The sequence below is a fragment of the Anser brachyrhynchus genome, assembly GCF_964034855.1.
Source record: "Anser brachyrhynchus genome assembly, chromosome: 6".
In the NCBI taxonomy this organism is placed as follows: Eukaryota; Metazoa; Chordata; class Aves; order Anseriformes; family Anatidae; genus Anser; species Anser brachyrhynchus.
Genome location: NC_137700.1, coordinates 26,767,481 through 26,839,569, shown reverse-complemented (window position 1 = coordinate 26,839,569; position 72,089 = coordinate 26,767,481). Strand labels below are relative to the sequence as shown.

The window sequence follows — 72,089 nt, the reverse complement described above, 5'->3', positions numbered from 1 at the left end:
TTCCCTACTTTAATAGTCTTCAGTGTCTCTTTCTTCACTGGGCAGAAATCGTGGAGAAGTTTCAAAGCAAATAATATTTTTAATAGAATTTTGGTAATTACTTTTTAGGGAGAAGGGAAAAAACAGTTAGACAAGATGATCTCGGAGGTCTTTTACAACCTCAATGATTCTGTGAAAAATCCATAAAAAAGCACAAGCTTTATCAGAACATGAGTGCTAGCCATGGGATGTCCTCAGGGCCCCCTGCTACCTGCAGCCCAGGGCTGAGGTGGCTCCTCTGCAAAACGTGGGCCCTCAGCAGCTCCCTAGTGTGCACAGTGGCAAGGATGTCCCCTCATCGGCCCCCCTGTGCTCAGGTTTACATCTCCTCCTCCTCACCTCTCACCGAGAAGGAGTAAAAAAAAAATAAGGGGGGGAGGGGTTGGCTTATGAGTGATTTGGAAGGAGTTCAGGTATGGTCGCCCTCAGTTTTCTATCAGCACATGAAATCCAAGCCTTCTTTTCTCTGAGTTTACTGCCCATTTAAAAGGGTTTCCCTGTTTTATGTCAGCTCACGGATGACACAATGTCACATTCAGAATTAACGAGGCCAGTGAGGACGAGAGAATGTCATTAGACTAAATGCAAATGCAGTGCTCAGAACTGGCCCAGACCTTTGCCCCAAAGCCAAATGAATTCAAGGCTAAATCCTGGATCCAAATAGCCCAGGGCATGACCCATTTCTTGTTCAGACTAAATCCAGACCTTGAACTTGAGAAACTTTGTTAGTTTTTTGCTTTTAATTTTCATGCACTACTTAGTTTCTGTCTGTATGCCAGATATGAAAGAAGAAATGCAGAAATACTGCAAAGGAGGTCATCCTTCAGCTCCCACCAGTCAGACCAGAAAGGGAAGTGGCTAGAAAGTCTAGATGTGTTTGAAAGGTTTCCAGCACTCATTTGCAGACTCCTCAAATCTGGATCCATTCCCAGTGATCATCCAATCTGCTAGGCCTTTCATGCAAATTGATCTCAGGAAGGTCTACTCCTTTGCATAGAAAGACACTCTGTCTTTTCTGTCTGAACGATGTCTCCGGGGGCTGAGACCAAAAGGAATGGAAGTGGAGGTTCTGAGGAAAGCTGTGTGCATGGTTTCTACCTGACATGTTGCCTCTGAAATGAACTCAGAACGGCCACAGCCTCCAGCCAGTCCACAGCTTCTGTTGTGGTGTAGGTGGGCAGAAGCAATATTTTCCAGTTTACACGTAATTCACTTCTTTTTCTTCATTCTGAAATGGAGCTAAAGCAAAAATAAAACATCAGAAAAAAATACTGAAAAACAGTGATGAAAAGGAAAGACAGTCCTTTTTTTTTTTTTTTTTTTTTTTTTTTTTCTAGACCTGCAAGTTCCTGGTGATCCATTTTGGCCAAGGGTTTCACTTCCAAAATGGCAGTTTTCAAAAAGTAAAATAATTGTCATGCATCTTCTGTGATTTTTTATTTGCTATAAAATCCTGAGGGTTAAGCTTACTTCTTCCTTATGGTTGCTGATTTCACTTCATGTCTTTCTTTTCCTCTTAGATAGCTTGAGTATTTGCTATGTTGAAACCGTTGTTTTTGCCTTTCCAGTATAATTTCTTTCCTTCCCCGCACAACAATCTCTGTTGCTGGCCCAGGGCTGAGCAAATGATCCCGCATTCCCAGAGCATCCACAATTGCTACTGACATCAGCATCTTCACTGAAGCTAAACTGCAAAGTAGAGAATTAACATGAGGTTCAGATTTCAGCTATACTGTTTGGAAGATGGGTTGGCTTTTTAATGTGTTCAAAATGCAGGGCCAGACATAGGGCTCTCAGCTGTTAGACACCAGGCTGTAAGAGCTTTGCCTAGCGCTGCCCCGCATACAGAAATCCTGTGTCCGGGAGCTGCTGGATGGATAACTCAGCACACAAGGAAGCTGGTTCTTTCTCAAAGCACTGAATAAAGCTTGCATCTGTACGTATCCTTCTTATTCTCAGGTCTGCATTTATTCCTGATGGCTGGCTGCCAGGTCAGGGTTTACTAGTGAAACTCACGTGGGAGTAGTTTTGAGAGCCTAAAAATCCATCATGACTTTTAGCTTTTTACCCCCCTTTTCTGCAGGAATAACACCCCTCCAGCACCTTGCCTTCTCCCCAGTTTGCATTGCTCTGGTAAGTTATTTATCAATAAAAATTCCTCAGCCAACACATAATTGGATTTCTACAAAACTTTCAAAACTGAGCTGCACCGAGCTGTGAGAGGCTGACAATTAACTTGACAGAGGGGTTAACACTTCCAGCTTTGCATCTGTTCTCACTGCCTGCTTCTTTCAGAGCAATTGTTTTCTCACTTTATTCTGGTTGCAGAAGGAGCAGGTGAAAACAAGCCCCAGCTTTTAGCAGACAGCTCTGGTGGTTGGCTGATGCTTGGTGGAGTGGCAGCAAAAATGCACTGGGAACTGCTACTGGCAATGGCTTTTAAACTGGTGTTTAGTGAGAAAGGGTGTGGGGAAAGAGAGGAACATGCAACAGGCTTCAGAAGAATTTCAAGGATTCCATATTTAAGGGTCCCCCTCACCTAGACAATCTGGTGTCATAGGTGAGATAGTCTATGGAAGCTGGGAGGCATGAATTGTTTGGGCTTGACCTGCAGCATTGACATGGATTTGGATGAGAGCAGCCTCCCTCTGATGATGGTGCAAAGCACAACCACAGAGCACTGTATCCTCATGTCCACCATCACAGATGTTTCTGCAGCACAGTAGAGATCTCTGGACTGCTCAAGCCAAGTTGCCAGCAAAAACAGCTCAAGCAACAAGAAATATCTGTCTTTCCAAGTTGCATTCCCCTTCTTTCCTCCAGTCCCTCTTTTCAAGCCTTTGCATTGGGCCGGGGAGGCTACACTCTTCCCTGAGGCAGGTAAGTGATGGAGATGGAGATGGAGATGATGGAGATGGAGATGGAAGGCACTGGGAGTTTGACTGCTCTCTCTTCCCTCTCAGTGCTCCCTTCCCACGCCACTGTCCTGACTCCAGCTGGGCTGGGCACAGCCCAAGGGCAGAGGTTCCCAGACCATGGGGTTTGTACCACCAGGGTACACAGGCAATCCAGACTGGTGCTTGGCCTCACAAAAGGCAAGGTGTCACCAGCGTCACAGCCAGCAGTGTAACTAGTCACTAATGTCACCACCCCACGGTGCCCAGCAAAGACCTGCTGTGCTACGCTGTGTAATGAGCTTTCAGACCTCATAATATTTGTGAGATAGGAGAAGCAAAGCTGGGAGTTACTTTGTGCTGCTGGGTAGGTCTGTCTCAGACTGCAGGGTGAGCTCTGCCTCTGCTCCCAAACACAGCTTTTGTGTGGAATTGGCTTTTTTGTCTTACTGGGGCTGGGCTGGGTCTCCTGCAAGACAACATAACCAGTGTCTCCTGTCCTTCATGGCCAGCTCCATCGGTTCCCTGCAGTGACCATCAGCTCTTCCCCTCTCCATTACCTGTTTCAGCAGATTTTCTTCCTCAATTCAGGCCTGAAGGTGACAGCTCTTCCTGTTATCAATATTCTCCAGACATTCACTGTGCTCTGCCTGTCAGCTTCTATGATCCCAAATCTGTCTCCTTTTCATGTTTCCCATAACCAGCTCATCCATCATCCCTGAAGCTCTGACAAGGGCTGGGTCTGAGTTTGATTTCCTAGCTGGCACCAGAAAGGAGCGGACCGCCTTGGGGCTGCAGGGACGTGCAGACATTTCTGATGAAGCAGATGGAGCTCACAAATTAGATTCAGGTCTAAACCAAACTCCAAACACCTCTGAAATGAAGCTTGAGACTGAATCTGAGCTTGAGGTTTAGCTTGGTTCCTGTTGTGAAAGGGAGCCAGAGGGCTAAGCACTCCAAGCACTGAGCTGGGCTGTCTTGGACCCTCCAAATGAAACACACCGAGCATTTCTTGACTTGTCTGTCTGAGGATGAAGAGCTGGAGGCTGGAGCAGGGACGATGTAAGGTCTGGATGGTGTAAGATGGAAGGTGTGAGGTCTTCCCAGTGCCACTGTCTTGGCCTGGCCCACCCACCTCCATGTCCAGCGAGCACTGCCTGAGAGAGACCGGTTCTGCTGCAGGAAATATAATTGCTTTACACTTTGCTTCCTGTTTGAACAAAACCAGAAGACCAAATTACTAAACCATTTTAAAGGCAAAGGATTTCAGGAGAATTGAATTAGGAGCATGGAAACTGTATTTTCCGAGGCATTCTCAACAAAGATTAAAAAAACAACGGCAAAACTGATGAGAACAGCTTTTTCCATCTTGTATGAATGTTTTGAAACAAAATAGCTTTATTTTGCTCCAAAGCTCAAGTGGAGGCAAGTTTTCTTTTTGCTTCATTTCATCTCTCTGGAATATTGAAAAACATCTGCCACGATGGCCAGATCCTCTCCGTCTCCCCTAAAATATTGCTTCACTTAAAACTACGTTTTCTGATAGGGAGAAATTTCCAGGCAAAAAGTTTCTCTTTGTGAGAATGGGCCCGGAGCTGTCTGGGAACAAGCCGTAGCTCAGCGCAACCTCTCCGTTCATGGAGAACTTCCCTGGGCACTTGGTTCCCCTCTGCACACAGGCTTGTAAATAAAACATAAAGGCCCCCTGCCCCTGCAGCCCGAGCAGATGGAAATAATCTGCGTTGGTTACGTATCATTTTACACTCTGGGGAAATCAGGTAGGTGGTGACACCGTTACCTTTCACCAGGACTTTAAAGCAGTCCCCTTTGTGCCCAAGGACAGCCTCCCCTGCCAGCAGGCAGAGCTGGATGTAAGCAATGGAAAGAAGGGATGGGTAATATACACATTTCTGGCAGCCCCCTTCTGGTCTTCCGAGGCTGTCTGTCCGTGTGGGGACGTGGGGCTGGCAGCACATTGGAGACTGTGCCACCTGGGGAGACAGCTGCCTGCAGCACCCGCAGCCTTCAGAGGGACTTCACCTTCCAATGCCAAGTGCAGACAAGGCTGAATCACAGATTCTGCTTCCAGCCTCTAAATTCATCCTTTCTGCCTGCTTTCAGCATGCCAATTCCCAGCCTGGAAGTGCTATATTTCCTTACTGAAAAATTCTTCTTGGCTACAAGACCGTTCTTCCCCTGCAATAAATGTTATTTTACTTATTCGTGTATTACTGGAAGGTCACCCCAGAAGGCAAGGGTTAAGTTATGTGGTGATTTGCAGGGGAGGCCACGTAGCTTTGGCAGGGTCTGTGCTCTCCACCCCTGCTCCCCGTGTCTGGTGAGGTTCAGGTCAGGGGTAACCGGTGCAGAGTCAGCGTAAGGAGGAGGAGATCTGGGATCTGCTCATCTCCTTTGCTGCTTGATTAGGAGAGATTGCAGAGCTCCCCCATCTCTGACCCTCCGGCTGTGTTTAAAATATTCCATGGGATCTGGAGGGAAAAGACAATTATGTTTCATAAAAGCATCAGCTGGTTTTGTAAAACAATTTTACAGTCTCTTCCCCTTCCTCAGTTTTTCAAGGAGTCACAGAAAGGGAAAGAACAAATGAGTGGGCTTTTTAAAAAGCTTTTAAAGAAAATGTTTCAGGTTTTGACTTTCAGTTAAAAAAAATAATAAAGATCTCTGAAATCAAAAAGAAAGGAATACGGGGGAGGGATGATGCAGAGGAGGGGGAAATTCACTTTCATTTTTGACCAAACCAAAATCCACTTAAAACAGTGAAAATCATGCAACCAATCCCTCGGCCCATCGTTCCCTTTTCAAGCACAGAAACAAACCAAGCCTTTACTAACATGGGATCTCTCTGCAAACTGTCGTGTTTTAAGAGAACAAATAAGTGGTACATATCTACATATCTCAAGAAATTTTTTTCTTTTTTTTTTTTTTTCCTTACAGAAACACACCTTCATGGATCATTCATTCCAGTAGACAGCTGGGGATACACTATTCATTTGTAATTTTGTCTGTACCAGGTGTTTCGTTGCATGGCCTTCAGGCTCCTATCTATCTCATATAGACCAGGAAAGCATTAGGCCAAAGTGTATTTCTCCTGGTGAAAGAAGCTCTATCAAGCAGATACTACCAGCACAGCACCAAGAAAAGGCTGCTTGTCTTGCACAGCCTGCTGGACTTCTCCTTTCAGCACAGTTGATATGATGGAGAATAATCCAGTCAATAGCATAATGCTACTGCATGTATCAAGGGGCCCCGATCCCAAAAGGAAGCTCTGGAATCAGAAGTGTGATTAGAGGCAGGAAGAGCGATTAGAGCCCAGGAGAACACGTTGTGTGAGAAGATACTGCGAGCACTGGGGCTTGCTTTACAGAGGAGATAAAAAACAGGGGACATTATGGAAGCAGACAGGGCCATATCGAGGCCAGATCGTCACAGAGCTTCTGTTGCTGCGTCTCCTGATGCTTGAATATCCTGGATGTGCACAGACACTCATGAAGTTGAGCCGTTGCATGTGAATGTAAGTAGGGGAATGGCTTCTCCACTCGTTGCAAATAAATATGAGGCTTCTGATGCCTGGAGATTAGTGAGGTTCAGAGTGAAATAGGACATTCCTCAAAGCTAAGGGGAGTATTCACAGTGATATTAATTAAGTTTCAAAAACAAGAGTTTGGGGAAAGTTATAAAATATATTGGCAGACAACTGCTAATAAAGAAAATTAGTAAGGCACTTCCCCAGCGGGCAGTTTCTCTCTTTCTTAGCAGCACCTGGTTCTGAATGTAACTGGAGTTGAGATATTGGCCCAGATGTCTCAGGCAATTTGGCAAGCCTGAGCTTCTTCCCTTCTGAATTTACTCCTATAAGTCAGCTAAGGTTCAAACGCTCAGTTTTCTGTCTTCCCTCCTGTGCGTTTTCTCAGCATCCATTGCTGGTTTTCTTATTTACACACCCAAGGCTAGTGTTTATACACCAGGGTCCTCTAACCAGCTCTTGTGTGTCTATGAACTGCAGAGTCTAAGTTTGTAGAGGGGTGAAGAACAGTTTGTTGTTTTTTTTTTTTATGGATTTTTGGTCTTAGGCAAGACTGGGTCCTTCTTGTGGCATTTCCAGGCCAATCAGAAACCTCTGGAGGAAGCAGGGGCTTGAGAGATTTGCAGCTTAGCTTTGCTCACTGTAGAAGTTGGAATAACTTGGATAAACATTGGTTAATCAGCACAGCTCCTCAGTGCTTATCTGCTGCAAACCCAGACTGCTTACTCCTTACTATTCCCCCAGCACTAGTTTTCGCCAGACATAATCACAAACATTCCTGTTTCCTGATAACACGGAGAGAAGCAAAGTTGATTCAGAAAAAAAGCTTCGGTGTGCGCGAGAGCACAGGCAGCTGGCGCTGCTGCTCGCGCCCTGTGGCTGGTGTTGGGTGAGGGCTCACCAGAGCCAGCCCCACTTCCAGCCCAGAGGCAGCCGGGGAGATAGGAAGCAGGGGAAGCATGACTTCTGAAGAGCACAGATAGCCCGGGATAATCCCTGCTTGTCAGCCACTGAAGTAGGTCTCTTGAATTTCACTTCCTGACAGCGCTGTGAAGTGTGTGCGTGAGATGGTGACGCAAGGGAGAGGAGCAAATGGCTGGTAGGAGGTAGATGTTTCTGAGTAGATGCTGGAGTGTTGCAAATTTTTGGCAAGCCTGGTAAACTCAGCAGATTTTAGGTTTACAGAGGATTTTTTTTTTTTTTCACAACTATTATTTTTTGAGAAACAGGAAGGTAGCTCTGATACACTGGTTGCTGCTAAAACTCCCCCACCAGATGTGCTGATGTGCTGGGAAAACAAGGGGTGCTTCAGCCCTCCTGCCCCCTCATCTCTGAGCACTCTTCGATGCCATCCTCAGAGCCAGAGCTGTGTGCATGGACACTGGGAGCACTGGAGCACAAATCCTGAACTGCAGGAGATGAGAGTACATCTTCACACACATCCGTGTCTTGAGTGACGTATATGTCTACAGTTCTTGGCTTTTTTGAGGATATTTCTACTAATCTATTTTCTCATGTTACCAGTGACATTAATAGCCTTGCAGCAGCTGCTGCCAAAAGAATGATCCAGTTTATAGGCACAGTGAAGAACAGCTTTTTACATTATTTGAGATAAATAAATCTTTGTTCCCCAAGCAGAAGAAATGATTTGATTCAGGAAGGTAACTCAGCAGAGAAACGTTTTCCCTCAAAAGGGTTCAAGAAGTGCTAGTAATAAAGAATGCAGTCACCACAGCAGATTTATTTATCCCTTTTCCCTCCATCACTTGTCATATACTTCTAAAACGGAGCTGACTCCCAAAGGGACCAATTCACAAGACATTTATAGTAAAAGTTATGTCCAGCCAAACCAGATGGAGAGCAGATAGTGCAGTACACAGCGGGGGAGCAGATGTTTTCTAATCATTCCCGCATCATTCCTGGTCACTAGCCAGTAGTATTGGGATTACCCAGTCCCCATGCAAGAGCAGTATGGCTTTGTGCTCTGCAGAGACACATGCTAATCCAGATGCCTGCTTGGGAGAAAAATCAGGAGACTCAGCACTGGTATTTTTATGATGCTTTGCTGTTGCACCTCATTTAATTTTTGTGTTGATGGTAAACAAAGGGAGCGAGCATCAGAGCTGAAATCACGCTTTTTGCAGCCATCTCCAGCGCTGGTGTGGCCGCTCAGGAGCCCTCTGCACCTCCAGATCTCCCTGCAAGGCTGCGTGTGGCTCCCCACCAGCTGCAGCCCTCGTTGCATGGACCTGAGGACAACTGGCAGGAAAGCAGGCATGATGGCAAATGCCTCAGCAGGTTGTGCTCAGGATCTCCAGGGCTCTCTGCAAGCTCCTACAGCCTGAGGAAAAACAAACAAACAAACAAACAAATAAATAAACAAACAAACAAGCCTGGCTGCTTTCTGAGCTGGAGCTGGAGCAGGCTTAGGTCCTGGGTGCCAGGATTGCAAAGGGGGCCTGAGACACCTCAGGTGGTATGAGAGCAAGCAAGCAAAAAATATCTTTACAGATCTTTACATCTGATGGACAAAAAACATTTTGCATACTCACTCTCACTTCTAAGTCACCTTGAATTCTATTATTATTACTTTTTTTTTTTTGAGGGCTGAATACTTACTTCTTCTATCCAAATTCTGAGAATAAATTGCTTTTGTCTTCATTTAGACAGCGGATAAGATCCAAATGATTCCTGGAAGAGAAAGATTTATTCCAGACGGACCTGCTGTGAAATCCTCCCATCCATTTACACACATATGTAGGGATAGACACACATAGGTGCCCATGTACATCACCTATATCTTTATCTATATCTGTATCTATATTTATATACATAATCACACCCAATGTGCTGTAAAGATATATAGAGACAAATCCATTGCATTAGAGCTCATATTATCCTGGAATCAAACCAGGATGACATTTCCTGACTTAAGACAAAGCTGCTTTCATGCAAGAGGTCATATGGAGTAGACAAACCTCTTTTTTTTTCCTCGGGAAGCCATGATTTTCTCAGGCGATCCCATTCATGTGCCTGCAACCCACATTTTACTGTATCATGGCTACTGTATATTTACATTCCAGTGGCACCTGAAGTGGGAAAACACTTGTTTTTACACAAGAGCCTGGGTAAGCTGGTGCCTCCTGGGCTGAAGACCACACGTGGTGCCTCCCTCGTATCGGTCCCTCATCCAGCTCGTCCCAGCTGTGCCTGTAGGTATTGTGCTCAAACCTCAAGGCTGCAGAGCTGCTACGGGCTGAGGGCTGTGCCTGGTTTAGGCACTTCTGAAAATAGTCGTGGTGACTTCTTTATGGTGCAATATGCGCACACACACATACATATGCAGATATACATACAAATACTTGCGTAGCTCATCCTTTAAGGAAGCCACCTGACAAATTTCTGCTTCTAAAACAAATCCAGAAATTTTCATAACACTTTGCATGTGAAGGACTGCGATTTTGGTGCAGACAAGAACCAGTCTGAGAAACATCTCTGAAGGAGGTGCCTGCATTAAGGATACTAGATGCTGCAGAGAAAGGAGCTGGTGTCCCACTGCATTCTTTCATATTGTGAGTGCATTTATTCTCTTCTTTATCTTTCCTGCCTTCTTCAGCTAGGGAAGGGCCTCAGCACTGAGGATGTTTTGTAACAGGCTCTCGCCACCTCCAGGTAGAAGAGGATTGCTGGGCAAACAGGATGGAGAGTCTAGCAGCCAGCTTCAGCACAGAGATATTGGGCTGCTTGGGAAAAGGCAGGAAGGCAAAATCCTCGTGCTCAGGAGCCCAGCAGTATTTACACTGCTGATAGTGAGACACAAAGGGCCACGAGCAGCTGGATTTGTTCTGTGCAATCTCATGTTGGGGCTGCATAGGTCTAACTGTTTCCATCCCTTAGCTGTATTCATCTGGGACTTGGCTCTCAGTGAGCCGTCATCAACATGTGTTCCTTTACACTAGGGAGGAGAGTGGATGGCATGCTCCGTCCCCTTACTCAGTATTTGTTGGGAAACACTCCCAGGGAGCCAAAGGGTGTTCAAGCGCTCTCCTGTCCCCAGCAGGAGGCTTGAGATGCCAGCTGGCAGGGGCAGAGTGTGCTGGGGGTAGATGGAGCGTCACGTTTGGTTAGTGCCTTGCATCAGACCTCTCCTGGTATTCAGAAGACTTTGCTCATTAGGCCCCTCGGCCAAGCAGTGCTCATGAGGGTGCAATTTACAGCAGACGTTGTGTGGGTGGGTCTCCTCTGAGAAGAATGATACTAACCCAAGCACAGAGCCAAACAGCTTTGCTTTCCCGAGGATGACGTGAAGATAAAGCAAGTTATGGCTAAAAAATATTTTGCAACACGAAATCTGGAAGCTGTCATGAACATGGAATTGCAATTAAAATTCTGTCCTGCTCGCAGCATCACCATTAAAGAGCGGGTCACCAGGATCTTCCTGCTGATGACAGCCAGGACATTTGTTGATTACTCTCAGTGTGGTGGCTGCAAGAATATCATTAGGCAGAGGAATTTCTTTGCAGAGAATGATTTTGTTATTTCAACCTAGGAAATGCTGCTCATCTTAAGAGTTAGGTCCATCAGAAGGAACAAACTCTGCAAGGGTGATAGACATGGCTTGAAAAATTCATACCCACACCTGACCTTTCTATCTTCACCTCTGAGAGATTATTTCCAGGGGATAAATAACAGAGTATTTCATCTGCTGGGCAAATACAGCCCTTGTATGGTCTTCCTGAAAACTTCAGTTGTCCAGAACTGATGAAGATAAGCCAGCATCTCAGGCAGGGGTTGCAGTGGGTAGAGCAGGGGACAAATAAAAAAGTCCCTTAGGTATTGCCTATGGCTTTAATTCAGGAAAACACTGAGGCATGTGCTCAGCCTAAGACTGTAATACTAGCAATAGTCACTTGTCTACTTAAAGCTAGGCATGCGGTTAAGTACTCTGTTGGACCAAGGCCAGCACGTGTAGCGTGATGCTGCTAGAGGAGCAGTCAGCAGCAGGGACTGCATGACGCACATTGGGGCTGAAGGCATGCCCCCAGCCTGCCAGCTGAGCTCCACAGGCAGCCCTAGGCTGTGACACTAACCCCTAGGAGACGGCATACCTGCTGCCCTGGGGATGCCTCCCGACAAGGACAAAGTCCTCTGTGTGACCCGCACATCTGGGTAGCGGCACTGGGGGCCCCACGAGCAGAGCAGTACCAGCAACAGGAATAGCTCTGCTGGAGAAGCACGCTGACATGCTCTGGAGTCAGGAAGCCTGGCTCTGCACCAGACGGTGCCACCTGAGCCACAGAGGCACAAGCATGTGGTGTAAATGTCAGGGGGAAATTGTTCAGTACACCTACTCAGTGCTGCTGTGTTTGAGGTGCATAGCTTGGGCCAAGATGCTTTGGGCCTCCTCGTCCTTTTAGCTGTGTGGGTGTAATATAGGTGAGCACAGAGTGTGGGAGAAGCTGAGAGCAAATGTAACAAGCTTAGTACCTGAGCCCTGGATAGTGGCCTGGAGAAAACCAGAAAATGGCAGGGGCCACCTGGCACTGGAGCTGAGAACAGAGGGATTTCTTCCTGCCGTGCTTGGGGAAAGGAGTTTTGCTCATTCTCTGCAAATCTGCAAACAGGCAGACTGCAGTGCAAACATAACTCTCAACAGCGCTGTGTTGCTGTGTTTGTTTGTTTGCTTGCTTGTTTGTTTGTTTTTCCCTCTTGCCAGAAGTAACACTCATCATCCTGAGCAATGCGAAATGCTCGGAGCAGGGTGGGTTGCTGCTGCTTCAGCATCCAAATACTTCAGGTGTGCTGGATGCTGTCCTCTGGGCCAAGGGTGTGCTTGGAGGTTGGCTGCCATGCAGAGGTTGTGCAGGGAGCCCTGGAGCTGTGCAAAGGGATGGATCCTGCTCTGTGAATGTGGCAGGCTATCAAATGAGGGAGAGATTCCTCACTTTTTTTTTTCTTACTTTTTTTTTTTTATAAAGAAGCCACGGTGTGTTTTTTATTGCTCTACAACAAAAACCAAGTGAAAGAAAAGCAGTCTTTTGTTAGTAAGAAAATGAGATGCATTTTGCCCATTTAAACATGTATGAGATTAGACAAATGTGCATTCCATTAAGAAAAGTTTTCTTTGAGGAAAATACCTCATGTTAGCAGAGAAAAAAATAGCTGAAGGAAGTAACTTCTAGTATTACACTGTGTCGCCCGAGTATTCTAGGTGACTGAGTGCCAAAAGTTAGATTTCATTCATTAGAAACCATGCACAGTTCGATTGAAGCCTCTGAATGAGCAAGGATCTGGCTTTTGAGTCTTATGGAAAATTCAGCGTGGGATGTCAAAAACATTTCTATTCTAAAGTGATATAAATAAAGACAAATTAGGAATTGCTTAAGCAGTGTGTGTGAAAAGATTCAAATTATTTCATTTTGCCTTTTTAATTTATATATTTTTAAATAAAAGGACTTTCAAAGAGAAAAATTAATCTTTCCCTGAAGTGGTATCATTTTAAAAAGATGTTTCCATACTTTTGAAATGCTTCATTTTGGAGTTTCTCCCCTAAACAAAAAGCTAAAATCATCTTCTAGATTTTTTCCATGTTGAAGGAAATACATTTTCTTAGCTAACAATTCTTTCATTAAAGAATATGAAACATACTCTGAAAGCACACTTGATGAAAGATGGGCTTATTTCACTGCACACTGGAAAGCACTCAGTTCTGGCAAGGGCAGTGCGAAGGTTTTCAAGGGCTCAGGAATTCACAACGATTAGACACTTAAGCTAAGATGCTTCCCAGAAGGGATTTGGAGTATGGCGCTCTCAGCTATGCTTGGTCATAAATATTACTCCGATTTTAATACCATGTGTGGTAAGCGATCTTAGACTTCAGTGAAACTCAGAAAGACTGTCTTGTGTGCCTAAAAGAGATCTTTACTGCCAAATACTATGTCTTAAAAATGTATTTGAGAAGAGCTCTAGCTTGGGTTTAGTTGAGTGTATTGGGATACAGCTTGCCCAACAAAATAAAGGTATATTCCATCAGCAGATTTGAGACTGGTCCATTTTTTGTTTGTATGTGTACATTTCTTTGGGTGGAAAAGTAATATATATAGCAAAGGTGAAAAAACAGAAAAACGGAAGTTTCCAGAACAAATCTTTCAGCTAAATTTGTTTTGGTGAATGATATCCAAAAGCAGTATTTTTTGTATATATATATATATATATATATATATTTTTTTTTTTTTTAAAAAAGCCATACATACATACATACATATATATATATTGCTTTCAGATACAAAGTGGTCTTTGTTAGGAAACTTTCTGATTTAACCCTGGTCTTAAACAGAGGTATCTTATCTACACAGTACCCAGTAATGGAATAATCCAATTAAAAGCATTTCAGATACAGGTAATTTTATGAAAAGCACTGAGCTATTCCAGGGCACAACTCCTATCTCACCGCTTAATTATATTTTCTTTCTCTACAAAAATACAGCTATCTGCAAGTGTAATGAAGTGCTTGCTGTGAGGAAGGGGAGCTCACTGGTTCATTAGCAAAGCAAATGATTTGCCTTTGGCATTGGTTAACCCTAAGGGCCAAATGCCACCTCTCAAGTACGGTGACAGGAAAAAAACAGGAGGCAGTCTGGATTTACAGTGCTTGGAGTGCAAGAAAACTTTCGTCCTTACTCTTCAGTGGGAAAGTAAATACAGTATTGCTGCTTTCCATCCATCATGTCAGGTAGCTAGATGGCCTGACTAGATTACAGAGGCCACACTAACAGTTATGTATATTGGATCAAATTGAAAAATGCCCATTAAAATCAGATTCCTGGAATTTAGCTGGAAAACAAAATATTTCCTCTCCAAACTCATTATACTTACAGAAAAAAATAGGGTGAGTAAATGAGAAAGGGACCCTTAAGGGACCCTCCTATCTGTTTTAAGATTGAAAGCATATAAATATAGTTGGGTGTTTGATTTCTTTCATGGATTTGTCACAATTGTTGGATATTTCTGGCTTAATTTTGGGAAAACTTGTAAATGTTAAACCTTTCAAAACTACACATTTTTATCATCTTCTCATGTAGAGTATATACAGAACATAATGTTTATCCCAGATCTGTAAGATGGAATAGATCTTCCAGTGCTGGCTTCTTGGTGGGAGAGACATTCTTGTCCTGATAATTTGTTGATTTTTCATTCAAAATACTCCACACATGGCCCCGATTTTGACACTGCTCAAGAACAGCTGAGCACTTGCCTGCTTTTTAGCCTGCTTGCTTTCCTTGGCTGAGGGCTGGAGGCCCAAAATTTCGGGGATGCGCCACCCATAACAGCTGACCCTTCTCCTTCACACCAGAGCAAACAGGCTGCCAAAATGCAGACGGAAGACAAGGGGATGAAACAGGCCTTGGACAGACCTGCAGGCCCTTGGCTCACTTGCACCAAGCGACCAAGCGTGACTCAGAAGAGCATGGGGCACCAACCACTGAGTCTGGCAGTGGCTTTCAGGACTTTTCAGAGCACCACACAGGGTGTGCAGCAGTCATAGCTTCTCAGACTGGATCAGGATTTTTGCTTGTTTCCTCAAAAGTTTCCAACATCCATGTTTTAAACTCTTGACAGGCATCCCACCATAAGTCTGCCAGTTCTCACCCGAGGCTTCCTAAACTTCTGAGTTTTCCTTCCCTCTGTTCAAGCTTCGTATCCATCTACATATCCGTTTGCACAACAGCCCCCCAAAATGTAGAGGATTTCACCACACTGAATTTATCTATAAATCAGATCAACCAGAAGGGATTGGTGGGATTGCTGAGTCCATGCAGGGCTGTCTGTACCAAACCAGGGAAGTATGAGTCTTTCTACTCTATTTTTGCAATATTAGGTTTATATTTCTGAATATCTGTGCATGTGGAAGCAACAGGGAAATATCTCACTGTGAATGCAGGCAAAGAAATGTTGGTTGTCAGCAGGAGTGGAAAGGAGCTAAGGAGGTGAAGCCACGTGGTGGTGGAAAGAACACCAAGTCGTTTTTAGTCATTGGTTTTGATGGTTAGAAGTGACTTCTAGGTCATCTGGGCAATGTAAAAAAGAACACCAGTATGTGGTGGGCACTGAAAATCTCACCCTGTTTTTTGAAGTTTTCTACTAATATATTTTTCTTGATTTAGGCTTCCCCTCTGTATGCCCTTGCATATATCCCCTTGTGTAAGGTTTCCCTGTTATTCCCATGTGCGTTTTCCCTGTCTTCATTCTTGTCCACATACACACAGCAGGTGGGTAGAGATTTGTCATCCAGTGTGATTTTTAAAGGTGTACAGGGAAAGATTCCAATATTATTAAGCTTTCTCACATTAAACAGTTTAATATATTGTTAATATGTTACGGTTTTCGCTTGGACTCACAGTCCTTTTGCATGTTGTGTTTGAATCCCTTTACTGCCAGCGCAGTAAAACTTTGACTACATCTAAAAGCATTCCTAATAAATAATCTAGAACTCCACTTATTTCCCATTAAAAAGGCCTCTGTTTGTAAAATCCTTTTCTTCTTTAATGGATTTTTTCTTGCATTCAGCATTTCCATCATTTGTAACTGGATCCAGTGCAAAACCTTGTGGAATAAATTTTAATACCACTGTATAAACTAGGAGCAATTTAAGTGTCATTTGAAGGGCTACTCCGGATTTGCACAAGTGTAACTCTGAGAAAGGCCCATTGAAAAAGCAAACTGAAGAGCTGAATTTGCAAAATAATGCACCACAAGAACTACAAAGCTGCAAACAGACGAATCAGGTGCAGTTTGCAATGCGGCTAAAGACAGTGTTTCCCAAGGGCATGCCAGTGACTTGATCAAGGATCTAGAAACAGCCCAAATACTGAGATATATTTGGGCGGTCAAATATACTTGCCTCTCCAGCCCATTCCTAGAGGTTTCCAGCTTCTGGTGCAAGAGGGAATCAGGAGCCATGGATCCCTGCCACCTTGCAGCACCCACAAGGGCAGGTGGAGCCCTGAAGAAGCTCCCATAAAACAGAGCCAGGTATCTCAGCTGTGCTGAGTTTTAGTTCCTCATCCCCTCCAGACCCTAGGAGCTGAATAACTGGGAAGTGAACAACACTGGGAAGTGAAAAGATCCCTCACTCATTCCTCTTGTGTCCTTATTTTCCTTTGGGACAAAGCCCTCGATGAGTGTGCAAATGTATGTATAGCCACCTAGGAAAAGAAATGCAGGAAAACCCACCTCCCTGCCCCACGGCTGCCTGACCCTGCCCTCTGAGCCCTCCTCGGACGGATCCACTGGTTCTGCATCTGTCACTGGGTGGTTTCTGCAGTCAGTACAAACATCTCAGAGGCAGTACAAACATTTCAAAGTTTTGCTTTGTCTTATGCCAAAATACTCCTTTTCTGCATTTAGGAAAGCAAAAAAAGAATAACGAAGGAAAGCTATCTGAAGAATAGATACTTGTACCAGCAACATCATACCACAGGAATGCAAACATGCTTTAATCCCAAAATCATACAGGTCCTCTTTCTGCTGTTGTTGTGACCCTGTTTGAGAAGAGATACAGACACCAGTATATCTAAACCCTGTTGTTTGCAATTTCCCCAAATTCTAACTACTCTGAAAACTTTCATTTAAAAATTTAAATTATTGTAGTAAGAGCACATGCCCTCCCAGTGAAAATCCTATGCTTTGGGCAAATCCACAGTTTCTTAAAATTACATCTCACAGAGACTCAAAAGCAATGTATGTGAAATCAGAACAAATGTATGTGTGAGGAGAGCAGGGTGAGAAAGTGACTGAAGCAATTGGCAAAGGAAGATTGCATCCAAATGATTAACTCCACCAAACAGCCAAGATTGGATCCTTCTTAACTCCCACCAGTTTGACTTCAAGATTTTTCTAACTTAACTTATTTGCAGGTAATGTAAGAGACATATCTGTAGTTACAGATAGTTCAATAATAAAGCAAATTGCAGAAAATTGGTGAAGTGTGAAGAAAATTGGTATATTAATGACGGCCTGTTCCCTGCCTCTACAAACGGCTCTGCAGACAAGTCCCAGGAAGGAGGAGGAGCGTGGCAGTGTGGCAGTACCTGTCACCAGCCTTTGTAAGCAATGCAAAGAACAGAAACCAAAGCACAGGTTGTTACAGTCCAAGCTCTCAGAGGAAAGACTTCTCACAGACACCGTCTGTTTACCATCCTTAAGCAGTGCACAGCGGTCTCTGGTGCTTGCTGTCCCGCTCTCTGCAGGTGCTCAGGAGATAAGTGGCAGACCTTCAGTACCTCGCACCATCTTATGGAGCAGCACTGCAAACTGTAGTGTGCGCAGCTGCCAGTCTCTCCTCTTCTGTTACCTTTAAATTCATATTTTTAAGCTTTTCTGTTGCAATGCAAGGTCTTCAAAGTTCCTCAGGGGGGAAAAAAAGCTAGCTGAATTCCTTGTAGAACCACATTATTTTGGGACCTTGGACTTTACACAGCTTCAGTGACTGCAGGATCAGGCGATAGACCCTCTGCAGGTGGATCGGCATGGTTTGGTGGCCCCTCTCGGTTCTGGTGTTGAAGAACGACTGACCATTTGCCTGTGGCTCGGTGTGTCCCTGCAGAGGCTGTCAGGGCATGTGCTAACCTCACCCTCAGGAGCTGTGAAGCCCCACAACATCACCTCCCTTCCAGAGCACGTGTGGCAGGAGACAGGCATGCTTTAGATATTATTGGCCATGTGAGAGGTCTGTGTATTTCCAGTTCTACCCCACATCTACACATCCCTGTTTTTTGCTTACTAGACTGAATAGGAATATTTATGGGTCCTGGAGATTATTGTTGGCTTTCTCTGTTGCCAACTATCTATGTGGGGTAAATAAATCCCAGGTATTTTCTCAAAGGAGAGGATATCTGTTCATCATTTTACAGCGAATGCAAATCTTCTTCCTTTTAAAGTCTCTCTTAACCACATAGTCTCCAGCTTTGGCTAGCTCAGCGCCACAAGCCCAGTGCACATTTGGCTAATGTGAATCTCTGTGGATCTTCTGTACAAGCCATTTCCTTATGCATTTTCAGCAACAGAGATACTAGTGATGAGTCAGTAATTGCATTAGCAAACACTGTATTTTCAAGCTCCTATGGGGCTAAGAAGACCCTGATAGGCCAGGGGAAAAACAAGTCCAAATACACATTGCCTGGGCCATTATCCCGGCTCACAAGCAGTTGGGTCTATGTTCTTTCCTCTCATTTGCCTGGGCCATGACAGCTTTTAAGGACTGTTGTTAAGGCTGAACTGAGATCCCTTAGACAGTTGGGCTCAAAGTATGATCAAGACTACAGTTATAGGTGATGGCCCAAGCCAGAGCTCCAGCAGCACCAGTGTTACTGCCAGATAACAGGTACAACGTTTTCCTGGCAGCCAAGCAGAGAATGAGATTTAACAGAAAGCAAGATAAAGATAATTGCTTTTCTCTGCCATACATCACCATCCTCCCTGATCTGCAGCCAGAGCAGCTTCTGAGACTGCTCCTTAAATAACTCCTCCAAACCAACCTCCCGCTGCCAGTCTTTTGCACTGAGTCTGACTCGTTTGGAAAGAAACGAGTTGGAGAGGAGCCTGCCGAGCAGCTTTGCAGGCAGACCTGAGTGCTGGCACCCTGCAAGGTGGCGGCAAGCAGAAGCCTCTGCTGTGTCCCAGCTGCCTGCAGTGCACACATCTGTCTGCAGCGTGCACAGCTGTCTGCTGGGAGCACAGCTGTCTGCAGGGAGCACAGCTGTCCGCAGGGCATGCAGCTCTCCACATGGCACACAGCTGTCTCCGTGGTGCACAGCCTGCAGGTTGTCCTGACACGCACATGGCACGCAGCTCTCCGCATGGCGCACCACTTTCGCAGGGTGCACATCTGGGTCAGACTGAACATCTGGCACAGGGTGCACAGCTGTCTCATCCAAGCTTGGGGTGCACATCTGGATCAGGGCACAGAGCCGTCTGCAGCTGCAGAATCCCAGTAGCCTCATTCTTCCCTGAGCAGATTCACCTTAATGTAGTTTGATTGAGCCTATCCAAATTCACACCTTCCTTTAGATGGGGTTGACTTTTTGGGGGTTCCCAGTAGCTGAGCCACCAGGCACACAGCCCTGGAGCAGGGCAAGGCGTGGGGAACATGCTTGTTGAGGGATGCCAGACATTTCAGCTGGCGTTAGCCACTGCACAGCCCATAGTTGCAGACTGCCAAAACCTTGGCAGAAGCCTCAATTACCTTTCCATGACATCATGCAGGTCAAAAACTTGAAAGGACAGACCCTGAGAACAGGAATTGGATGTGACAAACTAATGTGACATGTGTCAGCAACGCTTTAGATAAAGCTGGTCCTGCCCTGGGCAGGAGAAGAGATTAGATGATCTGTCAAAGTCCCTCTCAGCACTGCGAGAAAGAAACGAAATCCTCACATGAAGTACAGAATGTTATATATGGCCATGAACAAAATGTTTAATAATACTGAATAATTAATGATACCACCGCCAGCTGGCTCGGTGACTCAGTGGAGATGGGAGAGATGCCTAATCCATTTCCACCCTCCCTGCTTTCCCACCTTCCATGCACGCGTGGCAGTAATTCGCAGCGCAATGGAGGCTGCCTGGCCAGCGAGAGCATGACAGCCTTTATGGGGTCTGGTTTCAGTTTTCTCAGGACCAAAGCATCCCAGGAGGGACAGCCATCTGATGAAGAGAGCAGCTGCCCTCTGCATTCGGGGGAGCAGTAATGCTGTGGCACAGCACACCTTCTGCAGGCTTCTTAACTTCAGAGCTCTGCTCTCCATGTAATGAACTGCTCTTTATGGACTGGCAGCTGGGTTACCTGCTCCATAGGTGGCAGCACCCCCCAGGTGTGCAGGAGACCCAAGTCAGGAAGCCTGGCAAGGTGCTGGGACTCAGAGCAGGCAGAAAAGCAGGGCCAGAGAGCAGGGAAGGGAGGACGGGACAGGCACCAGGGGTCCAGGCTGATGGGAAAGATGGGTCCCAGGAGAAGGTGATGCAGGACGGGATGCTGGTGCCTGTTCCAGCTGGTGGCACGCCAGGTTGGGACCAAATGTCATTAACAGGATTTAAACCCTTCCAGTTGCTAAATCCACTTGCAGAGGAAATAGGAAACACTGCTCTGCCCTAGGCATGCAGAAAACCATCTCCTGCTTTCTGTGCTGTGTTGGCAGTCGTGGGCCAAATCCCCCCAGGCAATGCAGTGCAGGCTTGCAGAGGGGCCATGCTGTGGGAATGATGGAGAGGGGACAAGGACAGTGGCTGCAGCTGGGCATGTGGCAGGGCTGGTCTGCAATGGAAGCTGCAAAACCTAGAGCCCAGTGAAGGCGGGAGTGCAGGAGAAGGGTGTTGTTCTGTTCCTGAAATTGCTGAGTAAACAGACTTTCTGCTGGATCAGGGAAGCGCAGTTTGTCCAGAATATCCCAGGCTTAGATTTAATGGTTTTCATCCATTGCCTACTTCATTTACATATTGCAGCAATTGACTCTGATCCAGGTGAAATTCAAAACTGCAGGCCAGTATTATTCTGATCCTCGGGGTTTCCTTGGCAATCACATGACATTTAATAAAATAGCTGGAGGTGAAATAATCCTATCATAATCCCAGAATAGTCCCAGCAGCTCCATAATGCCGGAATGCAGATCTATTCCAGGGGATATTTCCTTTGCAGTAGGCAAGGCGCTGGTATCTAGAGGGTAGAGAAGTGATGAAAAGGGCTTGGCATTTGATGTGAAGGCTTAGAGAGTGTTCAGCTCTGCTGTGGCCGAGCTCATTCTTGATTGAGGACAAGAGGGTAAAAGCAGCCAAGAAAAGACTTGTTTGTAAAAGTGATGGTTTCCAGCCCTCCTTACAGGTGCCATAAGTGTCCAGATCTATCCTTCCTGCCCCTAGTGTAGTGTCTGAGTTTCAAGTGAGCACTTGTTCTCTTAAAAGTTTGGAGATTTCCAGCATCACCTCCTGAGTGACTTTCAGCTGCTGTTTAGTATGGGTAGAACAGAGATGAGCTTCTCAAGGAGCTGTACTGTGATGTGTTAGAGGAAAAAAATTCCCCTCAAAATGGTCAAGTTGACCAAATCCTTCCAGAAAGTGTAAATATATCTTACTTTCTCCCTCACCTGACACGGCTGGTGGAGTAAGGAGCTTATTGAGTGCCCTCTGCACTCTGCAATGTTAGATAAGACAGCAGCAGAAGGATCTTTTCCTTTTGTCCCCGTCCTGGGCAAGCCCACGGCCACCAGGTAGAGCCATCCCACAGTGATCTGTTATCATCCCTGCCAGAGATTATTAGGAGCATTCAGAGCTGTGTTAGTACATGCAAACATTAATGAGAGACACCTGAAAACACTGAACCTCTATCCTATGGGGAATGTGGGTAGTCTAGCTTCTGCTTTAATCTTGAGACAAAAATGAAAGGAAAAAAAAAGGAACAAAGTGGAAGGAAAAGTCACAAGAATTAACATTTTTGTTGGATGGGAAGTCCCCAGAGATGTCATCTGAAACCTCACATATGTTAATTTTCTACAGATAAGGAAGTGCTGATTGCTTTGATGTGACAAAGCCTCTGGTAGAAGTAACATTTGGTGTTTTAAAGGGGTGATGTGAAAATGGGGTAGGAGCACAGTTCTGGTGCTCTGCTCCACTTTCCTGCTACCAGAGGCATGCGTACTGTAACCTCAGTATTTGTTTAAACACACAAAGCCCAATCTTAAAGTAGATTTATTTTCCAAATTTGCTACATTTGGAATGCCTGATCTTGAACACCGTTCATTACCATTTCTAGTGAAAATACTTGTATGCTTATTAGTTCTTGTACCAGCATTGCTCTTTGGCTCTTCCTCCTTCACAGTTTCTGCCCACCAGCATCCAGTACTTGTGGAGGGAATAACCACACTGCCTCTTCACATCTGTGTCGTTAGCCTATGCAAACCAAGCAGCCCACTTTAGTTCTCTCTCACAGTAGACTCTCCAAGTTCCTAAGCATCTTTTTATGTCATATGGAAATACCTCTTCTCGCTTCTTTCTCCTCAAGCATCTGCTTTCCTCTGTCAGTATTATAGTGGTGACTCTGAGACATCCCATGTCTGAGAGCTGCAGGGCTGCATGGGTTCCCAGTGATGAGCTGTCCTCTCAAGATGTAATTACTGAGCCCAATCCCTATGCAAACAAATCTGTGTGAGGTGTTTTTGTCCCATTTCACTTGTTCTAGTCCCTGAGATCATCTGATTCTTCCTGCATATGCTATAATTGCACGAAAACTGACACTTTCCTGTGTATGCATTCAATTAAATCTATGTTTCATAAGAAGTTTTTAATGGGGTATGTTTCTTATTGTTTTGTTTATTAAATCAGTTTTCATAATTGTTTGCCTTTTTTTTTTTTTAATCTCTGTTTTGACAGTATCCTGCCACTGTTCTGGATTGGTCTTTTGGGGCTGATGTCTGGTCTTGGAAAAGCTGTGTATATCTGATGTAATACTACACAAACACAAAATGTGTCTTCAGATTAGAGCTGGAATAACAGACAGCATCATCGAAATGGTTCTCGGTGCACTGAGACAGGGATCTGGCCTAGTGATTCCACTGAGATAACCTCTTTGAGCAAAAGAAGCAGGACCTTACCCAAAATATAGGTTATGTTGCACAATAGTGAAAACTTTCCCTGAAAGGGATGTTCCTTCTTCAGCTTAAAGCCAGTGCCAGGCTGCTAGCAAGGTACAGTCAGACTGAAGACCTGGGATCCTGTTTCTATCCTAGTCCCTCTGACCAACCATGGGCTAGCCATCAGTTTTTCCATGAGTTATTTAAAACCTTCTGAGGACTGGGGCCATGAGTTCAGCTTTTCAACAGATCTGAAGAAATAGCCTCTTGCCTGGTAGGATCTGCAAGAATGGGAATAGCCTGCAGGTGCAGGTTATGGGGAAGGGCAAATAAAACGGCTGTGTGCTCTCCCCACCAAATTTCCATCTCTGTGCTGATGCTGCAGGTCTTGTGATAAGGAGGAAGCCAAGAGCTGCATGGGCTCCCCATGGCTGCGTCCAGCCTCGAGATAGATGTAGTCGCTTCTGAAAAATCTCGCTGAGTGTTTGGATGTATTTTTAGGCTCTAAGTATTTCTGGCACTTCAGTCCCCTTTCATTTCATCAGCATTTGCAACTGCAAGAGAGAAACAATTTCATTTCTCTGCCAGGATGGTTGCTAGGATTAGTGCATTCGTGAGTGCAAAGGGCTGAGATACTGTAGCAGGGAAAGTAATAGAGGTCCCCGAGACGTGCATCTCTGTGCAACGAGCATGGGAATTTGCCAGCATTGTGGCAGGGCTGATTGTTTGAATTAAGCCTCAACATATTTTCAGGAAGAAAACTGTAAACAGAGAATACAAATGTAACCATTGTTATTTGCAACTCAGCTTTCAAGACTCTTGCCAGATTATAAATCTTGACTGCATGTACCTCTGCCGTTTCTCAGGTCTGGATCAAAAATATTTACCAAGGAAATAATGTTTGTAGCAATGATCTCAGAGCAGTGCAACTCATTAGCTGGTAATATGCCTGCAGGCAGTACGAAAGATTCGATCCATCTGGAATTAAATCGCAAGGGATAGCTGGAAGCTGTATTCAATACCGATGGTGGGAAAAGCCTTAAAACTCCTTGGTTGCAACACATGAAAGCTGTGAGCCATCAATAACCAAAAAAATATGATGTGCCAACTATAGCAAAAGTAACGGCAGGGCAATGCCATTATTTGAGGTCATTCCACCTTCATCTTGTCAAAAAGGGATAGTGGAAGGGCATGACACAAGCCAGATCTCTAGCCTATCCCTCCCTTGTCAGTAGAACCTAATTGGCATTAAATGCTGAATGTGTCTGGCTTTAATATAACTCCTCTGCTCAATTACTTCATCCACTCAAGCAGTGGAAAGCTGCCCATTTCAAGTTTATAGGGGATAGCTTGCCTAAGTGCTTCAGACATCAGAGGCCCAAATGACCTAATTGATATTTTATTAATAAATTCTCAAAACGCTTCTAACTTGTGCCAAACAGGGGAGGCAAAAACATGTTGGATTAGGAGGGAAGGGGCTCTCTTCTACATAATACATCTCTTTGAAGCTGCTTAGAAGTGGGGGCAAACACTGGAAACCTGTTTCCATCCCTGTCAGCAGAGTCACTGGGAAACACACGAAGGGGAAGGAAGTGTGAACATTTTATGCTGCACCTCTGACTGGTGAGCCCATTTTAGGGCAAGTGGGGAGCCGAGCTCCATTGCCCTTTTGCTCTATGCCTTCTCCACTAGCACAGGAGAGAGGGAAAGGTGGCATCGCCTTGTAGAAGATTAAGCATTTGAGATACACCCCAAGTTCATAGCAAGCTGTATTGACAAGCAGAGGCCAAATACCAAAAGGAGGGATTTACCTCTGGATTCAAATTTGATGGTCAGCTCTGGCCACAGGCATGATGAAACCATTACTGCAGTATGACCACTGCTGGCTGTTACCCCCCAGCTCTGTCTGGGAGCACCTTTATCACATAAGGCTCTTCAAGCAAGACATTTGTCTCCAGTGGGTCTGGGTGGGGTAGGACAGGACTGTCACACCATGAAGCTGCCATTGTGCCTGGCCAACCTGGTTAATACTAATAGGGACGGAACAGGGTTTGACCCCATTAGTTGCCAGGTGTTGCTGCAGCTCCTGAAATGGTGGGGCACTGACCCCAGCCAAAAGTCTGCAGTCCGCATTAATAAATGAAACATTTTAGCAGCTCTGACAGATTGATAGGCTCATAAAATGCAAGATGGAAAGGAACCTCAAAGCACCATCTAGTTCAGCGTTTCTCTGGTCTGCAAGGCATCAGGAGACTGTTTGTGAAAGCAATGAAAAAATCTGTTGTAAAACTGTACCCACCCACCCCATACGCTCTCATGTGTGCCAAAATCTAGTGGGGGAAACTAAACACAGCAAATGAGTGCTCAGTGCTTAGCTTCATTTTCAGCCAGTTGTAAATGAAAAACATGGTGGAAATGCTGCACGGGGCCTGCAGATTCCTCTCAGATGGCTCGTGTAGCCTTTCATTGAAAAAAAATATCCAGAGACATTTGTCCATTCTCTCCTTGTGCTTGCCAGAGAAGTGAGCTCTAACCATTCATGACAGAAGTCTGTCCAACCTGGTTTTTTCTCATGTTGCCTTCTTATTTTTTATACCTAAGCCTCCACATTTTTCAGGTAGTGTCATTTGACCTATTAGATGTGTAAATGGAGCCCTCAGTTACTGCAATTTTTCATGGTCTTTCATCTTGACCCTCTCGCACTGTCAGCCAGTTCTTTGTTGAAGAAACACTGGCAAGTTCGTGCTCATTTGTAAGCCTGAAGAAGAGTATCTTCCCGGATCAACCAAAACCTCTCTCCAGCTGTGTGTGCATCTGCAGCAACCAAGTCCAGAAACAAGAGGGAAAAGGAAACTAGGGAAGCTGTAGGCATAAGAGGCTAAACAAGCTCCATCCTTCTGCAGCAATACTAATAACAATGAAGCAATGCAGCAGGGTTGGTGGTTTTTTTTCTTTTTTCTTTTTTCTTTTTTTTTCTTTCTTCTTTTTTTTTTTTTTTTTTTAAAAGGAGTAATTATCAATTTTTGTTTTGCCTTATTTATTTTTGCTTTTTGGAACCTAGTGAGATAAACTTACTGATTTCCTAGTGCGATGTGTATGTTTATATTCCACCTTTTATATTCCACATATGAGTTCTGGTCCAGTGTCAGATGCTGACAACAGACAGGATCCCCACTCTTTAAGGAATTCAAGCGTGAGTATGAATGGCCACTTCCCTAGAACAATTCTCCACCAAGGGTGTAAGGAAAAGGAAGAACAAGTAAATGTTTCAGCTGTTGGCTATAGCTCACCTGAAAAGCAATTTCACTCCCAAATCCACAATAATTTTTAAATGAGATTAGATAAGGCTTGCTTGATTTAAAAAAAGACATGTAAAGACATATAGTAGCAGTATCTGATTATATCTGCCATAAGGACAGTGCTATTATTATGTGTTATTACTCTGAAATGAGTTTTTTTCAGCTCTCCATGATATGCAGAACCACCAGCCATAGGGTACCACATGGTGATGACAACCTGCAGGCAAGGTCTCCTGCCAGTGCTAGCACATTTCTTGAATGGTATCTGAGATAAGTTAAATTAAGCATGCATTGCAGTAGCCTGATTTTGGAATTCTGATTCGAGTGAGGAATGTACACACACTAACAAAGGAATACAAATGTTATCTGTCTTTTGGGTTTTCTGAGTCACGTTTTTAAAATTATGATATATTAAATTGTGCTTTATTTCACTTGATTTTACTTCCAGTACTACATAAATAACACAATGTATGCATCATAGAGTGCATAAATTGTCCATGTGTGCACAGCCAGCTGTCAGCTGTCTTTGGAGGGATTTTTGGGATTGCATGGAAACAGTGTCTGTGATGCCGAGGTGGGAGTAGACACAGCTGGATGAGTGTTAGCACTAATAAACCTTCCCAGAACCTCTGCATAGTGCAGTGATGTAGTGATAACCAGCTGGGATCCTGCAGAGCCGGCCCTGGACTGGAGCTAATAAGTGCTGGTGGGCTCCATCCAGCCCTGTGCAGAGCCACCTGGCAGGCAGTGTACCATGATCCCCAGAGAAGCCCTGAGCATGCACATTTTATCCTTCTGCTACGCAGGTATCCAAGCCTCCTTCCTTTTTCAGTAATTAATTTGCTGAGCAAATTTCCAGGTGAGTGGTGAGATCTAAAATGGTTGTTTCTAAAAAAATCTGGGCTGGTAAAATATTCAGAAGCAGGACACTGCAGTATAAAGCATCGCTGCTTTGTCTGGTTTTGTGTTCTGTCCTGTTAGGAATGATGGGACTGTGGCATTCCAAGATAAAAATACCTTCTGGATTGGAAGGTAAAAGGAACAAATAATCGTGGCAGCCAGCCCTAATAGTACAGCTCCTTGCATGCTGGGAGGTTTCTCTAGCCACTTCATGTTGCTGAGAACCTACTAGTATTTTTACAAAGTTCCCTGGCCACATTTAGGTTTCTCAGTTTTTTAAACAAGTGTCCAAGCTCTGCACATTTTCAGTCATTCAGTTTGAGTCCACATGTTCATTTTGGATATTGGATCTGAGAGAAAGATCTTACACTAGTGTTCAGCACATCCCCCTGCTTTTCACACAAGGTGTAGAAGAAGCCAGCAGTTGCGTTGTGGGGTCAGAGTGTTAGAGAGAGGCTTCGTGTGATGCTGCAAACAATGCAGTTGGAGCCGTCATATCCATTCACCCTCCCAGGAGCTTTGTCCTTGCACCACGTGCTCTGGTGACTAAGTTAACCATGACAAGTCAGAGTTTATGTGGTCCTGGAGACTTTCATGGATGCATCTCTTTGAGGCTTGGTCATACTTACAAGGGACCTTTCTGGGCCTTACACCAGCTCTCAGACACAAGGTGATTGCAGTGGTCCAAAGGCATGAAGCAATTCTGGAATTTGTTGCCGGTAGAGACCAGCTAAATGAATCTAATGGGGCTTTAGTTTGTCTTATTAGAAAATTGTTATGTGTGCACCAATAAAAGCAGGTATAATAAACTGTGCAGCACATCACAGCCTTTTCTGGTCTAAGGATAAAATGGACCAGCTGATTGATCTGAGCTCTCCATCTATTGTGCATGTCTATAAATAAGCAAAGGAGATTTAAGTCACAGGTCTCTGGGACTTCCCATTCTTGTAGGCATCACTTCTTTTCCAACCCCTTTCAAATCCTGCCTGTCCTGAGACAAGGGGATTTCTGAACCGGCCATTAAGTTGGAATTGGCAATGTCTTTCTTAGTATTTTAATGCAACATTCTACTTTGGAACTGTGGATCTGTTATTTGAGGACAAAAGCAATAAGAGAAAACAAGGCATTCCTGAGAGGCAATGCAATTTGTATGTGGCATCCTTATGTTACACTCCTTATGTAGCATGGAGCTCTTTACAGACCCCTCTTTGATCCAAGATGAACTTTAGCCCTTTGGAGTTCAGAGGTTACATAAAAAACTTTCTTCCTGGCTTTTAACGTCAGCAAGTGGAGATTTAAGCCCTAATAGTGACAAACTCCCATTGTTTTCTGTGTGCTAGGATTTAGATGGGATTAAATTGAAGGAGGTGTAGAGCAGGTCTCTGCAGCTTGCTGCTAGTAATGGTGTTTCTCCTGGGATCTTCAGGCTTTCAGGAAGAAAGTTGGTGCCTAGTCCTAGTCTTCATGCATGTCCTGACCGAAACTACCTTATCCAAACACATTTTGGTGAAACAAGTTAAGAGGAATCCCTGCTTATCCCATCTGCTTCCATTTTTCTATATTGATGTTGGCTGACAGTGTTTAGAGACATGTAACAAACCATCAGTGCCCAGAGAGCTTCCCACTGCTTGGTTCCCTGTGGATAGCCTTGAAGGAAAAGAAAGTGCAAACATTTTGCTCAAGGTATCATTACCAAATTCAACTTGTAACATTACCAATCCAAACCCAGATGAGTAGATGCTGTATGTTTCCAATGAGCCTCAGCCTCTAATAAAGAAAAATATCAGAAAATGACAGCATATGCTGCCAGAAAATATTTCTTCCTCTGGAGGAAAGGGAAAGAATGAAAGAGCTCAACTCTCAGTGCAAAACACTTTGCATGGAGAGATTTTGGAAAGGTTCCCTAGCCACAGTGGGCAAATCCTTATGTATATCTCATCCGCACCCTGTACTTACAAGTGCTATTAATGCACTAACATAATCCAGTCTTTTGCAAAAAAACATGATAACACACTTCAGTCCATCAGCCTGGAAGTGACAGCTCGATCTACCACGAAATGCATGAGTGCAGAGCCCTGCACAGTAGGATCTGCTGTTTGCCTCTGATATGCTGCTCCGCCACTGCCAGGGAGCAGGCCCCACCTGGGCAGCGCGGCACTCTCTTCAAAGGCCTCCACGGAGGGCCTCCTCAGAGCAACTTGAAAGCAAGGCAGCTTGGAACAGAAAAGGCCAGGGTCACGGTGGAGCATAGATCACTCCCCAGGAGCAGCCACACAGCGTGAGAGACACTTGGCACTTCCTGGAGGCCTCTAAGCCGCGAGGTTTCCTGCATTAACCAGCTGGCTGCCGGGTTGCTGGGGTGGGCACTGTGGATCAGCAGAGGGGGAGTTCGATGGTTGCAGCTGGCGGGGTTGCAGGAGGGCACCTGTAAGGCTGTGTGAAACACACGTCAGCCTCAGTGGCTATTAAAATGTTCAGAAAGGATCTCATGAACAAGATGTGGGCTGGAACGGGAAGAATCAGCCTGCCATCCTTCCAAGGTGAAGAGGGGAGGCCGGACCTTCTCCCAGAAGACGGGGTGTTTCCCCATTCACAGCAGCCCCTCCTCAGGCAGATGCAGAGGCCATAGCCTGGCTTGGCAGTGGGACCTGTGGTGTGTCTGCTCTCCGCTGCTTTGGAGAGCCGGCCAACGCATCTGCTGCTTCACACTTCACTTCCCTCAGAGATCTTGGACAAACATCGCCTCTACCCCGGGGAATTGCTGTGCTTGTGTCTCTCTTGCTGCTCACGGCTGTGGCTGCGGGGGTCTCGCTGTGTGTCAGGGCCCGGTCAGGATGGCCGCACACCAGGGACTTCTCCTGTGCCTTAGCTGGCTTAGGGGCTTCCCCGGCACATGGAGAGGAGCAGATTTCACTTCCCAGGGCTCAGCACTCTGAGGAAAGGAAATGCTTCAAAATGCTCTTTTTATGTCCCCTGAGGGGCAGCGAGGGACGGGGATGGGTGCCCGGCACAGGGCCAGCTGTGGGCAGGAGCAGGCCATCTCCTGGCCATCACTGGCAGGTGCCAGGCGGGGCCGTGAGGTGCCACCAGTGCCTCAAGCCTTGCAGAGGACCAGCTGCTGGCAGGATGGGGCCCTTCAGCAGGCAGCCAGGAACAGGCAGGAGCTGGACCTGGGAACGGTTACACAGCAAGACCCTGCTGGTCTGCATGAACTGAGGCCTGCAGTGCCCAACGGGTCTGCAGTTGTCACTGGGTGCAGTGAGAGAGGACGGTGCTGCACTGTGGTGTGGCAAAATGAATTGTTTTTTCTCTCAGTAAACTTAATTATGCTTGGTGGTACTTTGGCGGCAATTTTCTGGAAGAAAACAAGTGTCTGAGTGTCTTTGCAGAAAGGGCTTTTTGCCATTAGTGGTGCAGAAGTTGTATCCTCTAAAGGATTGAATTGCGGGACACCAGCTCTTAGCACTACTGCAGCGCCCTTTGTGGATGCAGCTGGGTGTAAATCTTGCTGGCAGAGCCAAAGAGCAAGCTGTTCAGCCTCCTCAGCTCTGCTATCCAAACTACTGCCATCCAAACCCACAAACCATAGCTAAGCCATAGCTACCCCACCTATGGTTTTGAACAGATGTTCCTGACCTTACTATCCTGTTTTGCAGCTTGGCATTCATCAGTTTCAGGCAATATCAGTGAGTCTGGGAAGGGATCCATTCACTTAACTTATCCAGCGTATAAATTTGCTGCTCTGAGTGAAATCACTTAGTAGTGGGAAACACATAAAGAGGATACATAAGGTTTAATGTAGCAAACTTCAGAAAAAGAGATTACCAGATGTATCTTTGTTCAGTCCGGATCTCTAAAAGAATAATTTTCTAGGCTATTGCAAATTTTTTACATTAATTCACTTTTTTTTTTTTCCTGCACAAATGGAACGTGACTTTTTATTCAGTATCATTAATCAGTGCATCACAGATCATGGTGATCCCTGAAACTCTTTTCTCTCCATAGTCTCTCAGTCTCTTCACGTACACCCAAGCCCATCCTCACCATGTCCTTTTCCCCTGCGAATGCTGTGACCTTGATTGATGGTGTGGTCTGTGTGTCCCTCATAGGTTTCCTGTGCATGAGAGGAGAGTGAGAACGCTGCAGAGCTTCCAGACCTTGCTGGGGGTTCAAGGCAAAAGGCCTCTTTTGTCCCAAACAAAAACTTGGCAGCTGCACAAGCACTCTTATGTCGGTGGTCTCTTCTGGTTAGGGTGAGGGAGTCCCGCACAGCCTTCACATGCTGCCAGCCCCGGCTGCTTTGCAGGGAGCAGCAGGGGGGCTCCCTGCTGGTGGACACCAGGTGCATGGTCCTGGACCACCAGCAAGCAATGGTGAGCTGCAGGTTGACCCAGAGTCAATCTGTGATGTTCAGAAGCAGAAGGGAAGGAGATAAGGAGGAAACAAGGCCAGTGAAACCATCTGATAGCTACACGCTTTTTTGCTTAAGAGGAGAGTGATGGTACAACGTGAATCCTTGCTGTGCTGCAGGGTGGCTGGCTGGCTGCTAGGGGGGCAGACAGCATACAGCATCTTCAGATCACGCTGTGCTGGGTAACTTTGGCTCCTTGTCATCAGGAGAGCATTGCTTGAGAGCTGCCCAGCTCTGGGCATCAGTTTGGCAATAAAAACAGGTATGGCAATGGCTCAGGTAGCCCCTTGCAGCATCAGTTCACTTGGCTTACACAACCCTCTCCTTGAGGTGAGCCAGGAGCCCCTTTGTGCTCTCATCTAGAAATTCTCCATAGAAAAAACAGAGCAGGGAGGGGCTCTTTGGAAGTAGCCCCAGACCCTGTTGGGAAAAGCCATGTCTGCTGCTGAGAGGTGTTGTTGCCACTCCTGTGCCCATTGGGGTAGCCACCAGGTCCAGGAGGCCACCAGCCTGCCCATGACAGGACCTTGGGGCACAAGGAGGACTGAACTGGCTGTGTGAGCCCTGGGCTTGATTGTCAAGGCTTGGTTGGCAGTAAGTTGTCACTAATTCAGCAGCTGGATGCTGCCTCTGAACACCTGTGACCCAGAAGAAAACTGAAAGGATGAGGTTTGGGGGAAGGTTGCTTACTGCAGAGTTGCCAGCATCACTGTGGTGATGGTGTTTTGTTTTGTTTTGTTTTAAATCTCAGCTGCCAGAGTCAGAGTACCATTGAGAACAGCAGTTTACATTTCTTAGTTTAGTTTCCAAGAGAAGCCAGGTTTACAGGATCAGCATACCTATCCATCTGTCTTTCAAGCCCTCCCCAGTGACCCTCAAACCTTCTAGCAGACTGGAAAGAAGGGCCGAAGTTTCAGAGGTATTATGTTTTTATGAACCCTGCAACACCGGGCAAGGGAGGGAAGGAGCAGGATCTTGTTAAAGCCCTCCTGAGGGAAGGAGAGGCAGGACTGGGTTGTCAGCTGTGCCTTGTGTCGGCAGCTGCCTGTCCAGCCTGTGCATGCTGGCAGCTCTGTCTGTCTGTCTGTCTGTCTGTCCGTGGTGCTCCTGCCTGGACAGCTGAGGCACCAGCATCACTTCTGCTGCCTGTAGTGCAGCTTTAGCCTGCCTGCAGTTCTTCACTGTTACACACATAACCTGGAAAACAAGAAGCGTTAACAGCCCCTGGTTTCAGAATGCCAGCTGTGGAATATGCCCTGGATGGAAACATTTTAAAAACACGGATCTCTAAATGCTTTTCATTTAACTCAGCTTTGCATTTTCCCACATCTGCCACCTCTTCATCTGGTACCTCAAGGCTCAGCAACACTGCATTGATATCTCAACATCTCTGTTATACTTCCCATCACAAAACCTATTCTGAGCTGGGCAGAGCTGCTGCCTATTTTCCTGGTGATGAACAATGAAATTAAGTGACCTGCTCCTTCTGCCATGCCCCAGGCTCTCACACAGTGACATATCAGACACACTGGTAAAGTCAGCTGTGGATAAAAAAGGCATTTACTTACCATGTATATAAGACCAGAAGAAAAAATGAATGCATACAGTCTTTTGACTTATATTGTAGATTCTTGAGAATAAAAGCTACCTTTTGTTTTGATTCTGCAACACGCTGAACAGTGGGAACTTGATCTCAGCTGGGGTCCATATGCTTAGTATTCCACCACCCTATTAACAATTAATAAATGCATAGCAAATGATTGTACCTGTTCTCAAGGGGTTACTACAATGTCTGTTATTTTTGGATTCAATTCATGAATAACAGATTAGGAGCATAGTTTTTCTTCTTGCAGCTTTTTTTTTTTTTAAAGAAAAAAAAGGCATTATGATATCACCTAAAAGTCAGTGAAATCTTATTGGTGTCACATTCCTCTGATGTCTCTTTACCTGAAAAGAGAAAAAGAGCATCTCCACATTTCATCTCTTCTAATTGAGTTGTATTTATGGAGAAAAAATTTGTGAGGTATTTCTATTTATCTGAAAGAAAAAATCATCCAAACACTTTCTCTAATAACTGACTGTTTGGATCATTTAGGCAACCTTTTTACTTTTAATAAAATATCTGTGTTTCCATAAAAAATATTTTATAAAGTGATTAAGCCCCTACATAAAAGTTGTATTTGCATTTCATTGCCTGGGAGGTGATTGGTCATCTCCACGCAGCGTTTATTCCTCTCTGTGTTAGCAGGCTCTCGGGTTTCACAATTACAAGGACACAGCCCTGCTATGAAAGCCCATGCTTGGAACAGAGGGACAGAAGGGGATCCACAGAGTTCCCCTAGTGCAGAGCTCAGAAAAAGGATGCTCCTTCCTTTGTGCACCATTCAGCAGGTCCTTGGCAAGAAAGACTTGGGAGCAAAGGAGTAGCACCATTTCCAGGAGGGGCAGTCAGCCCTTGATAGCTTGCAAGGGTTTAGAAGACGTTTGGGAAGACCTATCAGCATATGAGACTTCACCCTGAGCAAATGGTGCCTGACTAACTAGTTTCCTGAGTAAATGGTTTTCTAGACAATGGCAAGGTGAGCTGGATTTATGCAATAAAAGGCAAGGTGAGCTGGATTTTTGCAGCAGTGCCGTGTGGGGAAGGATCATTTTAACTGGGAAAGGTGGTGGTGAGGAAGACAGTGAAAGGGCAGCAGTGAATGAGCAAAGGCTAACTGCCAGGTCTCGGCTCCAGCATGGCCCTGGAGAGACAGGGGACCTGCCTGGCTTCTCAGGAGCATACCTTCTTCCCTGCCCCTTCTTCTCCTGTTTAATACCAAGCACAGTATTTATCAGCTAGCAATGCAAGAGAGTCAATGAACTGGTCCCAGGGGGTTAATATAGCTACAGACTCACTAAAATTCCTAATTACCATGCTGAAGTATGTGAGACTGCAGTAACTCATTCAGTTACAGCTCACTTTTCATACTTCAGGATAAAAATCCCCCCTGTGGATATAAGTTATTAGTTGTTCATATTAATATGCATCCCAGGGCATCTGGGAGGCTGGGTCCTAAGGACGAAGAAACTCATTGATTCACCAGCTTCTGCCAGTGTCTCTGGACATGCTAAAGCTTGTAATCAGGGGCAAATTTCTTTAAAGACCAAGTATTGATTTTGAGATGTGTCTTTTAAATGTTAATAGCCTCCCTTCAAAGCTATCGCCTTTCTTTTTTTTTTCCTAACTGTCCATTTAAAATATTTTGTGCTATCCCATGACTGTTTCATCTGCAACGTGTGTGCCCACGTGCATTTTCTAAGAGCAGGGTCTGCAGTTCATCTTGCAGCCCCATCACCCCGTGCCCTGCACAGCCTGCACAGAGGGGTGGCCCTGGCACAAAGGATGCTAAAACCAAAATCTGCCCACAGTGTGTCTGTTTCCAGACTTATGACCCCAGATCCAGACACCAGCTGCGCTTCTGCAGCTGAACTTCCACCAGGCTCCCAGCCCCTAGTTTGGCAACTGCTGCTGCAGTTCATCGAAAGTTTGTCAAAACCCATCCAATTCCACAAACCCCGCGGTTCCAACAAATCAGCATTTTTCTGCAGAAACCTGTTCTCCTGGAAACTTCCCAACCCAGTCCTACAGAGAGCCATTATTTCTGAAGCACTTTTGTAAACATTTATTGCAGGGTTTTTCTTAATGACAATAGCCACAGACTCTGGCAGAGCTTAGTCTGGCAGTTTGAAAATCTCACTCTTTCTTGTGCTTTGGCCAGAGAGAGAAAAGGAAAAAAGAAAACAAAACTGTGTGTCTTTCAACACCACCGCTGTGGTTTGGCTGCAGGATGTGCTGCAAACACAGTTTCCTGGAGAGGTCCCTGCCTGACACAGCAAGACTGTGGCACTCAGGGCATTGCTCCTAGATAGTGGCAAAGATACTCCACATTAGTGTATCGTCATCCTCTTACAAATCTTCACCATAAAGGACAGTTTAGCAGTGCACAGGGAATTTCAAGTAGCAGAGAAGAAACTCAGCTTGAGATGCCTCCATGGGTTTCCTTTGGTCTTTGCTACAGAAAGGATGTCCGCCTTCCTTTGCCCTCCAGATCCCTTTCCTTACAGATACTTTCCATGCTGAAACATTGTTTTTGCTTTGTGCGATCTTTATGTTCATACCTCCTCTCCCTCACGTTTGGATGACCCCGCCCTGAGCTCCTGAGCTCATCTCAGTACCTAGCACACCTCTGGGGTCTGCCTGCCCTCTATACTTGATCTCTGCTGAAGATCACCCCACACCTGCACACTGCTCATCCATCTGGCTCTACGCTCCCAGATTCCACTTCTGAGCACCTCGAAAGCCATTTATTCAGTCCCTTTGGGCTGCTGGAGGCTTTCCCCTACAAATGAAGGGCTGATGGTGCATTTGATTTCTTCCTACTGCCAGATCACACTCTGAGCAGCAGACCATTGTTGCAGAAGAAAAGTATGCAGGAGTTTTACAACCTTGCTGCTCTTTGAGCATAATAGTTTAGTGAGTGTAACATATAACCGAGAGGAAAAGCAGCCAGAACACTTCCAGAGCCTTTTACAGATGAGCTAGTTACAGCTTGTCCTTGTATTGCTGCTGCGTAGGGGTCAGGCAAGATGGAAAAAAGCCTCATCTCTGCAGGGGTCCCTGTGCAAGTGCCGAATCTGCTGCTGATCCATGCCAGCCTGAGTGGTGACATTGCTCTGCGGAGCGAGACAAAGTGCTACAACCCAGCCTTGTACCTAAAGCTCACTTCAGGCTTCCTTAATAAGTGCAGTCGCATTTAATGTAGACACCCAAGTGAAACTAAGCCGCATGTTTGTGTGGTTAGGGCAGCAAATGGGGAAAGTAACAATGATTTGCATCAGGTGCCTCTAATGTGTCCATTTTTTCTGTTTCTTGCAGTATCTGTAACACTGAATTACAGCCCAGAACACACTTTCCTCTAAACCTACTTCAGAGGTAGTAGAAACCACACAGAGCAGAACTGCATAACCCTCTTTCCTCCTTAAATCATTTCATATTTCACAGGTCCTAGAGAATGCTTTGCAGTTCAGGAGAACGGTCGCTCTGGGACACCACACATCCCATTTTAAATAATAGCCCAAGTGTTGCCTGGAGGAATATTAGTAACATTTGCCAATTTTAAAAGGCTTGTAAAAGAATTTCCCATTATAGGATTTCACAAAGCAGCTATTTCAGTATCATTTATGCCTTGTTATGTTTCAACATCTCTCTAAGTTTATATGTAATTTCTAAAATAGGAAAACACTTGCTCTGGTAGAGGCTTTCCAATATTCTATCTAGAAAAGATTTTACTCCAAGTTTCTGGTACCTGCATTTGGATTGAGCTCTCTGGTCCTACAGAATCATTAGCATCCTCCAAAGAGTGCCATGACAGCTGCCTGCACGGCTCACGGTGGGCAGACTGTGAGGTCAGGAGCGGGGAGGGCTTGCTAATCAGCTGCTATGAGATGCTACAGTCCCCTGGGATTTCTTTGTGACTCACAAGGCAACAAGGCGTGACTGCCTCCAGGGAAACCAGGAAGGGCCGTGAGCCCAGCCTGGCCAAGGCTGGTACCAGTTTTGGTGCTGGGGACCCATTGCTGAAGGATGTTTCCTCCACACAGCCACTCCAGCTGTGACAGCTGTAACATAGCTGGGGCACAAAGGAGACCCCCACAGAGCCACCCCAATGCCAGCACTGCTTCAGTAGGATCACTGTGGAGAGTCAGAGGAGGACGCTGTCAGGGCAAGGCTAGTCTTGTCATGGTCCTTGCTCTGGGCTGGACTTTGCTTTGCCTTTCCTCTCCTTCCCTGTTCTGCAGGCTTTTTGGAGCCAGCAGCCATGCCACTGCCGCTCTGCCCCAGCAGCCTGCCTGGCCGCCTGAGCACCATACTGGAGGCACAGGGAGCTGCACAGATGGGGAGTGAAGCAGAATGGTCCCAGATGTATTTTCTGATGCACAGCTGGGTCTGCAGCAGGTGTGAACATCAGGGCTCAGCATATGGCAGCAGTGGGTGTGAGACAGCAGAAATCCTGATGATAATGCTGATGTCCTCCCTGCACAGGCTGGCACAACGCTTTGGGTCACTAACTCTGAACACCTGTGTGAAACATGCTTTTAAATAGTTCTGGAGAAGGCTCACCTGTTGCTTTCTCCTATCACTTGCTAGGCCAGAGGGTGCTGCAGGCCTGAGTCTTCTCAGCCTGAAGAGGAACTTGAATTCAGGGGTCTCAACTTGTGCTCTGTGCACATCCCAGTTACGCAAATGGGGGGAGGAGGATGCCTCTTTCCTTCTCTAAAAGAAAAGTAACCTTAATTTTTGGAGTGTGAACTTCTTGGTGAGAAGCCTTCTCCAAGTATGCCTTGCCTCTTCTGTGATTCAAGAGACTGGTGTCCAGTTTGATTGCTCCCCTTGGTATGAGGTAAGTGCCCAGTGGATTGGACTCTGGGAACTTAGGCTTTGTTGAGAAGTGGAAATGTTGGCATTAAGGGAATATAAAGCCAAGGAGTGAAACTTCTATGTGGTTCATGTGGTTGCTGAAATGAGAGTGGCTTTCTGGTCAGCAAAACTGGATCTATGCACCTCAGATTATGCTTTGATATTGAAGGGCTTGGTGGCACTCCCAGGAAAGCACCCTCATGGGGCTCACCATGCAGTCACAGTTGGGAGGTCATTGTGCTGCGCTGCTGGGTGAGAGCTCCTAACCCTTCACCTTACCTTCTGGGGCTTGTGTGGGGTACATGAGAGCTCTGGCTTGCTCCAGACAAACAGTACAAAGGTTCAAGGACATCCATCCTGCCTTTGCTGTATGAGAGCCAGCCCAACGCAATGTGCCCACGCCTCAGCTCTTCCAGTTCCCAGCCGCAGCGTAACCTCACCTCCCTGGGGATGCAAACGGAGGCACCAGCCGATCTGCTGGGGCTGCTGTGGTACAAGCACGCTCTGTGCTGCTGTCTGGGGCTTGTAAACTTCAGTGCAGAAGCAGGGCACAAAGCCACGGATAGTAACATCTTAAACCACTTCAGGGAGCCTTCCCAGAGCTCATTTGTCAGAGCCCGAGGTCTTCAGCTGAACATGATCTTGCTGAGCAGAAGGCATCAGGGTTGCATGAAAACACTGGAGATATTTTAAAGTGTAACCACAAAGTGCAAGACAAGAACCACAGCTGCTTTTATATACACAAACCTCAGGGGAATCTTCCCCATTTCCCCAAAGCATTTGAACCCTGAGAGGCAGTTGTGCACGCCTGGGTTGTCACCTCTTGTGTGCTTTCACCCTGAAACAGGCATAAGGCACTGCTAGCTCCAGCAGTCCTCAAAATGCTGAGAAAAAGGTGAAGATGAGCATAAGGGACGTGGAGGACAGGGAGAGGAGTGGCTTTCACTGCAAGTGCTTGGAAATGTCACTTCACAATGAACAAGTACATAACTTAAAAGCAAATTAAGAGCATGGCAGCAGTCAGTGCTAGAGTGAGTTGGAATGGCAGGCAGGGTAGGTGGCAGCAGGGAGTTTGGTGGGCTGGGGGATAGCGTGTGCTTTGGTGCTGCATGGAACTTGTGCATGACCCTGGCAGCAGCTGTGCTTTGGTTCCCTGCACCATGAGAAGAAGAACAACAGTTCCTTATCTTATGGTGCTATTGTAATTTTTAATTCATATCCATAAATCACTTTGAGAGCTCATGCAGTAGTATCAATTTACTGTGGAGCTGAAAATGATATTATCATTTTTTTGATAAGGCACAAGATAAATATTTTTCCAAGTGAGAACCCCAATTAAGTATCATTCTGAAGAGAACATAGCCTAAGCAGCCTAATATTGAAACAGGGTGTTAGCTAACCACAAAAGAGCTTTCCATGTCCAGAGCTGGATCTCCAACTTGTGAATTTACAGCCTAGAGGCATAATGGCTTTCTATCAAATTTGCCATGTGTTAGAATAAAATACCAGTGACTGTAATCCTAGGGAAGAATCCAAAGTCTGCAATAGACCTAAAGGAGAAGGAAGTGGGCAGCAGAGCTCTCTGCATTTCGGAAATGTTTACTTGACAAATATTTAGCGAGCTTGGAGGTATTTTTGAGAAAAAAAATGTCATGGGTTCATGTTGATGAATGTTTTGCTACTGATTAAATCTGAGCCTGTATAAACTGTGTGGTGACAAAGAAACCTGAGACTGTAATGAGGAAACAGTTGGGTAGGATGTGAGAGATTGAAACCACAGATATTGCCATCCCCAGGAGAAATGCTTTATTCTAAGGACTGGAAATTAGTTTGGGACTATTGGATTCCATTCAAGGAATAAGACCTATTATGTACAATATCTCCTAATCTTTATCCCAGAAATTGTCTTGAAAAGCCAAATCTTGTATCGCAGTAATTAAAGGAAAACATATGTGAAACAAGATGCCTATTTCTTGTCTGGACTCTCATTAGCCTGTCCACCATAAAACACCACTGCGGCTCCAATCAGTATAGATCAACATCCCTCTACACATCCCCAGATAGAGAGTGGCTTTGAGCATTTCATAGACACAGGATTTCCAAGGCATTCAGTTTTGGTTGTCCAACCTGGCCTCATTCTTCAATATTCATTTACTTATGCAGCCATCCTTCTTTGTGCCGCAGTCCCATTAACTTCACTGGGACAATGAATTCAAGCAAGTCCCCAAATTGTTGTTGAACCATCATGCTTGGCATTTACCTTTTAATACAGAGTTGTGGTTTTTTTTGTTTGTTTTTAACTTAGAGTAATTTTTTTTAACATGGAGCCAAAAGTTTTGATAAGTGCTAATCTGAACATAAGTACCCTAGCTCTGACTCAGACCCTTAATAAAGCGACACTCAATGTGCAATATTGTTGGACTTCAGGTTGCTAATATAATAGGTTCACCTGGTCATCAAAGCTGGTTTAGTTTTGAAAAGTTAGGCCTAATTTTATTCAAAAAGAGCAAACAACAAATATGTTTGTCTTTCTGGGGTAAAAGTCTGTCATACTTTGAGTAATTTCCATTTGACATTAATAAACATTTTATTGCAACACACGCCATATTGTATATCTGTGCTCAGCAATATCGATACCCAAAGGCCGGGGCTGAGTGAAATGGCCTAGATCCCATGAAAATACAAATAAGACCTGCGGTAAACCAAAGTCTGAGTTTCACATGTGCACAGATATACTTGGTCATTGGAGTTTTTCAAATATTTCCTTCCAGAGACTTTCCTTGTAGCTCTGGTGGCTGTTGCAAAATTCTGTTCTTTGTAAGTAAAAGTTAATTATGCTAGTGTCATACCTGTTCTGTTTGTGAGAGGTAGGGCTGTGATGGGTGCAGGGGCAGCAGGTGGGGTTTGGCCAGGGCACATCCCCACTGGGCAGTGAGGAGCACCAGGCAACCTCTCCACCTCCACAGGACTGCGGTGAGGAGTCAGCCACTGGCAAAACTCCCATCACCCATGTTTTCAGAGTTGGAAACCCCATAAGGAGAAGAAATCAATGGTTAGAGCCATTTCTAATGGTGCCTCGACCTTTTCCTGTTGGGATTTCAAACCACAGGAAAGGAGTGAATGATGCAGGTTAAAATAGAAGCATAGCTGGGAAAGTTGTGTTCAGTGGGTAGCTTTGCGGACTCAGGCCCTTCCTGCTCATGCTCAGATATTTCTCTCCTCATTACATCTGATATTATGAGTCTGCAATTGGAGATTACATTATAGAGTGGGAGCATTGCTGTAGTCAATGCAGAGACATGCTCATTCTTTTCATAGTTACTTTTCCCAAAATGCTGTAAAACCTCCAAGTTTGTACTGATAGTCTGGATAATTGTTATGCCTTATGGAGAGCATGAATTTGATCCAAATCTGGTGGTGTTTTTTGGTTTGGTTTGTGGTTGTGGGTGGGTGTTTATTTTTGGCAAACATGGGTGAGATATGCACCTAACTCCTTCAAACCATGATGTGAAATCAAAATGTTTTGGTTCATATTCCTTTTAATTCACCTTAGTTCATTATCTGGGAAAGCTCTAATTCCATATCCAGGGTAAAGTCTGAAATTTAAAAATAGACAAGTTCCCAAAAGGGAACGAGAAGAGTTCAGCAGAACCAGGCTCTCTCTGCAAGGCAGGACACTTGCAGGCAGTTGGTGTTAGGAAGAAGTTAGTTAGCTGTGCCATGACTGCTGACCCTGAATCCTCCCTCGGTCCCTTGATAAGCACGTGTGCTGCCTGTACTTAGTTCTCTCCCACTGCTTTCCTTTGAGTCCTTGGAGCAGTTTTGCCCAGGAGCAAAGCTTTCATTGCTCACATTTCTAAGTGCTCTAAAATCCACCTGTGCATTTTAGAAACCTTTTCAGAGGGGAGGAAAAAAAAAAGGAATTAAATGGTTTTAACACCTTTAAAACCATTATAGGAGTGAGAGGATGGACTGAGAGACTGGTAAATATTGCTATGGGTTAATGGACTCAGGCCCAGAACTGTAACAACTGCATTTTTGATTCATAGATGAAAAAGTATTTTTAGAATAGTATAAGAAATAAAGTGATTCTTGTTTGTTTGTTTCATGGCATGCCATTTGAAATGTTCCCTGAACTAAAGTTTCATTCCAAGGCTTTATTTCTCCCCATTTTCAAATAAATTTAGATGAAAGTGGAAACAAACTATAGTGGTCATGAAGAAACAGTAGTTTTGTCTGGAAAACAATAAAATGAAACAGCTGGACTTTATCAAAGTATTCTTCTCTCCTCTCCTCTTTCTTTTTTTTTTTTTGGCAGATATTTTTTTTCTATGAACATAACAATATTGGTGCAGACTTAACTGGAGGCACCAACCTTCCTCACAATGCTCCTGTTCCACCGTAGCTGCAATGACATCCTTAGCTCTGCTTCCTGGGGTCATTTGGCCAGGAGGCTCCTCTGGCCCCTCTTATAGCCAGGAACGGATTCTTATAATCAGACTTCTCTCAAGGCATGTGGCTGGGGAAATTGTCTTCAAATTTGGTAGGGCCTGGGGCAGAACTGGGAATGGAAACTAGGGATAATGTGATTAAGGTCTGCAGAGACAGAGCAATCCCTCAAACAAACTGGGGCTTCATGTTCAAACTACATAAAATCTGGCTCAAGTAGATTGCTTCTAAAGTAATTATGCTGGGAAACAAGCTAGAATAAGGCTTGCAGGAACAATCTGCAGCCACTATGTGAACAGTTTCTCTTCCTGACCAGCCCAAAGACAGATAACTCGTGTGGCTACTTATCTTCATTGAGCACCCAGAAAAGGCTGAGTATCTTTGCCCTTTCCATGCTCTGTGAGTTATCCAGGGAAAGCAGCCCAGCAGAAAACCTCCAGCAGTCATTGATCACACAGCTGGAGTCCAGCAGAGACTGAAGAATTAGGGTTAGGATGATAAGAGAGCTATGCTTTGTTCATCTGTTGCCTCAGCTACATGTAGCCAATATTCTGCCTTCTCCCAGCATCCTCCTCTCAGCCTTCAACTCTGTTGATTTTGGTTAAAAAAGAGAACAATTGAAAAGCTTGGTCTGTGCTAAGGTTTTTCCATCTCTCTGGTCAGGAAAGGTGCTGATCAAATATGTGTTATCTGTAGCAGGTGCAAGAGACTTGTCTGACAGAAGATGTAGAAACTATAGCTGTCCAGCTACCTGTGTGGCTGCAAGAAAAACTCCAAGCCTCGTGCAGCCAAAATCTCCCAGGAGCAATCCAGACCTGTTCTGAGTGCTGCCTGGAGGGTGCTGAGTTCCTTGCTCTCCCACAGGTGATTTTCAGCTTCCAGTACCTCCCAAGAAGAGGCACAGAAAGGGTGCTGCAGCTCTGAAACCTAACTCATTCTGCTTGTGCCCTCCTCTATTTAGTTAGGAAAGTGGTAAACATTGCGGAGATTAACCTTGTAACCTCAGCTAATTCATGTTAAGTTAGTAAAATGGAGCAGAATCTATGAACAATCAGCATTTGTGGCTTTCTGGGCCTTTTAAGCTCATTTCTTTGCAATGCAAACCTCCCTCTCCAATGATTTGTTCGGCTTTAAGTCCCCTGAATTCCAAGCTTTTATGTTATTACAAGCTTCCCTTTACTGACCGTGTCTGTGCCAGCAGGTGCATGAACTGGGAGGCCCATGGCAATGTGCATTTTATTACTTCCAAACAGACTTTTTTTTCCTGGTTCTTAGCAATTCTGGAGCTATTACTTGATATGTGGCTATTAAGGTTACAAGAGGAGAGAGACGTCAGTTCTAAGCCTGTAACTACTACTATCAAAAAGGCTACTGCATAATTGGTATTTGAAATGCATGTGCCAGCTGGGACAGCTGCACATGTGGACAAATACCAGTTAAGGAATAAAGAGACATAATTCTGCTAAGAACAAGCAAGATACCTTAACCAAAATATTTGTTTGCATCAGAAACATTCACCTTAATGTCAGTGCAGGAGGTGGGGGCTGTCACTTGGCAAGGAGCGTGCTTCTCTCCATCAGCTCTGAGGCTGGCGAGGTGCTTGCACCCTGAGATGCTGCCTGCTGCTTCTGCCTGGTTTTGGTTACATGCTATGATTCATCTCTGGCAGGAAATGTACATGAGGTGATGGCTGTGATCAGTCAAACAGGGCCTTTGAGAGAGGGAAGGCAAGCTCTGGTAGCTTCATGAAAAAAAAAGATGACTCGGGTTGCCATTCAACTGTGTGTACACAGCCCTGCTCAGAACTATTTCTGGTTTTATTTAAGTGTTCCAAGAGCAGTGGAAGTCCATTTACAGGAAATCAAATATCAGACAATAGGGACCTACCTCAGCAGGAAAAAGCACAGGCTTTTATTTACAAGGAACTAATTCTTCCAAGCAATGGTGAGCGCCAGAGGCAGTGACAGACTCCCTTTCCCTTCCCGAATGGCTGCTAAAAGGGACAGACATTGCACCCTGTCAAAATGTTTACATATGGCCTCCCCAGCAGCCAAACCTGCTGTCGCTGAGAGCCAGAAGTGAGCAATAAATAACACCACTGACTTTCACCTTGCTGTAAAAGCTTTCATCTTAGCGGGCAGGAAACCTTTTCTAACACACTTCACACCTTGAGAAAATCCTTTTGCATTAGGATGTGGGAACTGAAGTGGCCTTCAAGAGAGGTGTTGATACACAAGGGACCTAGTCCAAAGACCATTAATTTGCATCCTCACTCTGTCAAAGGATAAGGCTTCAAGAACAAGATGCTTTCGTACCATGCTCAGCCTTCACTTCTCCTTTCTGGGAAGAGAAGGCTCTTAGGAGGAGGACTGAGATTTCAGGGACCGTGGTGGGGAAAATAGATTTCAATTTTCATGTCTCAGTCCTTGCAAGCTGTTAAAATTTGACTATTGTAGATACAGACTTGCTGACACTCCCATGGCTTTCGCAGGTTGTCAGTGCTTTTAGCAGGCTGAGATGCTCGGGTTATTTGCTGCGGGCTCCTGTCCTCTGCCAGCTCTTCAAATAAAAGCACTCCCACACCCACTTGTTCTTAGTACCTCTGCAAGGGCTCTCCTGCCTGCAGGCTTTTATAGCCTGTGGTCTGTTTATGGGTTTAGCTTTATAGCCAGCCTAATTAGCTGCGGTGATAAGGATAATTAGGTAATTAGGATAATTTGGATAGCACAGTATGAGGCTTTTCAAACCTTTCTTCTGGAGAGCTTTGTCTGCCACAGCATAGTCAGTTACACTTATCTAATCTCATGGAAAACAAAAAGCCCATATATCTCTGAGAGTGATTGATGGGGGAAGAGTTAACATCCAAGCTGAAGTATGAGCTGAGAGTAAGTAACCTTGAAACACAATCTGTGAGGGCAGAGCTGTAGCGCTGAACTCGCACAGCCACAGCTGATGCACAAGCAACACGATAGCTTCCTCTTATCCTGCAGGTTACCACATCAGGACTTGGATTCTCTTTCTAATCTGCTAGCTTTTGACAGAGACAGTGATGAACCACTAGGAAAAAAAAAAAAAAAGGACAAAAAAAAGACCAAAAAAAAAAGAAATTCTCCATCCCTTGATATCTTCAAATCCAAACTGGATGCTTTCCTGAAAGATACACTCCAGCCAAATATGACTTGTAAGCCACACCAGGAATGACTAGAAACTCTATCATTCCTTGGAGAGGCTGAGACTACAAGGTCTCAAGCCTCTCTTTTCTGAATGTCTGTGAATTAATGAACTTTCTCTTATGGCTTTTTTCTGCCACTTCCTTTTCTCTGTATTTCCTAATCTAGATGTTGCGAGAGTGGAAGTAGGAGCAGCAGTGGGGTCATAATTGCAAAGAGAGGATCTTAGGTACAAAAACTTGGAAACATTTCTCTCCTCACAATCAGAATTGTTGACCATCATGCAGGAAGTAAATACCTCATATTTTTTTCAAGGGGTGAAGTATTGTCCAAAGCTCACAGAGGACCAAAAGCAAGATATAAACTGGGAATAAACAGGGAACTTGAAAATAACCAAACAGGGGAAGTGGACGTTAAAAGCCTGGCTGAATTTCCCACATTTGTTGGAAGAGAATATTGAACAACCACAGGATCCTAGGCTGAGGAGGAAGAAGATATAGAACCTATAAAACATGGTTAATTTTCATGGAAAAAGAAAGAAATGTGAAGGCAGGTGACTGATGAAGTTTCTTGGGTATTAACAGAGGATGATTCAGCATGGAGAAGAGCAGCCAGGCTGAGGTCTGTCATTTGCTGCCCTGAGCTGCCCCCAGGAATTTTCCTCTTTGTCATTATGCTGAAAATCTTAAAAAGCTGACTGAGGGAGTGAACTGAAGGGAGGCAACCTTCACAACCAGAACATCACACGTGCACTCCCAGGGACGGGGCACAGACGCAGGTGCAGATGCAGATCTTCTCTTTTCTGTGCTGTGATGTGGAGCCCACATCTGGAGACAGGAGGGTGTGGAAGGATCCCAGCTGTGAGGTGGGACTGTGCAGCCCTTCAAATGTGGCCAGCTGGCCAGGGCTCAGTCCTGACAGATGAGCTGCAGAGCAGGTATGAAGCTGAAATGCTGGGAAGCCGCACAAGCGCCTGCTATTCTGTAACGCTGGGCTTGCCTGAGGGCATAGAGAGCAAAATGCTTTCCTAACAAATTGTTTCACTGAGGTTTTAAACTGGACACCGGCAATGATCCAATATATGTAGAGAAAACATGCCAAATACAAGCTGAATTATAAGAAACTAGGGGCTGGATCTCCTCTATCTGCAGTATATTAGATCTAGGGGGCCACGCAGCACTGATGTGGTAGAAGTCCCTTGACTTCTCCACAAGGACTGGTCTTGATCCACGCATCATTCCTGGAGAAGAAAAAGCTGCACTCCCTCTCGCTGCTGCAAAGCAGATGAATCCAGGATTTCCTGGTCAGGAAGGACCAGGCGTTCTCCAAGACAAGCAGAAATCTTTGGGCATGCCTAAAAGCCAAATCAGTGGTGAGCTTTCCCCAGTTGTCTTTTGGGTTCTTTAGGTTTGTTGTTCTGTAGGAAGATACGCCGCAATTAACTGGACTGACTGCCCAAACGTCTACTGGCTGTTGGAGGGCTTGCAGACTTTCCTAAATAAAAGCCACGATCTGCTTCTGAATCGTTCAGCGATTTGCACTGTATTTATGAACTCAGATGAATGCCTCTAGTCTATTCTTTCCATTAAGTCACTCTTGGCTTCTATATGTAGCTGAGTCTTGCAACAGACCTTACTCTTAATCAGCACTGACTGGAGCTGCTCAGGATATTTTAGCTGAAGTGATTTTTCCCTCAAAATATGTCATTTTGAGTCCTTTTCTTTTTTTCACAATAATCAGTAGTGATGGTGACTTTTCTCACCAATATTTCTAACACTTCTTTTTCCACAGGAAAAGAAAAAAAATCAATACTCCTTCCCGTCTGAGTTATTTGCTGACATTCCTGTGTCACTCAATCTTCCAACTGGCATGTCATAAGCTATTGTAGAAGTGTTGCGGCAGTTGATACGTTCTGGGATGAAAAAGAAGGATGTGTGTGGGGAGGTGAAGCAAATGGGAAAGTGGACACAAGCACACAGTCCCTTCATCAAGTGAGATGATACATGACATAATGGCCAGCATAGGATGTGATAGTTATGTTATAATACCTGCTATAATAGCCGTGGGAAAAATATATTTTTATTTTTGTTTTATTTTATTCTTAAACAAATAAGGGCAGCTGTTACTCAGCAATGATTGAAACTTCCTGTCTTCTCTGGTTTATGTCTTCTACCCGTGTTAGTATATTTTAGCATTTGGAACAAAAAGTGCTCATAAACTGCGTGAGCAGCTATTGTTTAAAATATTTTAAATGATTCCCAGTGAAGACTAGAATGGCTGTGTCTCAAGAAATGATGTAAAAATAATAAAAGTAACATAAGAATAAATATATAGGAGAACATTCCATTTTCTCCTTAAAAAAGGCTTTTTCTTTTTTTTTTCCTGAATGCATAGCTCAGTGAAAAAAAGCATTCAGTCTTTTTTTTTCCACTCTAGTCAAAGTGAAAAAAGATTTTCAAATTTGGAACTGATGAGAAAACTAATAACTGTACTTATCTTTGGAACTGCCATGGAAATGCAACATTTTGTTGGCACTTGATGACTGCTGTCCTGTGTATGTATTCAAAGGAGTGTTGGAGCTCCCAGGTTGAAGTAGACCAATGCTGTTCTCCTTGAGTTCTTCTCTCACTAGTAATAACCAACACCTAGTTCTTCTTTAGTCATTAAGGCTCATGCTTAACCTTCTTTCTTTAGGACTGAGTGTTCCTTTCAAAATGTATGTTATCAATACCCACTGCTAGTTTAGGTACTACTGTTATCTCTATAAATATCTGCTCTCTTTCTTAGTTCTCTCCCTCATTGATATTGTCTGGAAATAAATTCCACTATGCAAAAATCAAATTCAAAGGGAAAGCATGTCCTTTTACTGGCTTTGAACTTGTTTTTACTGAATTGCCTCTTTTTTTAATAATGTGACCAAGGTGATCCACATTTCCCAGTCTCCCTTCCCTGACACTTTCATTGCTCATACAGTTGCTCATACAGTTTTATCATCTATTTCTCCTCTTCCTGGGGGGGGGGTGGGGGGGGGTGTAATAATAATAATTTTAAAAAATGTTTAACAGTCTCAAAGACTTCACTTCTAGTTCCTTCTTTATTTTCATTACAATTATCCAAAGTCTGGGCATGGAAGATGTTTTTTTGAGAATAGTAAGCAGGAATGCACATTAGAACTGGCTCGAAATTTGCAGTGTTTTCAGCAGAATGATGAAAAAGAGTTGGGCTGCAACACTTATGGTGAAAGACATTCCAATTTTTTAATCTAGAACAACTGAAAAAAGAATCAATAGAGCTACATTTTATCATTTAAAAATGAACGTGTCCAGTTTTATGGGTTCAAAATGATGCCTATTTCGTATAGTGAATATATTTATGCTTGCAATCAAAATAAAACATTTCCAGATGACCAAAAAGTAGTTCTTAGGGAACCTATGGGAAGACCTTTGTAAACAATTCTTTCAGGATAAAAGTTACGCATTCAAATTATTTGCCTATTTGAGCATGGAAAAAATGCTCATTACGAACAATTATAATTTCTCTCCCCTCTGCCCACGCTACCGTATCCAGGAAAGGTAGTACGGTAGATTTTATATAACAACATATTATACTCCTTTTTATTTTCTATTCCATCCCTTGTACAGACTCATGTATTGCTTGCCTTTTGATCTTAGCTATATATTCCTGCCTTTCCATGTATTGTAATTCTGTAGGGTGTGTCAGCTTAGTAAGAAAAACTGATCATGCTTCCAGCACTCCAGGAGAATTACTCCTCTGCTGAAGCATGCTTAGGATGTTGGGTCAGTCTGACTGTTGGCTGTATGCTTCTGCATGTGTGAGTCTCAAGGAAATTTCACTCTGAGATGCCACAAGTGTTTGTCACTGGTCTTTACTGTTTGGAGTGAGTCACAGGCCAGGGGCTTGCAGGTGGTGAAGACAGCTGCGTGCCGTGTTGGTCCCTCAGTGTTAGAGGTTGCACCTCCTGCCCTGCTGTTTGCCAGTGAGGGGCAATGTCTCCCAGCCCAAACACCTCCCTGAGGAACTGTGGTGCAAGAAGATGGCAGCGGAGGGCTCTAAGCAGACCTTAATCTCAGGTCTGTGGCCTGGAGCTGAGGTTTCTCTCCAGCCTGCGAGGACCAGCTGGAGGAAAGCTGTCCCATGCTGGCAGCAGCAGGGAGTGGGCACCACCTGGACAGCCAGCACAAGGCTCTCTTATACCCAGGCAAATGTTGCTTTGCCAGTTTTCATCTATTTAATTGACACTGACACTTCACATCCCAGCAAGATAAGCAAATACATTGATATTGAAACAGCCAACCTTGCAGTAATCAAATGCTATTAACTAAGAAATACTGAGAGATCTTGGTGTGATGGATATTTCAGATAAAGCAGCTAGCATTTTGGCAGATGCATCATGGAAACCAAGGCCATAAAGTTGTGAACTGCCCAGCACTGAGAGCTCCTGTTAGTTTTGGACAAAGGTAATTTTGTCCAGAGCACCACAGCATGTGACCCAAATGGGCTACTTGAGGAGTTCTGAAAGCCCTTGCCAAGCTGTTCTGCTTGAACTGTCAGATCAGTGGGGATCTCCAGGTGTTATTAATGCTGAAAGCTTTTTGCTTGGACTAGCATGGAGAGATAGCGATGTCTCCTGGGAAGTTAAAAGGCCGCTTTGCACATAATAAAAGATTCTTTAATACCATCCCATGGAGATTCATCTTGTTTCTAATCTATCAAAACTAATTTGTGCCTCAGGGGCCTTTGGCCTATTGCCCAAGTTGCCTTGCCCATCTCATAAAAAAAAAAAAAAAGGCAAGGGAAGTTTGGCAGCATCATCATTTCATGAATGAAGCAGATTGATGTAAACAATGTTGTAAGTTTAATGGGGTCCATATTTACAAGCATTAGTCCCACTCTGACCCTGTACTCTAGACTCCTGCTGACCTAGGGGTTAGGCTTGTCTGAAGATAACATGAGTTTCTACACCAGTCCCCGGATTTATTCAAGATTGTGTTGACTTTCGGCCTGTCTGCCTAAAATATACATGGGGAAGGACAGATTGCTTTCTGCACCAAGTGCTGTCTAAAGGAAGTGTCTGCTGAGTTTTTTGGTTCTGGGCCAAGTTTCCTGCTGTCTAGCATTAGGGCTTTGGCAAGGCAGTCTGGGCCCTGTCACAAAGAGAATCTATAAAAATGTTTTTTTTCTTGTCATCGCACATAATTAAGGACAACATTTTAATCAGGCTGCTCCCACTTAATTGCAGTGCTTTGCGTTAGCTACCCTGGACTTGCTGTTTTAAGTAGAACCGCTGCATTTGTCAGATGGGGTCAGGCTGGGAAGATGAAACCTCATCTGAGATATGGAGAAGTCAATTATTTTATAAGGATGGAATGTGCTCAAGTCATGGTTTGTTACAAGATAACCATGGTTAAATGCAGGAGGGATTGATTGCTGTGGTACTGGAAGCAGTCATCTTTAAACTCTGGTAGCTTGCTGTGGTTTGAGAGACCACATGGAGAGACGAAGATTTCCAGATCAAATCCTGTGACTGGACAGCCAATTTTGATTGATTGATGATTTGATTTTTATTTAAATAATAAACAGAACAATGAAGAGAAGTTGTACATCAAAAATATCCCAGAAGACTCAAGACCTGTTTTTACTTAAGAAATAGACCAAAGAAGAACTCAACCAGGAAGCCATGAATGGTCACCTTTGGAAGATTCACTGCTCTGAGTGCTCCAAAACCTTTTTGCCAAAGGTTGCTTTTTTTGTTTTGTTCTTGGTTTTTTGTTGTTGTTTTGTCTTTTGTTTGTTTGCATCAAGCCTTGGACACCACCATTTTTAGATCCTGTTAGATCAAGACATAGGAGGGAAGAACATTTTCCAGCATCATGAAGGCCTTAAAATCTGCTTGGTCTATAGCCAGAAGAATCCCACAGAAGAACTCAGACTATTTGACTCATAAAAGTCAAACTCCATTGCTAGGCCGCAATGATATCCACAACTTTAAGTGGTGCAGAGAAGATAGCGGGCAGACCTGATACCCTGAGGTCCCTCTGCAATGATCCACTCACTCCGTGATGCATTTTGCTCCAGCTTCAGCTTGTAAAGTGAACAGCAAAGCAGGAATATACAGGATGTCTGTAAGAAGTGTACTGGCCTCCTATGTTTTGGAAGCTCCCAGGAAGGAGCCATGGAAGCATATGGATGCAGTTTGGCCTTGCATATCTGTCTGGCCAGGACGGGGCACTGGGCCTCTGCAAGTGCCTCTGCAAGCCAGCTGAAACAGTTGCTCTGCTCTGTAGCTTGTTTCATGTAAAGCTGATCACTCAAAGCTTGTGCTTCAAAGGATGCAGTCCTCTGTCAGAGATGTTGGCGCTAGTGATTGCTGAATGATAGCTGAGATGTTTGCCAAGCCCTTTTAATAACACCAGTCAGTTGTTTATGATACATTTAAGCTAACTCAGGCTTCCCATCAGGAAACACAGAACTGCTGGCATCCAGACATAAGGTGGACTAAGGCCAAAGTTGCCTTCTTTGTTCAAGTGTATTGACATTTTGCAGTCTATTAACAGCATTTGATGGCTGTTACTGTTCTTACTTTTGGCTGACAGAAGCAGATACAGGGAATTGTACCACTCCAAGCTGCAGGGAGGGCATGACCTGCAGACCGCAATGAGCACCTTAGGAATGTACTTGGAGCCTCAGTTCCAATTTTACCCACTGCATAGCCAGCGAGTCTGACAGATGGGTTAGGGGAACTCCTGAAGGTGCAGCACAGACAGGCTAAGAAACAGGTACACCAGCTTTATGTCCTAATGATAATCAACTAGTTTTTCTTCTCCCTGACACTGGCGAAATCACGTCTGGCTGCTGCTCACAGCAGGGATTTCTGGATGCCTAGAGCTGGAGCGAAACAGCGGTGCTGCAAAGCAGTCAGGAGAGAGAATAGGTATGCACATGTGTTATATATATCCTGCACGTATGTTGTGTTCCTTTGTCCTTCCTCCATGGGATCATCCTACCTGACACAGAGGGGAATGCTCTCCATGACAGAGTCTGGGGCAGGTGCAGGACCAGACACCAGGGCCTGCAATCCACTTGTCTTCACACCCACCTTTTCTTAGGCTGAAACTTGTGGGCCAAACCCAATACACAGGTAGGTCAATTTTTTAAAAATGGCATAAATAAACAGGTGACAAGAGATGTGTCCTCTCATCTAGAGCTGTTGTCTTTGAATGCACACTACCGCCTCTCTTCTCATGGGGTGGGCTGTGCTGTGGCACACGTAAGGTTGCCATGAAATGCAAAGGACTGGCCCTGGCTGTGATCTTCTCCATGGCAGCTACTCAAGCCTCAGCAGTTTTTTTTAAGGAGGTGGGGAAGTGATGCTAAGTTGGCCTGCATATTTTCCAGCTTATCTGACAGTCCCCAGGCCACAGACCTGTTTTCCTAGGTTTGCAGGAAGGACAATCACATGAGCCTGCTCAGGAGAGGCAGAGCACAACTGATATGATTGGGAGCAGCAAGTGTTTCAAATGCTCTACCCCGGGGTTCCTGGTGGTCAATGCAAGTTATTAAAATTCAGGCCTGCTAGTAGTGTTTGTTTCTTGTCAATGATTTTGGCCATCACCCACTGGAAGACTCTTTCTAAGCTCTTAACCTAACCACACATATTCACTGGAAAGGAATAAATAAACATATCGGGCGCAAATAGGAGACAGGAAAGTCAGCAGTGGAAATCCCCTTTTGGCAACTGCTCTGTCTGTGGATAAATGCTGAAAAAGACCGGCGCAAAGGGAATATGACTATTGCCAGCACTGGACGCTGTGTACTGGACTGTATTTCAAGGGTGTCTGTAAATACCACCCTCCTTCTAGCAAGTCAGGTTCCTGAGAGGGCTGGCACGAACTTACATCTAGGCAACAAGGGAAGGATCAGCTGAGGAGAAGGTCTTCTTCTCATTCCAGGAGATCAGTCAGGCTTCCTGGAAGGTGACCAGGCTCAGACCCTGAGCATTCACAATCCTATGTTCTCCTAATCCTTTACAATGCAAAGTGACCTGGTGCATGCATTTATCTTTGTAATGAAACACAATGGAAAGACTTGCACGAGCTGTCATGGCATCTCATTAACAGTTAATATAACTACTGGGTTACAGTCAGGGTCAGTAAGTTCCTATGTCACTTCAGGTACATCCTCAAAAGGACACAATTTGGATAAAATCTTTAGATCTCAGTGGAAGCAACCTGCAGAAAGTATGGATGTACATCTGAAATCCCAGGCACCCAAGTCACAATCGCAAGGGACATTTGATGACCTGGCTGACTGTTACAGACCAGTGATCTGTTGCTGAGCGTTTCTCACTGTCTTGGAGTTCTCGGACTCAGATAACGATAAGCTATTCTGAAAGTACACAGCTCTGACTATAATGAGCGTAGAGCAGTGACAAAAACAAAGACCAGCAGACCTGGCTAAGCAACCTGCTAATCTCAGCCAGTCACCAGAGCGCTGGGATGGGACTCCTGAGGTCTGGATTCTTTTTGCCTCTACTGGTACATACGCTATAATCTTTGTGAAGTCATTTCACTTCTCGATTTCCCAGTTCCCCCTGTACCTTTGTCTTCTCTATGATGGTAAGTGAGCTTTTCCAGCAGGGACTGGATCTCATTCAGGGCCTTTAGGTGCTACTGAAATACAAAAACACAGCAATATTGGAACTCCTCAGAGACTTTGTTCTTGCTCCATTTGCAGGCAGTCACACCTCATCAAAGAGATGTGGATAATGTTTGAATAATGTGACACATCTTACATACTTCCTTTTGAGCAGGGTGTTTAAGATACCCAGTATATGTATTTAATGAGATGTTAATATGCTGTTCTCATACTTTATGGCTCTTGGCAAAGGTGCTTGCACTGTCATTCACAGTAGATGCATTGTGTCCAAATCACAGCAGGCAGGATTGAGACCTGGGTGCCCACTTTGCTAGCAGAAGTCTCTGGGAAGCTCAGAAGGTCACTTCTGCATTTCATAACAACTTCTTGACTAAGGAAGCCTTCTTTGGCTCTGCCTCAGCTCCAGACCCTGGAAGTTGCTATCTATAGACACAAAGGGTAAAACCATCCATGGTCTGGTGAGAGACGGCTGCTCCAGCATATCACCCTTCTCCTGCACATCACTTGCGTTGTGGTCAGAGGTACTTTGTGCCATCCAGTAAACTGTAGGCAAAAATGACATCCCTGGAGAGAAGCACGTAGCTAACACCAGTAAAGCATACTCCTGGTTTGTATGAACTGTGTACAGTACAAGGCACAGGCTTGTCTGCTGACACTGTCACCATGGTCTCCTGGCAACATCAGAAGGTGTATCTTCATGTCATTCGCCCTATATTGCTGATGGTTCCTGAAAATTCTTCTTTTGTTTGATAAAAACATGCTTTTGAGGCAAAAGGATTAATTTTTTTACCTGTTGGTCTCAGGAAGGCCTTAATGGTTGTGATGAATATTGCAACACGAACATGCTGCTGAGCCACACAGAGCTCAGAGAATCAGCACGGGTCAGCATGTTTCACATTGCCATCTAATTCTTCAAGCCAGCAGCTGATTTCTTGGCTCTGAAAAGCTCTCAGGTTATTCAATATATAACTATCTCTTCAGATTTGTTTTTCTAATGGCAAGTCAAAATATGGTTTCAATTTCATTAGAAAAAGTTCTATTTGTACAAGTGTTTGCAGTGGAGTTTTATGGTCTGTTCCCAGTTGGATCAGACCATTACATCGCATTCTGCTGAAGTTCGTGCCGTCAGTGCTGCAGCCAATGCTGATGGGCAGAGAGTGCACCTTATGTTCAGCACATCGCTCTTCTTTTTTCTTCTTCATTACCACTGAGGGAAATAATTGGGAGAAAGCCAAGAAGACTCCTTAAGGCATGTTTCCAACTCAGGACCTGGGATGTGGCCAGGTAGCTTTCAGTAATGTGATGGGGAGCCAGTTTCCCACAAACCATTTCAGGAACGCACCCTTCATCTTCGCAGTCCAGTTTCATCATAAGTAGTGAGGATACACGTGCACACACACCCACACAGAGAACAAAGCAGAGGAACACATGGCAAAGCAATCAAATTTGAAATATGGGCAGTCTTGAATTTCATTTTGCTCCAATGTTTTGGACTATTCTCCTCAGAGAAATCATTTGGTTAAATGCATACAGTCGTGTTACTGTCATGGCCACAGTCAATCCGTGACCAACATAGTGGTCCCTGACTTCATTTTTTTCTTCCTTCTGTCATTTTTTTCTTTTTTTTTTTATTTTTCCTTTTTCTTTCAGGTTTTTGTTTCTGTTTTTTTGTTTCTGTTTGTTTTTCTGCTAGTCATGAGGATGATTTTTTATTTACCCACCAGCTTGTGAGATGGGAATTTGCATTACAACGCATCAATTACTCCTGCCACTTTTCCAGACTCCTTATCAGCAATAAATAAAAAATAAATAAAAGGAGTTAAGCACAGTGACAGAACCACTGAATGTGCAAATGTTATTTTTGCACAGACACATGTGCACAGACACATGTGCACAAGCCAATAACAGTGGTATTTCCCTAAACAGAAAACCCTTTTCTTCCACCAAAGATGTCCCCCTGTCAGGAGCTCTGTGGTAGTGCTCATGTAACTAGCTGCTTGCTGCAAATGCTCAGTCTCAAATAAATCAAAGAACATGCTTCAAGTTGAGATTGGCAAATGTGTTATAAGATACCTATTTTGTTAGAAAGTAGCTACCAAAAATAGGCCAAAATCCTATTCCATACTCGGGTTGTAAGCATTAACTTGCCCATCTCTCCTCAGCGGAATGTCAACACAGAGCTGTGTAGTAGAGCATAAAACCATTCTGAAATTCAGCAGGTTAGTTCCCTGGCACACACATACACAAGAAAAAGACACTTTAAATCCTATCAGCATCTCGCTCATGGAAATAGGAATATCTGCATCTTAGTTGGCTGACCAAACAGGAAAAAATATGTTTTCAGATTATGTTGAAGTGCTTAATGATTATTTTTAATTTTCCCGCTAAAATGTGTAAAAAATATTCCCATTGAAAAATATGTTTTCTTTCACTTTGTTCTCTTGATTTTTTCTTTAAAAAGAATTTAATTATTTAAAGGGACCAGTAGCAGTTTTAAAAAGTAAAAACCTGTATTTTATACTTCTACTGAAAAAAAAAAACCCACAAAATTTTAATCTTAAGATTTTCTTTTCCAAAATTCAGTTAATATAAATTTATATAGGATAAATATACATTTTTCACCAGAAATTGTTTTGAATAAGATGATATGCTTTGCTCAGCATCCGTAATACAGGGGAAGCAGAGAAATATTTTGAGCACCTGAAGGTTTTGGTATTCAAAATCTTTTTTAATATAAAGTTTCTCTAACAGTTTTTTTTTTTTCCCTGGTTCCTCCAGTTCAGTGAAGCCATCAAAAATGAATTTAACCATGACTTAAGCACAACTCTACTCACAAATCCAACCCATTGCTGTGTCTAAATAAACAGAAAGCTCAGCAGCAGAGTTTTGGTATCCATGCTTCTCCAAGCCACAGCTCTCACTAAAATATATTACTCCCTATATAAACGACAACAGTTAGAATTTTTTAACCTCAGTTAAAATGTAAAAACAAACCAGGAATCTCTCCTCCAGCCCTTACCCCATTAGATTTATGGTCAAAAATACGATGTGTCTCTCAACAGGGGGAGGTCACAGAATGGTCTGAGCTAATATTGGAGCCTGTGAAAAAATGCATTGTTGTTTGGTTAACCAGTGTCACACAATTAGGCAATGCTCAAAAATCAATTAGTCATACACTATAGCCAAAATGGCATGTTTTTCTAACTGTGCTATATTTTATTGCATCTTGAAGCTCTGATACTAGTTTTAACCAAGCTGTTTTTAACTCCTGTATGACTTTAAAATGATGCTTTCTTAGGAAAAAAAGTCTTTCAAATCTGGAAATGATCGAGTTCTTAAAACATCCAGAACAGCTTTAGAACAATTACTTTTGTCTGCCCTGGTCTGTTTTTCCAAAAGCTTTTAGGTCAGTTTGTCTTTCTTCCTTTTCTTCTTCTTCAATTTTTTTTTTAATTTAGCTAAGATGCAGCTGTGAAAACTGGATTCTTCTTTTGAACTCCCGTATTTACGTTTGCTTCTGGCAGCCCCGAGGAAATATGATTGTTTTAAAGCTTGCTGCAGAGTTTAAAAGGCCTTAATATGGGACGCCAAATGTAACGTTACACAGTGCAGTGGATTTAGAGATCCATACTGCCTATACTGCAGTCTGTGGTGGTCAGGTGAAGCTGGGGTGTATTTGCAGCTTGGATGTGCTGGTGATTTCTGGTGATTAAGGCAGCTAATAAAAAGATTAGTGAGTGCGAGATTTCTGAGCCAGATGAGACTTTCTCCAAGGTCAGGACCATTTGTGCACAAGTCAGTGCTTCTGATCTGCCTGGAAGTAGAACATACAAGGCCTTGGTAGTTGCAGTATTTATATAATTAACCTGCGTTTTAAGATACATAGGAGCCAAGATCATTTTGATCAAGATGTATGAACATTCATCCTGGCTACCGTAAGGCACAAACTGGGTCTCCTGGCACAAGTAATCCTTACTGAAGAGTTGCTATTGCCACAAGGCAAAGCAGTCACACTTGGGGCATGAATGCTAGCAGCCACCAGCCCCAGAAAACTGTGTTCCTGGACAGAAGCAGTTAGTGTCAGCCTGCCAGCTCACAAAGCCTGGCTGCCTGGGGGACTGGAGACAGGCAGTACAGCTGTGTGTATCGGGAGTGGAAGTGGACTATTAACCTCAGCTAAAAGTTAAACCCTCAAGCCTGCAGCAAAAACTAGTCTCGAATCTAATCTTTCTTAGTAAAAGAAAGATGTAAATTGAGTTTTAATCCACTAGTTAATGCAAATCAGCATCAATCCATTTAAGCACTATCACCATACCAAAATGAGCAAACTTTGCTGATGAGCTAAAGGTCTCAGGTTTGCTCCTGAAAAATACTCAGGCACAGTTCTTAATATTACATGGATAAGTAGTCCTATTAAAATCAGTGGGACTACTCATCTAGCAGGAATGTCCCTTTGATACATTGCCGGGTCAAGAAATCAAGTGATACATGGTTGGTGATAAGTTATAGCCAATACATACATATTGATGTCTGTACGCAGATGGTGTTATGGGCAAACTCCTACTGTATTTTGATGACAGAAGCTTTGATCCTGCTTCAACTGCAGTGGATAATCAGTACCACTTGGCTCTATGTGTCCAGGTTCAGGGTCTGCTCTGCAGTAAATTGGTGGGAAACACTGCTGCATAGTCTACAGCTGCTGCCTGCAGGAAGAGAGGCCCTGGGTTTAATTGTCTAAAAGCTGTGGGCTGGTAATACAAGCAAAGAAAGGTAGGAGTGTTACTGTAGAAAATGTTACGGAGATCAATATCTTTGCTGTACTGGGCATTTAAATAAATGACTGTCTGTATCCAGGTCAGCTTCTTCTTATGGTTTGCTTCTAGTAGGAAGAAATTACATGAGAATCTCTTTCCTTTTATTGTTTCTCTTTGCGTGTACAAGTAAAAAATAAAAATACTCGATGGCTGAGAAATAAACTGCCATTGTGTTGCACCCAACAGGAAGAGACTGCTCACTACATATTCTGGCTTTTGTGGTCCTAATCGTAAGTGGTCCCATGAACATGTTGACGATCTCTTTCCTAAGTCCAACATTAGCTCCTTGGATTCAGCTCCATGAGCTAATGAGAAAGTGATATTAACCATGTCACCGGCAAGGGTATGGTGGTCTGGCACTTAAATACAATTTTTCTGTATGTTGATGTAAATAAAATAAATCCAGTGAGGACTCCTCAAGCTTTACACTGGATAACTTCATTAGCTATGTGAATAAGAAGAATTTCTCTGGGTTAAATATCCACACAATAGGTTTCTTTCTACCAGGGTTCAAAGTGCTTCTTTTTCTACGTTTTGGTGTTGTGAGTGGGAAAAGAGCTTGATTGTGTCAGGATCAATGTCAGGTCTCCTCGGTACAGTATGTGCCTGGTTCAGCTGAGCTGACTGTCACTGAAGAGGAATGTGTGTGGGCCATGGACTGCTTTCATCAGCAATATTTGCTGATCGCTGTGATGCTTACAGTGGCAGGAGATCACAGCACTGCTTTGGGGATATGTCAAGGAGCATTTGGGAGGTAACTGTCCAGAACGGCATGCTCTGGTGTGTGAAAGGGCAGGGGAGGAAGCTGAGTTACTACCAGTCCCCTTTAGTAAAAAGAACAAGCAGATTTTGATAAGGCAAGAGCAATACAATAGTCAATGTCTCAGGGAGGGAGGTGTGAAAAGCTTTGGTCCTCTTCCTCCTCCTATGCTGAGCACTCTATGCCACAGAGTATCACACTGGCACAGCGAGGTCTTCACCTGCCAGGATTCAGGCTGCATCATCTCAGAGGTTAAAATACAATTTCTCTCTCTAATGTTGATGGTACAATGAAAGCGAATCCATAGAGTTAACCTTAATACTAGAGAACGTGAAACAGAAATGTCTGTGGCAGATTCTTTTTTAAATGCTTGCTCTTAAAAGTCCTTTTTCTTGGTTTAAAATCTCCTCCAAAAGGAGAAAGGACCATTTGAAAAGATTAGACAGCATCTATCTGCACAGCGTGGCTTCACTGCGTACATAGCTGTACCTGTTAAGAGAGCTGCATGCAGACAGCAGCAGCGAGGTGCACCACAACCCACACCTGGGAAGCAATGTTCTGGCTCAGACAGCCACCTCAGAGCATGCAGTTTCCTTGCAAGTGGTGGCTGTGCAGAGGTCATGGGTATCCCAATCCTCCTTCAGGAGTAAAGTGACTGAAATTTCACCTTCTGGGCAAGGGGTCTGTTTGATCTCTTGTTTGTACATTATTTCCACTCTTCCCCTTCCAGAGGAACTTGCTGTCCTGATGAAGAGAGCCCTCCCTCCTGGCACACAGCACAGACCCTTGGTGAGTGCTACTCTGCACACATGTTTTCAGATAGCATGTTTGCCAAAGAGAAATGCATGCTCCCTCCCCGTTACTCCTATGTAGTAAATTGGGGGTTTTGACAGCTGCACTGCACGTTTCTGTCATTTACAGGAAGGAGGGATCAACAGAACACAGAAGTCCCTATCTCGGACATACCACTTCTCATCCCTTTAAAATATACAGAACAGTCACCTTAAACTAGACATAAGCCAGAGCTGGATGCCTAAGATTTGGGGTTTTGCTGTCCTCTAGAGACTGGGTCTTTGGTTCAGGCTTGTATGATAGCATGGTTTGACCTGGAGTCAGGACACCCAAGGAGCATGCATCCCAGCCCTGGCCAAGCTTTGCTGTCTCTCTCTGTGTCAGTGTCTGGGAAATGACCTGTAGGGTTTTCTTTATTGTTGTTGCTGTTGTTTTTTCTGAATTGCCTTTTATTTTATTTATTTATTTATTTTCTTCTAGCACCTCCTTACTGGTTCTTTATATTCTCTTCTCTTCCTGCTGTGATGTTAAGTCCTCAACAAGACATTCAGAAGACCCTGGGACATATTCTGCTTTAACTGTCAGTTACTAAATTCTTCCTAATGAATCAAAATAGGCATTCTGAGAGAGCTCTGAATAATTTCTTTTTCTCCTGTAGTCTCCCCTTCAGACACATAGAGATGCCAGTCTTTCCACCCTGCAGATCATCCTTTCTCTCCCACATTTTGGCCAAAATAGAACACATAATTCTTTTGATATACCCCTACATAAATCAGTCTCTCTAGCTAATCCATCATTTTGCTGTGCTGCACGGAGTTCCTTCCAATGTGTTCTCACTACTGTTACTGAGCTGTCCAGAACTGAATGCAATATTAATATTCCACACACTGTATATAGTGCTTGTCAGGCAAAGATTAGGAGCCTTATGAAGATTGATTATTTAAACCTCCCAATGCCACCAGTGATCATGGACTCAGTGCCTATTACTACCTCAAACCTGAAAAATTCCACTCATCTACTTATCAAGGTCAATTCTTGTTTTTGATGGTTGAGTGAAATATTAGCTTTCCTTATCCTCGGAACAGCAAAGGGTAAGCCAGTAGACTTTGGCATCCAGCCACAAAATGTCTCGTATCATAACAGCATTATGGTATTTGTAGGCTACTAATGGAGCTGCCAGCCTGGGTTCAGTGTGAGCACTGCCTGTTCGCTGCACGGGAGGGCTCGGCACTTCATGGTGTGGAGGAGCAGCTAGGTGAGCGGACAAGAAATGTTGATGGGAAAGCTGGGTCTCCAGTCCTTGTTCCTCTCTGGGACTGGAAGCTAAGTCTGTCCTTTACACCAAGAGGGAAGTGGGACATTTTACGCAGCCTGTTTGAGGTCTGCAGTCACTTTTCTGTCTGCATCAGCAGCTCAGGACAGGTCCTCTCTCTTTCTTTTCTTTTGTTTACCAACCAACCAAAATACTTTTGCATAGGTGTGTATATATATATATATATATATATATCTTTTTCCACTTCTGCAGAAGTTTTAGTGACATAAACCTGTCCTACCTGTGGGTTTACTCAGATAAAGCTCTCACTCCATTACACACTGTATAGTTCACCACACATTTCCAGCAAAGGATCAGCATTGTCTAAAGCCTTTTTTGTTCCTTGGTCATTGGCAGATGAACATGATTTTTCAGCCTTGATTGTGGCTGGGAATTTCTCCTGCTGTCTTGCCCATAGATTTAGATTAGGCACTGTCATAAATTGCAGAATAATTGCTGCCATGCAACCTATTAAGCTGGTGAATCTCACTGAGGATCAGTCACACTGATATACTTCAGCTTCACAAGTCTGATCCAGTGCTTTTCAGACACTGTAGTGTAGAAAGGGAAATGACAGGAAAAGTGTAGATAATTTTCTGGAAATGAACAGAAAAAATTTAGATTTGCCGTGACAATGTAAGCAAAAAGCAGCTTAACCTCCCCCTTCCTTTCCTCAGCTTTTTTGTAGCTGATAGGTGAAAATAATGAAAGACAAACTAGCGTGAAGTCCATATCTTCATTACTAATGTCCACTTGCTGACAATTAAGACAGAAACCTGTAATACTTACTGTTCCAGAGTAATGCTGTATTTATAGACCGTATTTATATATTGTATGTATATATGTAACTTTGTTTGAGTTCAGATGCTCATGAATTAAAATGTCAACACATGCACTTAGTTGCCTCATTTCAACTGGACATGCAAGCGTACCTGAAACCAGCCAGACAAGTGTTTGGAGCCTCTCCATCTGAACTCACTGTGAAACACGTGGCAAGCACCTTCATGGAATAGATGGAGCCATTTGTGTGGCTGCAGAAACGCGATGATGGATATCAGCATTAAACTCATGGTGGAGCCACTGATCAAAGTGGCAGAGGGCCGATAATTAGGAGGTTAGCTCAGTGGCATGCGCCCTGAGATTCTGGTGGTGCTGCGAGATACTTCCTGCACTGTGGGAACAGGGCTGTTCTGAAATTAGTCTGAAATAAGTCCAAGTCCAAAATCAAGCTTCTGTTCTGAAGGAAGTAATAAGTGATAAGGATGAGATATGAGACTGAAATTATGGGCTGCTAACAACCCTCAAAGGCTTCTAGATACAGTTTGTGGAGTTATCATGGGCCAGATATTCATGCCAACAAGTTTCCTGAAGAAAATATATCTGTTCAACACACACCGATGAGGGAGCACTGCAGAATTGCCATGGAAAACCAATCCACATGGAGTGCTTTCTGATAGTTTTTAAAGTTAAAGGAAATAGTCCTGTGGTTTAATTATGCACAGTACATCACCCCACTCTGAAAGGTCACCCAGCTCTGCTAAGCTTATGAAAAGGAGTAAACCAAGTGGATTACTATTCCTAAACTTGAAAATGTTAATGTGGAGGAGGAAATTCCCAGTTAACCTCTGGTCTGTTTCCAGACACCAGTATTCATAATTCTTTCATTAATTTGCAGATTTAATTACTTCTTCATAACTTCTTCTAGCAAGTTGGTATGAATATTAGAAGGTAACTTTGGCTTATGCAGCCTGTGTAGGGTTTTTTGTTTTGTTTTTTTTTTTTGTTTTGTTTTTTCCTTTTTTTCAGAGATGAACGGTGTTGCCAATATATTTCAGATTCACAAGTGGCACAAAGAGAAATTGCTTACAGAGCTTCATCATCAGAAGGTTGCAAAGGAGATATCAACATTAGCTAGACTTTTTCAGCACAGTTCTAATGCTATGAGGACTAAGAAACATTTCACCTAAGGAAAAAAAATACCCAAGGGAAGATCTGGGGCTTTATTTTCAACCACATTCTCCCGCAGTTACACCAATGGCAATATTCTATTGCTGTGTACAATGGTGGCATTTTTCAGATGACTCAGTCTGTACACTATCTGTACCAGCCATGGAGTTTGACATTTTCACATAGTTCCTGCCAAAATGCAGCTGCTTACCTCCATACAACATTTTGCAGGCAAGACAGCATTTACATATGTTGCCCTTTAGGTATAAACTGGGGTATTAAAGAGCAATAGCGACTAGAAAATGTATCAACAACAGTGTGAAGAGATCTGCCTTCAGGATATTATTTCTGTACATAGAGCATTAGTGTTTGGAATATTGTGCAATCCATGACTGAGAAACTCTCACCTCACTGGTTAGTTTTTGATGTCTCAATGAGGCATGAAGACAGCAAATCCCTTGGTAGTTAGCAGGAGACATTGATTCATTTCACGGGTCTCAAGAGGGCAAAGACCAAACTTAATAACCTGAGAAGTGAACGTTTTGAGAAGTCTGATGTGGAGCTGGGCCTCCTATCTGAGCTCCTGACGCTTACTCAGCTGAAAGTTGTTCACTTTGTGGAAATTTCTGAGAATGCCAAAAATAACAGAATTCTGTTCCTCTTTGGAAATCCTTATTCCCTACCCCCTTCATTTCCATTCAGGAATTCAAGATGCTAAGTCAAGGGCCCTACCTAACCTCTGCTCCCTCCCTTTCCACCTTTGACTCAATACAAAATATCAGTGGAGGTGAATCATATGCACTGCATTGAGGCAGTCTACTGTGTTTCACTGTAGAAAAGGGTGATTCCATGAACAGTGTAGCCACATGTACCACTCTTTGTTTAGCTTCAGTTGCTGTCACAGGCCACTGGCTCTCTCCTCCCCATGGTCAGTGGTACACAATTTCTGGGTCGTTGAGAACTACTGCTCCCATCAACTCATCACCCCTTTCCAGAAATAGTAGTAGGCAAAAACTAGATTAGAGCTTTTACAGTCAATTTCAACAGTCAGCTTCAACAAAATAACTGAAAGATTCAGCAGGAAATAGCAATTATTTGCTGAATAAAGGACAACTGCAAGGTTTTAATAAGAGAAAGCTGGTAGGAAAAGCAATAAAACCCAGGGAGTTAGGTGGAATATGGGCCATGTGAATCTAAGCATGTGAATCTAAACAGCTTAAGCTAAGATTGTCAAAGTGACTAGAGATTTTCTGGTGCAAAGCTCTTACAGAAAGGTTTGAAAATCAGAAAATGGCCATTATTTGATATCTAAACTTTCTCCTACTCCTCACACTTTGTTAGTTTGTTTGTTTGAGGTGGTGACTTCAGATTATATTTACCGCACTGGATCACTTTGATTTGCTACACAGTAGTGTGATGCAGGTAGGAATTAGGCAGATGCATAGAAAACATAAGGAAGCTATAAAAGAAACAAAGATTTTTATGAAAAGCAGCCTTGAAAACTGTTTAGGATTTTTCCTATAGTGTTTCAATGAAATCTGGGGGCAGTGGAATGATTGATATTAAAGGGACAGAAAAATATGATGTCCTTCTCATGAGAAAAATGTAATTTAAGCACTAAGGACAAACAAACAAACTGGGACAACCAGATGAAATAAAACTTAACTGAGTTTATTTTTTAAAGAAAATCATGGGTTTAAAAATGTTGAAAAGCTGCCTTCAGTTTTAAGTTTGACCTTATTCTTGGCATATCCTTTTCCCACAAGTGCTTGCGGTGCCCCATGGCTCATGGTGTCTTGTGGATGCCTCTTGCCACCCCTTGTCCTGGAGAACTATCTGGGCCACACAGGAGGCTGCCAGGCAGGGTTGCGCAGCACATCCCTGCAAGGCTCCTACAGTACAATGCAGACACCAGCCATAACGTCAAGTCCTAACAAAATGTTGTGAGCCTTCTGCACTTTGTTTTGTGTCTTCTGCGGAAAATTCCACTGGAAATGATCCATTTCAATGGAAATGGATGTTTATAATGTTGAAACAGACCCATTTTTGATAACAGAAAGTGTGGGGGTGGAGGGATGCTCTGCTCAAAATATTTCAACTAACTACTTAGCAGAGGATCAACTCATCTATCTCAGTCTAAAAACAATGGTTTTACTATATTTGTTATTAAATAGAGTTTCAGGACCTGACCCCACTAATGAATGAGGAATACAGATTAGCTTTCTTCTATTTTTTTCATCCAAAACTAACAAGCAAACATAACTTTGAAAACAATGAGCTATACTGCTGGACTGCCTTGATTTTTCATTGCTTTGTTTCAAAACTGTGTGTTGTCAGTTAATCAAATGACCTATATTGGACGAATTCAGCACAGCTTTTTAAATGCTTCAAGGTGATCATGATGTTCGAGGTTGGTCCATGTTAATTTTTTCAGTGTGTCTTGCTTTTCTGAAAAATGCACAAATGTTAATGCAGCTCTAATGATTACCATTTAATACAATGTGTAATGTACTTAAGAAAACAGAGCTTATCAAATTTTAATACGAGTTTGCTTTCACTGGAACAAAAGATCTTAAGTCACACCTGGAAATGAGATTCCTAAATTTCTTATAACTCAAAAAATCTTGCCATTCTGCATGTAAGGCAGGCTGATGATTGCACATACCCTATTAGAAATGAATGGCTGATAAGAGCAGGCACAGCTGCAGCAATGGCATATTAACTCCTCCCGAAAGACCCGAATACCAGATCTACTACTCCTGATCACATCAGGCCACACAGTCCAGGGGTCGTTTATCCTTGCCTGGTGACTGACTGAGCAAATGATGTGAAATGATCCATCTCCACAGCTCTGACCCCATAGTACTGTGAAGGAAATGGAGTTCACTGAGACATCTCTTCCAAGTTTATTTCAGATTTGGTGGAGCATAAGGTCTTCTGTTTAGGATTTTATTACCTAATCTGTTCACCAACATACTGTGTTAAAAACAAACACTCATCATCTGTTTCCAGACACAGAAACAGTCCTATATTCCCTCTACCTTCATACAATGCATTCCAGCCACAAACATTGTTTTTTCACTATCCCTGACGTCCTGTTTAGGATGAAGAATGACTCTCTGTTTGGCCTGGGCATGGTTATTTACAAGTGTTTGTAAAATGTCTAGGACCAAGGAGGAAAGGGTAGAAAAAAGGCCAAAGGAATTGAAGGTGGGAAAGGACCATTAGCAATTGTTTGTTTTATTTAAAGTAAAAGTTCATTCTAGCGCTGTTTTAAAAAAATAAACCCATGTATTTTATTGCCTGCCCTTGGGCCCAGCATGGTCTATTTTGGTCAGAAGGCTTCAGTGAAAGGTGGGATTTCTTCCACTGATAACTTGCAGGATCTCACTGGAGTATTTGCTGGGCAAGGCCTTCAAGGCCCGGCATGGCCCAGACACCCAGGGGGATTGGCTTTCGTGTTTCGTTTGAGTTCCCTTTGTGAAATCTGTAAATGATGGGCACTTGTGCATATGCCAGGCCCAGATGTTACTGTGCCAGTTGTTGTTACCATGGGGATCCTGACACCTTCCCCGGCTCAAAGACCTCCCCTAGGGGAGCGCATGGACACCCAGTCTGGTCCTTTCCCTCTGCTCTGCAATGAGAAGGAGCAGGGCAAAATGGAGGCCACCTGAGGCCTGTGCCAGGGCCAGCCCTGGCCTGGCTGCACAGCTGTGTCTGTGGCCTTGCAGCACAGCCACCTAGATGAGGGCACAAGAGCCAGCCTGAAAGCTTGTGTCCTTCTTTCCTCTCTGCCACACCATTAAAGTCCTCACAAGCAAAAATCCCTCTTGAAACACTTCATCCTCCAAACTTTCCTGGCTTTCTAGCAGAAATCTTGCTACCCCATCTCACTGTTGTCTAGAAATATGTGGGGCATTTCTGTGTCATTATTCCTTTTATTCCTTTGGACAGAGGGTTCATAATCAAAGGCAGCATGTAGACTTTAATGAGGAAAAAACATCACTAATATTGTCATGGAAAGCTGTAGCTGTTCAAGAATGACAAGCTGCAGCATGGGCTGAGCCATACCTGTTATAAACCTGCTGCAGTATGACCAAGAAGCTGCTGTTAGGCTTCCAGTACTTATATTGGACAAATACACTTAACATGCAAGACAAAACCAAAATGCTAAGTGTTTTGTGTGTGTGGTCTGATCAAGGAGTGCTATTTTCTGAGTTATTTAATTTGGAGAGAGGAAAACATATTGTGGGACAGTTTATTTTATTTTATAATTCACTATTCAATAAAGAAATAAAATGTCTTAGAGACTCCAATTAGCTTGTAGCAGTATCACTTGGAGACTGCAATGTGCAGGCCATGGAAGTAAAATGTTTCCACTCCAGCAACAAGGAGAGGTTGATGTCTGTGAGGAGCACCTGAACTGTGGCTGCTGCGAGGGACCCCAGGGGCTGTGCGTGGTCTTTGGTCTCATTTTTTACAAAATACTCTTTGTAGCATCTTAGTTTGGGCTTGCTATATCACATGTTGAATCAACAAACAGTGCTTGATAAGCAAGCAGATGGTTGATAATATTCACATCTTGTTTGGGATTAACGGGGTTGCTGCAGTACTGTGGATCTGTGCAGAGCACCCATCCTCTGTGGTGGACAAAGGCTACCTTTAGACAAAAAAAAAAAAAGTGAAACCTTTGGTTGTTCATCTTCAAGTTAGTGGTTTGGCAGATGCTTAGGGAATAATGGGTCACAGGACTGATGAGGAAATCAAGTCTAAAGATGATAACGTTTCCTTTGGCTGGAGCCAATGTGCAGAGGACACAAGTCCTGGATTTGTTGCTGCTTGGCCATTAACTGGGTTGTCAGTGAATCAACATTTTGCTTCTGGTGCTACAACTCCGAATTCCTCTATGGATATTTTTATGGATATAAAATTGTTTTTGGAGGTTTTGTGGTAATGCTTCATTATTGCACCATAACCCCAGTGTGAACATCATTGTGGGGACTTAAAGAACTGGGAATGAAGAATTAGGGAGGCAAAGGAAACATCCATCATGTTCTTGGAACTCCTGCAGGATTGCAGCATCCCCAGGAGAGCTTGAGGCAGCGCTGGTGCTCTCTAGCACGCAGATTCAGCTGGTCCCTTCCCTTGGGTCTGCCATCAGCAGCACCAGCCAGAGGCACTAATCTGTAGCTGGTTGGAAGGCTGGGTATGGGAATTCAGCATTTATAAGCAAGCAGGGTTGTTGCCAGGGCTGAAGAACGAGGTCTGTTTGACTCTGAAATGATTCAGACATTTATAGATGTTTTGTACAAACACTTATAGATGCTCCTATAGGGCATGGCATCGAAGTGTTAGCTCAGATACCAGTTATTCATGCCTTCACAGCAAAATGGTGTAGCTGTAGCCAACATACAGTGAAACTGTTGTGATGCAGTATACACTGGTTCTCAAAGCTTGGCTTTTTAGGGCCCATAGGGTCCTGGGCCCTGCTGGTGCCTGAGCTGCAGCCCCAGCAGTGCTGCAGAAGTGTGGTGCTGCTGAGCATGGGAGAGTGAAGGAGCAGGGAAGACGAAGCACCTTGAGCTGGAGTTCAGCCACAGTGCTATGCTGAGCATTTCTGCACTTGCAGAAGTTGCCATGGTATTTTAATAACTGTGGGTGATTTAATGGCCCATCTGGAAAACAGCAGCACTGGTACAGCTGGGTTCATGCCACAAACATCATTGCCTACAATTTTCTAGTGAGGCAGCTTTCTTTTAGAAACCAGGGGGGAATCTATTTTGTGCCTCTTTTTATACTAGCGTAGTCACACATGTTGGCAGATCTGTCTTTCTGTGTTTCCTGGTTGAAATGTACTCTGTCTCCAGTTTTAAATATTCTTCATTTACAGCAGGGGACTAGCGCAGATATGCAGAAAAAATAAATGTGTACTCCTGCAGGACACATTCCTATCTCCCTCCTTAAACTTCTTATCAGACAAGTCCTTCTCTGCACTTTTCCTGTATCTGTCGTGCAGCTCCAATGGAGCCAGAATCATCGATTGCTCTTCAGCAGAAGCATCTGTTTTGTTCAACTTTCTGTGCACAATGGCACTGAAAAAGTGACTGTTCCCACTCTTCACTTGGCCTTTGCAGTTTCATGGAGGAAATCTTCAAAAGGTTCTGTCCCAGTGCACAAAGCCAGTTGATGCCTCCTGGTAAATGTGGTTTCTCTGATTTATTTCAAAATATTTCTTCTTCAGGCTGGTACAGACTGTACTGGAGAATCCAGTTTCAAAATGCTGCCTTTGCAACTGTTACATAGTTGTTTTGTAGTCCTTTCCTCTAATTCTTCTTGCCTTTTGATAGGGGCTATCAAGAGACTCGGGAAACAATAAATAGAAATGTTGTTTAAGTTTATCTTAGAAGAATATGGGATGTTGGCTCAAGGAACTTTGCTGATTATCTTGGCTAGCCTTGGACATTTCCTTTGGCATATCTATAATTGCTTTAAGAAACATGTTCATGCTGAGCCAACTTCTAATACCGTAGATTCAACTACTTGATTTCAGATAGATGGCCAAGTTCTGCCCCCTGCCTTACTGGGATTGCCCCAGCATAACAGAAGTGTAATTTGTCCCACAGCTCTCAGGTATTTAATTTCTTCATTATAACTTACTTATTGCTTTCAGGATATTTGTGTCTTGGATGAAATTTTAAACTTCTGGGAGAGGTAGTTAATAAGAGGGAGAGGGAGAAAAGGAAACTACACAATACATCTAATAAATATGTGACATCTAATTTAAAAATCTGTTGTTTTCTTTCAACAAAAGGGGAAGAAAGCAATGCAGTTGTATTCCCTTATTCCCCAGGATATTGGCACAAGTCCTGGATCCACTGAAATTTATAGGGAGATGTAATTAATTAACTTCAAATACCAGATTCGTTCATGGATCCAGTATATCTCCATTCTGATGCGGATGTAAAAAAGCCTTTGATTAATGATCACAACTTCACCCAGGTATTTGAGGTTTTTTTCTTAGTAGTGACTGCTCTTTTTGGGATTCTATATCATCAGCACACAAAGTGACATCAAAGTCGGTGCCTGGTATTCATTACTGGTACTGCAGATGAGGCCTGCAGGCTTCAACCTTGTCCCTGTTAAGTCACTTGCAGTTTAATCATGGACTTCAGCAGCACTTAGTTTCATCCTAGCTGTTCTTGATAAACTTTTTTAAACAACAGCAACAACAGCCTACATGGCTAAAGGCTATTGCATGTTCTGAAGACCTTGTGGAGTTAGGCAGAAGGCAGTGTCTTGTCTTCACCAATCTGAAGCCCAGAGCTTGAGGAAAGGAGCAGGTGAGCCTGCTCACGTAGGGAGGGCAGATGTGGCTGCAAGGGCTAGTCACCATGTCACTATAAGTTATCGCTGCTGCTCTTCAGACTTCAGGTAGTAGGTCATAGTATATTTTCTCTGATAGAAAAAAAAAAAAAAGAAAAAAAAAAGACAAAGGCAAAGACAGAAAAAGAAAAAGAAAAAGAAAAAAAGAAAAAAAACAACAAACCAGAGACCTCCTGGCTCCAGCAGGTCTGCTCCACTAATGATTGGCTTGGTTCAAAAACATGGGTCATTTCACTGATCGAGGCTGTGAGGTGGCCCTACCTAAGCAATCCTGAGAAAGCAATCCACAGGCAAGGCTCAGAACGTTTTACATCAGAAGATGGAGCCTTAGGTTTTGTAGTCACACCATCAGGAAGGCAGGCCTTGTGTGCAGCAGATGCGGTTCAGTAAAACGATGCAGCTTTGGCAGCCAGTAATCCAGACACATACAGAAACCTCAAGTTGGTTTCCTTGTTGAGCTAGTTTAATTTGTTGAATAAAATTACAGAGATGGTTTTCATGGGGTTTCCACTCATTAAACAGAATGAATTTCCATTGCCACCAGGGGAGCCCAGACGTGCTCTTCCAGACTGGTGGGAATGAGTCAGGGAGGTGTGCACAGGTTATCTTACATGCTGATG

General features: G+C 44.0%; 1 long non-coding RNA gene across 2 annotated transcripts; it reads left to right on the top strand.

Moving 5' to 3' along the window:
• The first annotated feature begins 37,890 nt into the window (after positions 1-37,890).
• On the top strand, positions 37,891-54,514 carry LOC308197089. Of its 2 annotated transcripts, XR_013952571.1 has the most exons (3): positions 37,891-38,149; positions 45,954-47,157; positions 47,577-54,514. It is a non-coding gene; the product is annotated as an uncharacterized lncRNA (long non-coding RNA). The 2 variants fall into 2 exon arrangements; XR_013952572.1 differs by lacking the exon at positions 47,577-54,514 and having other exon boundaries at positions 45,954-47,158.
• Positions 54,515-72,089: the final 17,575 nt, after the last annotated feature.